This window comes from Nicotiana tomentosiformis, chromosome 1 (assembly GCF_000390325.3).
Source record: "Nicotiana tomentosiformis chromosome 1, ASM39032v3, whole genome shotgun sequence".
NCBI lineage: Eukaryota > Viridiplantae > Streptophyta > Magnoliopsida > Solanales > Solanaceae > Nicotiana > Nicotiana tomentosiformis.
Genome location: NC_090812.1, coordinates 123630020 through 123702108, shown reverse-complemented (window position 1 = coordinate 123702108; position 72089 = coordinate 123630020). Strand labels below are relative to the sequence as shown.

Sequence of the window (72089 nt, the reverse complement as noted above, 5' to 3'; positions counted from 1 at the left end):
TCTATTTTGTTTTAAAATTATTGAACTTTTGGTGTGTATCCAAATTTTTTAGTACTGCGTATATTCTGTATGTTAAATTTGGGAACTTTGGTAGCGGAGGTGGTGAATGAATTTGAGGGAGGGCAGGAATTATCTACTTTGGTTGGTGTTCGGAGTTCAACTCTCCGCTTACCCTTTAATTAACCTTATTCCTTTTAGTAGTCTTATTGTTCTGGTAAGTTGCGCGAGTACTGTGATGGCTATTGGTCAAAACTTAAATTGCTTGATCCTGTAATATTTGTGAAGTAATAGTCTGTAAATGTTGACTTAGGCTGATAATCTGCTATTTCTTGGGAGACATCTCTGATGCACAATGAATTTCTACAAATATAGCAATGAGGTTTTAGCTAATTGAAGTTTGTAAGTATGAGATTTTGCTGAATGAGGAATGTGACAATTGCTGTTAGCTGTTGAAAAGGAATACGGAATGAAGAGAGAATGATTGAAAAATCAATTTCTTTGAGTGATGTTCACCAAGAGTTTGCACATCTGCTTTTTGTTAGTGAGATATTTGCAGTGCAGAAAATCTCTATCAGGAGTTGTTTAGTGGGGTATCAGTTTTTGCATGTTTTGATGACAGGCATATTTCAAGCTTAGAATAAAATGTTGTATCATGTACTTCCACTGCTTAGATGATGTGGTATTTAATTATTAAAAGGAAAAGAAATTATCAATCTTTTGCAATTGGGAACTATGTCATTGTTAATTTTGTATAAAATTTTGATGTCTTGATCGTTTGCAATTCCTGTCCTTGTGATTGTCTCCAAAAAACAAGTAGCTTTCTCTCTTATTCCTCTCTCTCTTTTATGGGGGGAACTTTTCCTGGTTTCCCCATTAACAATCTGATTGGACATCCAGTACCACTTCCTTTTTTCATCTTTCTCTTCTGCCTTACCATTGTAGATGTGGACATCATTGCTTAGGTACAACGTGCCTCCTTACTTATCTAAAAAAGAAAGAACCTGCTACATCTTGTGAAAAGCATAGTGCCGAATATTGATTATTTTTTGCCTACTTCATCTCTTAGTAGATTTTGGTTTCTTAGTTTCATTTTATTCCACTTTCTTTTTCGAAGTATCGGTGGATGTCCTCTGTAAGACTTCCCAACCCCCTGGAAGGTGGAGCTTTAGAAACTGAAAGAATGTATCTCTGCGTGAACCCACATTCTGAATTCTCTATTTAGCTTCACCAAAGAAGGTTGTAATTTTGTTCTGGATTTAGCTTTGTTTTGTCGCATTCTTTTTCCCCACACTTCATATTTTGGTTATGTTAGACCAGTAGAGCTTATGCAAAATGAGAGCATCGGGTTGCTTTTCTTTGGACAAGATACCAAAAAGGTTGATGAACCCTTTTAATACCTCCTTGTTCTGTATGGTGGTCCCAACATTACTGTTATATCTTTTAATTTCTGCTTTTTCAATCCATTTTGTTTTAATTCCAGTGCTGTACTCTTGATGTTCCCAGAAAAGATAGTTTTGAACTTTTACTAACCTATCAACACTTTTCAGGAGATAATGCTGTACCCACGTACTTGTTGCTAATTGATGGATCCTGATAGCAAGAGTTTTGGAAGAGGTAAGACTGCAGATATTTGATATTGTGAGGGTCTTTATTTGCATAGCTAGGTTCTGATTTACAGTAAAATGCTTCATTTGGTCAGTATCTTGCTCAAATCTGCAGCTGGCTGATTTATCTGCTTTTGCAATCCTCGTTGTGTGGGCCAGTTATCTCTTTCCGGATGTAGAAATGATCTTTTACTGCTTTCTCATTTTTGTGTGGTTCTTCTGCAGCACAAGGACACATCTGTCTTTGTTCATTTGGGAGAAAGATAAAGGACTAGTAATGCTAATGTTATCCTTGGGGCTTTACATGTGGCGTAATTGTTTATCATAGAATAAGATTTTGTAGAAGTTTATATCACAGAGCAATGTATTCTCAAGCATTTTCCTTCATCATCTGGATGGTGTTAGCTGTCAGATTAAAATTCTTTAAGTTCGGGATCATTGTGACTATTATAAGCCAAAGTTGATTAAATTTTAGCAAAGGTAGTTGATATTTTAGTCACATGTGAGGTGCTGGAAAGATACTGGACTGCTAAAGAGTATCGGGTTTCTCAAAGGGCTTAGATTTATCTATTAATATTCTGATGATGAATTAAAATTCAGGTTCTAATGTGGTTCTCTTTAAAATGCCTATTGTTTTTAATCAAGAATTAGTTTATAACTGTTTTTGATTTGGTCAAAATGCACCACCAGGGCCCAGAGAACTTGCAGGTGCTGTGGATCTTATCAGTCACTTCAAATTGTTGCCTCATCACGAGTTCTTCTGCAAGAGGTCACTTCCGTTGTCTATTTCAGATACTCACTATCTTCACAATGTGGTGGGAGACACAGAAATTAGGAAAGGGGAAGGGATGCAGTTGGATCAGCTTATACAGGAAACTTCCTTGTCAAGAGAGACGAGTTCCCGCATCCAGCCATTTGACCTAGATGTTCTTGGAGAAGCTTTTCAACTACGTGAAGCGGCTCCAGTTGTTCTGCCTCCTGTAAGAAATTTACTGAGTGAAGCTTGAGCGACAATATTTCGTTTGTGTCAGCATCTTTTAAGTAATGTTTTAACTTTTTTTTTCATAGTCTGAGAAAGGCGTCCCAACTGTAGCTGGAAAATCTAAAAGTGAGTCGAAAGACAAGGATAAGAAGCATAAAAAGCACAAAGATAAGGACAAGGAGAAGGACAAAGAGCATAAGAAACACAAACATCGGCATAAAGATCGAAGCAAAGACAAGGATAAAGAGAAAAAGAGAGATAAAAGTGGTCATCATGATTCTGGTGCTGATCATTCGAAGAAACATCATGAGAAGGTCTGCTACTAGCAAAACCTTGCGATATTTTTTTCCCTCCCCTTTGATTCCCCTTTGGCCCCCCTTTGTTGGAGCTATTTCTCCTTTGGTGACTCGAAACCCACGACCCTGGGGTTGTAGGTGGTGGGTGCTGACCATCTGAGCAACCCCCTCTAGTCAACCTTGAGATATTTGGTGCAATGTGTTGATTCTTACTATACACGTCATATGCTTTTTTAATATGAAATAGTTTAGATGAATGGTTCAAAGAACAGCTCTTTCAAATTAATTTGCTAAATATTTGTCTTTTCTTAATAGCATTGTCTAAAGATGATAAAATTTTACTTTGTCGTTTGTGACATTTGAACTTTGCTGAAAGTTACTCTTGCTTGAATTTCACTGGATCATATGATGCTATTGAGTTCGTTATCCTTTTGTGTTGTCAGTTGCCTTTATAGGATCGCAGGGAGAAAGTCAAGGACATAAAGGTTTATCTTTCTTGAAAAATGAGACCAGGACCCTGTGAAATGAACTGTTGCCCGGCTTTTTGGTTAATGAGGCAAAAAGTTGTGTTTGATGTATGGTTTAGACTGTTTAGTTTATTAAGACACTTTCACATCAGCATAAAACTCTTTCTTGCTGCTGCAGCTTTGATATGACTCAAGCTATCCTCTCTCTCCTAACCTATCGCGGTAACCTGAACTTTGAATCTGTTAACCTCATCGTTTTGTCAACGTACTGAATTAGATGAGAGGTTGACTTTGTAAACTTTTATTTGCGAAACTTGTTTTTTTTCCCTTGCCATTTTATGTTCTTGTTCGGTGATGCTTATCTACCTTCTTCTTGAGCTGCTTGTTGAAAATCACCAATATTTGCACGAGTTTAGAACTTTAGCAAGAAGCAACAGTGGTACTTCACAGAATTGAAAGCTGTTGTATTTATAGCGGTGACTGATTATGATATTTTAATTGATCCCAGAAAAGGAAGCATGATGGAGAGGATCTTAATGACGTTCACAAACACAAGAGAAGCAAGGTAGAACTGAATGATTTTTGCATTCATATGATTTTTGAACAACTTTATTGAAGTGTTTTCCTTGGAGCTCTATTTTTGAGGAAATATTTGTGCGAGAAAAGTGTCTGGGCAGTGATTTGTTTTGGTTGTAATTGTGTGAGTGTAAGCTAGTGTACTCCCTCCGTTTCAATTTATATGAGGTAGTTTCACTCGGTACGGAGTTAATGAAAAAAAAGGACTTTTGAAACCTGTGGTGTTAAAAGCGTAAGGGGTACAAAACTTTGTGGGGCAATGACGTGTGTGTGGGGCTAAAAAGCTTCTCATTAAGGGTAAAATGGGAAAAATGATAAGTTTAAAGTTGATTTGTTTCCAAATATAGAAATGTGTCATTCTTTTTGGAATTGACTAATAAGGAGAGTGTGTCATATAAACTGAAATGGAGGGAGTATTATTTTATTCAAAATTTTTAAAATTTTCAAAAATTAACCACACTTTTTTGTCGGATTTCTTTCTTTCTTTCTTTTTTTTTTTTTTTGAAAAACTTGCAAATGATCTTAACCAAACAAGTATCCAGAAAGTCTCAAGTGTTTTGTTCTGATCAAGTTGCATTGGTGGTCTTATACTAGCACCTATAACTAATTCTGCTGTTATCACATGCTGAAATATTGCAGCACAAGAGCTCAAAGATTGATGAGATTGGTGCAATAAAGGTAGCCGGCTGAAATATGGCGTGTGGTTCTATCATTTGTTTAATCCTCCGACTTTGCAGTTGAGAATTTCGAGGGATCCTTTACTTAGTATTGTGAAAAATCTGAGGTACAGAAGTTAGTTTCCTGCTATATCCCATTAATTGAAGAACTTCATTGGCATGCCCTTTTGTTTCAATCTATTTTCTTCACATTAACTGAAGAACTTCATTGGCATGCCCTTTTGTTTCAATCTATTTTCTTCACATGGGCAAGATTGTTCCGTAGAGTTCACAGCTGATCAGATGCCACCACAATTGTTGTGCATATGTGACTTTGCTTTATATAATTAAACTTTGTTTTCCTTTTCCAAAATTACCAACTTAAAAAACAGACGCATTCAACTATCTTTTCAATGTTAAAGAAGCTGCATATGCATCTGAAACAGGTATACTTTGTGTGCTTTAATTAGGTATCTAATTAGTATTTCTCTTCCTTAAAAGCCATAAAAACTATTCCTTGTCTTTTTAACTGGATACATATTTTTTTTAAGTGCCAAGGAGTAGATCGTCTCAACAGATTAAAACGTCAAGAGGTAAAATATGGAAGTGGAAAGAGAAATATCAGGCTAGTTATGGCGCAAACTCAACATGCATATTATCCCAATGTCTGATTCTATACTAAGATGAGTATAGAGTATACAAATTTGACTACCTTGCCCTACATGTACGCTGGAGAATAAAAGGTGAAAGTTGCTGCCAAAGGATAGTTGGAAAAGGACTGAAGTTTCTTATCCATATTGGAGCGCAGTTGAGATCATTTAAACAAGAAAAGCAACACAAGCAATCAATGATGTGCGATCCCTTAGCTTTTGGTTTTCATTATTGTAGAATAATCTCTCATATGTGGATTAAATATATTTAAGATTCTTAGTTATGTCACTGAACTTTGATCCACAGAAGATGTCTTTGACCGTTTAAAATGGAGTATACCACTGACCAAGTATCTCATGGAATAAGGATTTTATCCAACTTAGATTATGAAAGCTTAGGCAGAATGGCTCTGAGAATTGGCAATATGATACTTGTTCCTTTTGGACATATTCGTAGGTGAGAGGGTAAACTGGAGTTTAAAGCCTTAAAACGGAAGCAAAACTCCGTGAAGGAATTGCATGAGCAAATTGTCTAACTTTTTGCTCAAGCATCTTAGGGTGCATGACAACATCATCTTGAACAACAGGCTTGGTAAATCTGTTCACTAATTGGTTGGTAGAGTTATCATTAAAAGAAACCTGATGTAAACCTTGATTTAAAGAAACCTGATGTAAACTGATTCAGCTTTATAACGTAGCTTCTAGTGCCGCACTTGATTGAAGTCCTCTCTGATATGTGCGTTAATCTTCCCTTCTTTTGTTCTCTAGACAATAAAATAGACAAGAACAATATCAGAAGGAAAAGGAGAAGAAGGAAAATAAGGATATCAGGAAATCCATGTTACCTCATTGAATATTGGAAGTAGGAACTTCACTCCACATTAAACTTGCATTGAATCTCTCAATGTTAAGACCCTGAATATAATTTACCAACAGTTAAGACTGGTGCTGTGTAACCAGTCTGGCAAGTATTTTGCTCCTTTTCAGGATGGTTAATAGTTGGATGGACCATTTCTTAAATAGATGGTTAATGCACTTGTCTATGTTACAATATTCACTTTTTTGGGATAGAAGGAAGAAGGAGTTTGTTAAGATTGCAACAAAAGTGATTGTGGCAGCCTAAAGTGTGAATTGAGTATTCCCAGCTACTACTAACAGGCGTAACCCCCCCCCCCCAAAAATTATTCTGTATTTATCTTTAGAGGTGTGATAGGGGAAACAAAGATGGAATCGGATGGTAATGTAGTTAGTTTGTTTTCAGTTATTGTAGAAAGGCTAAACAAGAGACAATTAGCTGAATACTTTAGCATGTGATATTGAACTGTAGGATGCACTTAGTTTATTGGATGTCCCTGAAGGGACTCCAACAAAATGCACATATCGGATTAAGAAAAGCAGCTTCCTGTCCAGTTTCTGGAATTTTGTATTTAAGGCACTCTAGGAAGTTTAAACAAGACAATGTTTGGAAATTACTTTGGCATGTGAATATTGAATGGTTGGATTTGATAAAGCAGCTTCATTTTCAGTTTCTGTACCATGCTGAACTTTCACCTTTGAACAGGTATCCGTAGTGAATATCTGTATATCTGATCTTAGTGATGTTAAAGCTTGTTTCTATATGTATGCAACATATACCATTTGATGGTTAATGCATGTTTCACTTCTGAAGTTCAGTCTCTGCACCATTCTTCACCTTTGAACTGGTATCCAAAATGAACATCTGTATATGCGAGCTTACTGGTATTATAGCTTATTACTATTTACAACATATATATACCATTTGATGCTAAATGCGTGTTTCTCTTCCTTTGTAAGCACCCCAGGTATAGAGAAATTATCTTTTTGCGTGCAATCGAAATTACTTTGCAGTTGTTATAAGGCTCTAATTTTGTAACCAAGTCTTTTGAACTTTTTTATGCCTGGGGTGTGCATGTGTAATATTTGAATGGTAAGTTTTAGTTTCTCTTTTTGGACAATCTTTTTTGGATGGGTTTATGAGTCTCTAGTTTATTCAGCAAATGTTTGTTGAGTAATTGAAGGGTTTATGTGGGCGCTTCTGTTTGTGAAATCCCAAGAGTTATTCTGCGTGGGACATTAGCACTGTGTGGAAATGTTAGTTCAATGTGTAATGAAATGGGGCATTGGTACTGTGTGGAAATGTGGTATTCATTACAAGCAAGGCAATTGAAGTATTAATAAAAAGTGCCTGTATCCTTTTCAGTGGCGTATTCTGTTAGTCTGCCCCCCTTTTGATCGGTGAGCAACACCTTACAAAGGTTTATTTGACATGGTATTTATCCTTTTCGTATCCTTCTTGTTCTTAACCAAGAGCAGAGCAGTGTGGTACCTGTTACGTCACATATTGCATAATACGCCTGTTTATTTTTCCATGCAGAATTGCCTTTGGACTAACTAAAGATTGCCAAGAAGGTGAATTCACCTGTTGAAGTAGATTTTAGTGCATGGTACAACTGTTGAAAATCACCAGAATATGTAATATAAAAAACGGACTTCCTTATAGTTGGTAATGACACTGATAACGTTGATCCCTTCATTCAGCTTTAGTGACTTACTGCATGGTGTGTTGTGGTCATTTGTGTGCTCCCCCTCTTTCAAAGGCTCTAATCTCCAGGCTTAGTGTTTAACCAGCAGCTTTGGGTAATAAGAAGAGAAGGTTTGATGAGTGTTGGTGTGGTCTTTTCTGATTTGTCCTTCCCATTGAGCTTGAAGGTGATCCTTCATCAGCAGTCAAAGGATGTCTATATGTACAATGCTAGGAATTCTGCTCATCATGGCTAGATATTCTTGAATATACTAGGCTAGAAATGAGATCAAATAGTTGTTTGACATGAAATCCTGGTAATATATGTATTCATATTTTGCTAAACTGGCGCTCCTTATGCTAATAGATCCTTTCATTCTTGGACGTAACGAGCCCTGTATTGAAAAACCTGCCATTACCTTCCTTATTGGATGAAAAGGAGCTTTGAATTGTTAGCTTATGTGAGAACCTCCTTATCATCTCACCCACTTTGTCCATGAAAGACGTCTGATCTTCTAACCCTTCCAGTGTGCTGAACTATACTTCAAAAGATTATGACATTTCACATAATCTACTTTGTCTTCCAATTTGCTTTTTTGGGTGGAGAAGAGGGAATGTGCGTCACATTAGTATGCTCTGCGATTATGCGAATCTGTGTCATTGAGTTACCTGATGAGTGATAGTATGGTGTAGTTCCTTTTGATAATGTAAGATGAAGTCAAGATGCTAAGAATGATAACGTTTTTGGTTTGGCATGTGCACCTTATTTAGGAAGCAGTAAGCATCTGATGTTGACGGGAAGTGATTTATGCGATCCATAAAAAATATTTATGGATGACACGTCCAACAGTACCATTCTAAGTGGTGGCAATTTATCAGCTTTTGTAAATGCATTTACCTTTTAGCCAAGATCCATTATTACCAAAAATACATGAAAGAGGTGTATCTGCAATATCAAATTAAAAAATGTTTCGTTGAGAGTTTATCTCCCAAAAGGATGATATGGTTTAGAGTACAAGAGTCTAAGTATTTATTTTTTCTAGTGAAGTCAGGCATCGATATTTTGCAATACGTTACACTTGATCCATTTTTATTCTTGTTGTTAGCTAACTATCTCTCTTCTTTAGCCAATCTCTGCCCTCCTAGGGTAGGGGTAAGGCTGCCAGACCTCACTTGTAAGTTTTTCATTGGGATATTGTTATTGTTGTTGGAGCTAATTGTCTCGTATTTGATGGAGTTCCAGTGTAAAATGAGTTTGATTCTACATGTCCAAGTTTACTTCTGTAACTTTTGATTATGGTTATGATTACCCTTCTTGAACTTCGCGAGGAGTCAATAGCTTGGCAACAGAAGACTTTTGCCTAAGGGTGGGGATAGTATTAGCCTAGGGTTGTTTGGTACGCGGGATAAGGTGGGCAAAGGTCCAAATATGCCCTTGTACTATATGAAATTGAGCACAATTGTCCTTCGTTAATACTTTAGCTCAAATATGCCCTTACCGTCACATAGTTGGTCCATATATGCCCTTAGAGTTACACAATTGGCCCATATATGCCTTTTTCGAAACGGAATTCACCCAAACTAATTAGCTCTTTCTTTAATTATATTAAAGTGTATTACAAACACTATTTTCTTTTTATTAGTACTTTTTTTTCTTTACCTTTCTCTTTTCTTCTCTTTTTTTCCCTTTTTCTTTCTCCCTTATTCGTTTCCTCCATTACTCATGTCTTCTCCATTTTCATCACCAATTTCACTTGACAAAACTCATGAATTCCAATTACTAAGAAAATTCTCCCATAAGGTAATCAAGTTCCAATTTTACTGGCCCTCTAAATAAACGAAATTAAATTATTCCAAAAATTATGGTTTAAACTTTAAAATAATAAAAATATCTCAACCTTTAACAATACTCAAAAGATCAAAATATTTAAATTGTTTTCAGAAAGATAATTTAATGATTAAAAATCTAGAGTTCAAGTTGTAGTGTTATAAATTTGAGTTGTTAGTCTTTTATCAGCTGGACATTTTCTATATTTTTTATTAACTATGTAGATTAGGGGTGTACATGGAACGGGTTGGTTCGATTTTTATCAAAATCAAACCAAACCAATTATATCGGTTTGGATTGTTCGGTTTTGTTGGATTTTCATATTTTTTGTTACATAAATATTATTTCAATCTTACTTTGTTAAATTTTTTAGAACTAAATATATGTTCAGTAAAAATTAAAAAATTAACAAACATATGATCTATAAAAATATTCTTATGGGAGAATTTTCTTAGTAATTGGAATTCATGAGTTTTGTCAAGTGAAATTGGTGATGAAAATGGAGAAGACATCATTAATGGAGGAAATCAGATAAGGGAGAAAGAAAAAGGAAAAAAAAAGAAAGAAAAGAGAAAGGTAAAGAAAAAAAGTACTAATAAAAAGGAAATAGTGTTTGTAATACACTTTAATACAATTAACGAAAGAACTAATTAGTTTGAGTAAATTCCGTTTCGAAAAGGGCATATATGAGCCAACTGTGTAACTCTAAGGGCATATATGGACCAACTATATGACGCTAAGGGCATATTTGAGCTAAAGTATTAACGAAGGGCAAATGTGCTCAATTTCATATAGTACAAGGGCATATTTGGACCTTTTCCGTATAAATTATATCCCACCTACCTTATCCCATCAAACTTGAGATTATTTTATCTCACTTCTTAGGTGGAATAAATTAGTTCAGGGATTATAATTTCAGGACTATAATTCGAAAATAATTTAGTCCGCGTATCAAATGATCCCTAAAAGTTTAACGAATGTCAATATTGTTGAAAGATAGTATAAGGATAGTTTTGATCTTTATCCCTAAAACGTATAAAACTGAGAGGTGTTTTTTTTATAAAATATTTAAAAATTCATGGGAAAATGAAAATCAAAGGAAAAGTAGTTCATTCTCTAAATAGTAAGAATACCATGTTGCCGACTTCGGATCCATTTCCACTATCGTGTTCTTGCTAAAGAATCTTTCTTTTCAGTGAGCAAAGGGACACTGATATCTCGGATCCTTTTCGCTTTGTCTTTTATTGTCTCTTTCCCATTCTATTATGTTTCTGCTAACGATATATGATAACTCTACTCATCGAGTGTCAAAAGACAATATTAATAAGCATGATCATACACTATTCATTAATTGGAAACAGAAAACCCATATTACACCAATATTTTCACGTCAACTTCATCGTATATTTTCTCTCATTCGTGACTCTTCGCTAAAATATCAATTTGCATTACATATTCGAAAGAGCTTTTAATAGACAAATGTAGAAGTTGAATGATCAATGAATATTCTAGAATGTCATGGTTTTACCTGTCTTCTGCTAGTGGCAGAATCCAATAAATTGGGCATTGTTTTTGCTTGTAAAAGTTGTATCATTGACTCTCCTATTCCAAATTTAGGTCTTTTTAGAAAAATGAGGTCAAGGATAAAAGGGGAGAGACAAATCTCCACTAAATCTTTTAAGCCTAATTTGCGCAAATTTTTTTTTTATTTTTTATGGATCGCTTTTTAGCTTTGGGGCAGCCACACTTTAGAATTTCAAAAGACCATAAAAAAAAGGTCCAGTGATAAGAAAAGAGCTTATGAAAAGCAAAAGTCTCATTCATCATATGATCAAAAGACTCAAAAGTTAGGTTAGTCTACATATATGACGGGCAGAACCAACCACAGCTTGTATCGTAAGTGAAGGTTCTCTTAAATACTTTTTTTTTGGGTATGAAAGAAAGTAACATTAATCATAATTTTGTTTGCTAAAGATAGAGATGTTGAAAGAATATAACTGTGGGGAACTCGTCCAATTTCAAAACAGCTTAATCCATTAGTTGCAGATCTATAATTCAAATAAAAATACCCACACCCTCAAGTAGGCGAAGTTTTAAAACGGAGCTAATTTACATCATACAAGATGTTATCGCAATAGACAGAGGTTTTCGTTTCAACTTTCATTATCATTCAGTAGGAAAATATTTTAACATACTCAAGTTAGAAATGAATATGATTCACCTGAGAATATGTGTGCATATCTAGAATGAACAGGTAAAAGAGTTCTTATTTAATTTTTAGTTTTGTGATAATGCGTTTTAAACTATTTTATTTATTAATAAATACCAAACAAATAAATGTATGACAATATTTTAAAATAATTTTTATTACTTAAATATAGTTCATTATATTAGGCGGCGTATTCTGCAAACTGCAACAGTTATCTGCGAGCAGCAAAAGGGGAGCAGTCAACCGCAATGTTATCCATAAATCTGCCAGTTTTCTGAAGCAATGATATTTGAGTCATAAAACCGAAGGCAATGTAAATATATGGTAGGATACTAGGAAACTAGGATCTCTAGTAATCTTTTTGCACATTTGTTAGGGATTTCTTAGGGTTAGATAACTTGTATGTATAGGGTGTGTTTGGTACGAACGAAAGCTTTTTCATGTTTGGTTGAATTAAATGTTCTGTAAAATATATTCCTCATGATTAACTCATTTTCCTTCAGAAAATAACTTCCTTAACTAAAAAGAGGAAAAATATTTTTCAAAATTCTTTTTTAACCTTTCCCACGCTATTCCTCACCCATTCTCCAGCCCTTATCCCTATCCCCACCCAACCCCAACCCCTACTCTACCCCTCACACAGACCCCCACGCCCAAACCCCTACGTACCCTCGCCTCTTTCCCCCACTCCCCCCGTACTCTCTCCACCGCCACGCCGATTCCTAGACCCCGACCTACCACCCTCCCATACTCTTACCCATTTCGTCTCCCGTAGTGTTTGTCTCAATTATATATTTTCTAAATAATATTTTCTACTACCTAAATAAACATAAGAAAAATAAGTAAGAAAATCACTTATTTTTAGGGTTGTTTAAAATCGAACCGTAACCGTTAACCGAACTGAAAAAATAGCTTATTGGCTTATTGGTATCGGGTTATCGGGGTAACGGTTGGTGAACGGATTAAAATTTTATAATTTATAGCTTAACGATTTGGTGACGGATTACTCAATTTCCTAATCGGATAAACCGTTAACCCGTTAAGAATTTTTATATTTATACTTTTACCCCTATTAATCAAGAAGGCAGGAAGATAATTCCAGATGAGGGCCATGAGCTTCCCAAATCAATTAAGTAAGAATCATGTTAACAAGTTGATTACATGAGTTTGGCTTTGCAAGCTAAATATGATATTCCCTCGGAGTTGGTTTAAGTGGAAAGAGAGAGAGCAGAAACACACTTACTCCTCTATTTGTTTTTTGATAGCTGGACTTAATAGCTAAAAGGGAGAAGATAAACAATGATAGATGATATCTGTAGACAACTTGAGTTCAAATGTTGGTACTGATTCAAACCAGTTTTCTGACATATTAGACTTCAGTTACCAGCACTTACCAGATTGGTTGAAATAATGCTTAGTTTCTTATGGTTGAGCTAGTTGTAATTGCCAAAAAGAAATCAAGCGTGGGATAAAAAGAAGCCGTCTTTTATAATCTAGCACATGATTTCCGTGAGAAAATGATAAATTTTCTAGTTCTCTACTTCTCTTTTAATGTCTATTTGGTTTAGCCGATAAACCGTCCGATAACCGCCCGCTAATCGTTAATTCGATACCAATCCGCCAGATGTCTTATTGGATGGCTAACAGATTACTACATTTATAAATCGATAACCGATAAGTCGAACCGTTAAGCATAAATAACCACCCGATAAGCATCCCTACTTATTTTCCAAGAAAATATTTTTCATGAACCAAACGCACCCATAGTCTTGATTAATGTTTTAATTTGTATTCATAAGTCAATCATTATACTCGCCATGAGGGTATAAAGTATAATTATGGGTATAATGTTATACATGAACTCGAGTTCACCTCTTCCTAGGATGAGGGAGATTGGATAACTAACTACTGGAATAACAAATAATGCCAGAGGTATTGCGAGTAATAAGATCTTCAAGTTAGTAACGAATCCTTTTCGTATGTGATTGGTTTTTTATATGGAACTTTTGTACAATATTAATGGGTTTGGAATATTATAGCTCTTGATACTCCCACACACGAAAATAAAATAATATGCATATCTCCTCTTCGAGATATATAAAAGTTTTCAATTTATTTTTGAATACCTCCCTTGATAGACAATCAATCCCCCTCTTCCCCCCTACTTTTCAACGTCATGCGTCTCTTGACCTTTTCGAGTTATATTTTAAAGGAGCTTTATTGGTGAAAAAGAAAACAGTGCCAATTATTAGATTTCCTTTCCCGCTTTCTATTTGCTTTAGTAGCCAGAAGGGCTTTCAGAAGTCGAGTCGGAAATCAAAATATTGCTTTTTTTTTTTTTTTTAATCAAAAGCACAAAAATAGGTGAAAAAAAATTAATGACCAATTTATATATAACTTATTTCTTCAATGCGCTATGCCTTAATGACACATTTATCTGTTAAGGTATAACATGAGTTAAATGCGCTATATTTGAATTTTAAATTGGCGGGCAAAATATATATATATAGCGCAAAGACAGGTAGGTATAGCATATCCAATATATACGCTATACTTATATAAAATATCTGGCCCGTCTCCTTCCCCGACCAGACAGAAGCAGAAACACCAAAAATGGCCCCCCCCCCCCCCATTTTTTAACCAAAAAACTCCATTGGAGCCCACCCGTCCCCAAAAAATTGTATCTTCTCCGTATTTTAGCAAGCTAACATCGGATCCAAGGCGTTGTCATGTAGTGGATCTCGTCTATTGCTCGTTTCGGCTCCCAAATCATCAATTTTTCACATTTCAAAAAATTATAAATCGAGGTATTCCGACTTACTTTTTGATAAAACTCATGTATATAAAATGTTTATTAGTTGTTATTTACTGTGTTGTATATTTATTTTGTGATCGTTTTATGATTTAATTAATTTTTTATTTTTTATCCGGATTAGTTTATTTATGTGCTAAAAAATTAGTAAAAATATATATTGTTATTTTATGAATAATTATTATTATATATGATTTTATTGTTGTACGTATATTAATATGTGATTTTGTTGTTGTTTAGTACCCTTTAGTGTTATGTTGTACCCTTAATTGTTATGTAGTGCCCTTTAGCGTAGTAAAACTGATAATAAATTTTAGCTTATGGTAGTTGAATTTGTTTATGGCCATTTAGAGTAGTGTTACTTTAGTGCTCTTTAAGATTCCGTTGTGTAGAATAAAAACTACGTGCTATATATGTAGCGCATATTATGCATGCGCTATACCCTCAATTATTGGTGGGTCAGTAAAGTTCAGATGAATTATTGGTGGGTCAATAAAGTTTACATATAGCGCATGTGTTACAAGCGCTATACCTTAACGGGCAAACGTGCCGTTAAGGTATAGCGCATTGAAGAAATGCGTTATATATAAATTGGTCCTCAGTTATTTTTTTCACCTATTTTTGTGCTTTGAGTCCAAAAAAGCAGGGCTTAGTTGAAATATAGATCGACAACTCCAACTTATATATATATCCTTTAGAAGCCCTCTTGAATCTCACGATGATTTTCAAATATTTGGATGAGTCATGACTTGTCTATTTGTCTTGTTCTTTCATTCATTTACTATACCTCTTCAGCACGTGAACATCCAAAACCCAACTTTCTTTTGCCAAAACCCACGTCTACATTTGGTTTTAACTATACGAGAAATTCTGCTTCTCAATTCATGTCGCATACGCTAGGTTAACTGGGTGAGATCAGATTGTTTGACGTGAGATCAGGATAAATATCAATGTATGTCTCTGGTGAACTTGGACACTATAACCTAATAATTTGATGTTAAACTATTGGCATTTTATCAGCATGTGCTGAAACATAATGATCCGTTTAAGTTATATTAACAGGCAACGTTAGTGAATTTGTGCGCGGTATTTCGTCGTTCTTTTAATATATTAGTGTCTTGTCTTCGATTAGCAGCAGATGCCGGTTGAACCACATTATTACAAACGGCTAGTCTTCGGTTAACAACAATGTTTCTGTTGAACCATATTACAAAAGCATTTTAATTCTATACATTAATAGTGCAAAGAATGTTTTTACACTATTAGGTCATAAAAAAGATAATTACAAGTAACTATTCATAAAATTGAGATTAGTAATTCGAAAAATAAGACAGCTTACCTACTGTAATAGGTTAAAACATATTGATCTATCAGTGTGTATAAGTTCAATTCTATTTCAAAAGATTATGACATTTCATATATATGATTTTGGAGTAATCTGATAGCCAAAAGTGGGTGTTGTTTCTTCTGAATAAAAGATGATAACGTATCTGGTTTTGCATGTGCACCTTAATTATATATTTTGGCACATTGCACCTGTACCATGTGTTGGTGAATTATTATATAGTTCTCTTGAAAATTATACTACATTTTCCCAACCTTTCTGCCAAGATCGATCCAACTATACCAGAATAGAAAGAGATCTGCCTATAATATCAAATTTCAGAAATGTTAGGTCCGAAGTTACTAAGTACTTTCTTCATTTGAAATAAACCCTAAAGAGTCGTCCAGTCACTTGGGTCAATTTCCAATGTCTTGATAAAGAATCTCACACTTTCTATTGAGCCAAGGGACATTGGAATCTCGGACACTTTTTGGTTTGTTTGTTGTTGTTACTTTTCCATTTGTAGACATTAAGAGATCTCTCTGGGTGTCGCTGAACATTACTAAGCATAAATATAGGATAATAGAAACCCTTTGTTGCAGTACCCTAATTTGTGTCATTTTGTTTGATTAAATACCAAATCTACAATTACATTACATGTTAGAAAAAAAAGGTTCTGTTTTGATAGTAACGTGAATCTCCTTGGAATGACCCACATTGATTGAGGAAATAAACTTTATATAATTTTGAATAATTCTTACCTCATGATCTAATTTTTATGATTGAGTTAGATAAAGAGCTTTATTTTAATTATGGTATCAAAGCTAGACTTATTCCTATTCTTGGTCTACTCATTACTCAATGTTGGCTCTCATGCTACGACATTTACGCTCCACGTAACCAATTCTGAGCATGCGAGAGGTTGTTAGAATATCACACATTATGGTTAAGATTATATTTTTGTCCTTATATGATTTTGGGCATCGAGGCTGCTTTTTTTGCTATCCATTCTTTATTAAACGGTTGATCGTTTTGAATTTAAAAATGTAAATAATTTCATAGATGGGTTACTGGAGATCATTAGGAGTAGGAAGATAACATTAAGGAAGAAAAAAGATTTTACTAAAGAAGACTGTCTTTGTAAACAAATTAAAGGCCTATATGTAGGCAATTATCACTTTGGACCAATTCCAACAGCATTGAAATTAAACCTCCACTATCAATCATTAGTTATATGAAAATTGATCCTGTCCTTTTTCTAGTGGCATGATAAGATATTCAATAGAATTCATATAAATTATGCTTCGCTTTTTGCATATAAAGGTTGAATCAGTGATATTTTCCCCCTATTCCTGATATATTTGTGGCACTAATAGAATCCTTTTTTGAAAAGTATCCTTATTTCATATTCATGATGATGGAAATTTGCTTTTGTAAAAGCGAGTACAGACAAATATAGGTCATTTAAAGAGGAATGTTGAAGAAAAAAGTTGAAGTAGAAAAAGGAAAAAGATCACTATCTCCACCAAATCTAATTTTAAGCCAATATCATGTAACTCCTCTTTTCTTTCCTCCTTTTCGATTGCTCTTTCCGTTGGGGCAGCAATTTGCTCTAGAATTTCAAAAGCTCAAAGAAAATTAAAAAGGTCTGGTGATAAGAAACTAAAAAAGCAGTATGAAAAGCAAAGCCTCATTCATCATTAAATTAAAAGAGAGGTTGGACTACATATATATATCTTATATTCACTCAATAACATTTTGCAACGGCTAGTTAATGTGTAAAATTTGTCTTTTTCACCAGAAAAAAGACATTCTAAAATAAGGTAAAGGTATATTCATTATTGGCGCATCGTTTAATACTCTAACTGGTGCAAACCCATCGCACGTTACACAATTCTACCCAATAACGTGAAATAATATTATTATAAAGTGCAGAAATTTCAAATTTATTATACTTACGCAAAACCGATCAAGCTTATTTGCATCAAGTAGTTCACATTAACGCTACCGATCTAATATCACAATTTGTTGTTTTGAATTTCATATATTGCTTAAAAATGCACAATAGAAACACAGAATTATGAATTATGCATTCTACACCATAACGTCAAATAATTATATCTCAAAGCGCGACATATATTTTCGCATCAACCATTCAAATATATAAAATCAATAACGCATCCCTTGGTGGAGTTCATGGGGTGTTCATCGATACATCTTCATTTGTGCGTGCAGGAGGATACAATGCAAATCCATTTCGCGTTGCACGATTGAACAGTCATCATTAACGCTACCGGTCCAATAAAACTTTTACTCTCTCTGTCTCAATTTATGAGTCATACTTTTTTTTTTAGTCTGTTCTAAAAAAATGTGTATCTCCTCATTTGAAAATAATTTAACTTTACTCTTAATGAAATAATTTATAGCCATATAAATATTTATATTTTGTTTTAGATCACAAGTGTTAAAAGTCTTTATTTATTTCTTAAATTCTGTACCAATCAAATACAACCAAATAAATTGAGATGGATGGAATATATTATTTGTATTTACTTTAACGATTGCATAAATAGTCATTGCAGAAACCTTTAATTTGGCCGAAAGTACATAAAAGATATATATATGATCTTTTATTTTTTTATCCAACATGAATATTTTGGTTATTGAACTACAATATCTATTTTTGTGAATTGGATAACTAAATATTAAAAATCTCATATATTATGTCGAAAATACAAAACATATGATCCGATCTACGTGCAACGTCAATATCATATGACAATAATTAAATAATATTCAAATACATAAATATCAATTATGCATCCTTTGGTGTAGTTTGTGGAAGTTCATCAGATGCATCTTCATTTGTTAGTTGCAAGAGGATACAACGTAAATCTCGCAGAACATTTTCATGCCAACATTACAATAGTGTACGCAGCGCATTGCGACCATTTTGTTGGCTTGAGTAAGTTTGTTTTGATGATTGATAAAGGAACATATGCAATGAACCAAATCCATACACAGTGTACACATGGCACAGGCAGATTCAAGCACAAGGCATGCACGTGGATAAACACAAGTGGTTATATCTTATATCTTATGAACGAAAATGTTGCATAATTGATAAAGAACATGACTCTTTACTTGAAGAGAACTCTATCCTAGATAAGGGAGGAGTTAGAAGTTGAAGATAACAAGAACTCTTCTACCATGGAAGAGTATAGCATTAGAACTCTAGTTATTTCTTATTCTACTAACTCTATAAATATCAGTGGTATTCTCTTCTACAGGTGACGCACAAACGCTGAAGTTAAGCAAGAATTGAGAGCAAAATAGCAAGGCATTTTGCAAGCAATTCCTATGTTTTAAGTGTGCGAACCTGAAGCTACATGAACCAGATAGAAGAACCAGTTTCAAGTGTCTGTCTTTTATTCTAGTTCAATGTAGCAGGGCTTTTGAGTTGTACTTTTCAACTTTCTCTAGAAGCATTCGTACTAGGTACTTTGAGTTGTATTGTTCAAATTAGAGTTAACTTGAAGTTGTCGCAACAGCCTGAGGCTGGTTGCCACAAAGGGTTAGATGTAATCCTTAGGTTTACAAGAGTTTTGTAAACGCTCTTGTTTGGCTCAGTGATTTAGTGAAGTATTGAGAAAAATCCTACTGGAAAGTAGGTCGTAGATTTTTTTACCTTTTGAGCCGTGTGTTTTTCACGTAAAAATACTTGTGTTCTTTACTTTTTGCATTTATTATTTCGCAACTGTAGTATAAGAAACTCGTAGAAGAACAAGGTCCTTCTATAATATGTGCACGCGAAAAATTAGACATCACACAAATCATCCCCTCTTGTGTAGTATTGAAGTATAAAATATCAATTGGTATCCGAGCGGGTTATTCTTGAAGAGGCTAACACCTTAGGAGAAGATCAAGATGAGTGCACCACATGAAAATTGGGAAGGACAATCCATTGCTAGGCCACCACTTTTTAATGGCCAATACTACTCTTGGTGGAAGTCAAGAATGAGAGATCACAAATAGGGAGATGACTATGAGTTATGGAATATTGTCACTGATGGTCCACTGGCTACTTTGAAGAAGAATGCTGAAGGAGTAGATGTGCCAAAGACAAGAGTTGATGGCAATGCTGAGGATTTTAAGAAGTGGGAAAAGAATGCCAAAGCCAATAAATGGCTTGTTTGTGGACTTAGTCCAGACGAGTACATTAGAATCTAAGGATGTTTCGCTGCCAAGCAAATTTGGGACACACTGCAAGTGGCCCATGATGGAATAACTCAGGTGAAGAGATCAAGAGGAACTCTACTGTACTCTCAGTATGAAAACTTTGCTATGAAGAAAACTACAGCAAAGCAAGAGCTACAGAGAAGCAAACCAATGATGGCTGCTACAAGTGTGGAAAGACTGATTACATGATCAAGAACTTTCTTTTGTGGGAGATTGAGTGGAAGAAGGAAAGAGCTGAATGAAGGAACATGAAGAAGGAACATGTTCATCCCAAGAAAGGCAACAACAAAGGAACAACCAAGGCTATGGTTGCTACTTGGGGAGAATGCTCAGATGAAAGCTCAAATGGTGATGATGATGAACGAGCACTAATGGCTATCGGAGAATCTAATGAAGAAGCTGAGGTAAGTGTCTTTCATCTCAAAGACAAGATTAAATTTTTGTCTAAAGAAAGATTATCTGAATTACTACTAGAGCTGATTGATGAATCTGAGGATGTGAATAATGAAAAAGAACAATTGTCAAAAGAATGTGTCATTTTGAAGGCTAAGTACAAAAACCTTGAATTTAGGTCTTGTGAAACTGAAAGTGAAAAAATACTGTGTTGAAGAACCAGGTTCATGCACTTGATACAACTATCCTAGAACTTAGATCTTAAAATCTAAAATTGAAATTAGGAACAGTTAAAAAGACAGTTGGTGACACACAACTCACTTTAGAAGCGAATGTAGGTAAAATGAAAGATGAATTGTATAAAAGGGATAAACATGTAACAGTCTTAAAGGAGGACTTGAACAAGGTTAAGCATGAACTAGACAGAACTTGTAAATGGAACAGGTCCTCTGATGCAGTTTCATGGCTACAAGAATATCATAGTAGAAACAGAAAGGGACTTGGCTTCAGGAACTCTACACCTAAGTGGGATACCAAAAGCAAGTTCCTCACACTCCCTGAGAATAAAATTTGTACACATTGTGGTAACACTGATCACTATAAAAGTTATTGCACTGCAAAAGAAAAGGCAGATCAAAAGAACGAAAATTTTGTTCTAGGGAAAATAGGCTGCCAAATTGGGCTAAAAAGAATTTGATTTATCCTTTTGCCTATAGAAAGGGACCCAATCTAGTTTGGGTTCCTAAGACTATCCCCTGATTTCTTTTTGCAGGTCCAAGTGAAGGGCAACAGCCAAATATGGTATATGGATAGTGGCTGCTCAAAGCACATGACAGGAAGCAAGAACCAGTTCCTTTCACTTGAAAACCTTAAAGGAGGCAATGTCTCCTTTGGAAATGAAAAGAAAGGTAAGATCGTCGGTATTGGAAAGGTAGATAAGTCTGACTCTCACTCTATTGAGAATGTCTACTTGATAGATGGACTGAAATACAGTTTAATAAGTGTATCATAATTGTGTGATATAGGTAACATGGTAACTTTTACCTCTACAAAATGCTCTGTGTGAATCTTACCACTGACAAGATAGTTTTGCAGAAAAAAAAGTGAATAACATATATGTGGTGGATCTGTCCACACTTACAAATAATGAACTCACTTTCTTAAGTGTGTTGGACAACGATCCCCTCATTTGGCACAAGAAACTTGGACATGCCAGTCTAAGCCAACTAAATAAACTAAGTCTCCAAGGACTTGGTGATAGGGCTGCCTAACATTATGTTCAAGGAAAATAAATTTTGTGAGGCTTGTGCAAGGGGGAAGCAGGTAAGATCCTCTTTTAAAAGCAAGAAAATGGTAAAGTATTACCAGGAAGATGGAACTGGTCCATATGGATATGTGTGGACCAATGAGAACAATGAGCAGAGGTGGTACGAGATATGTTATAGTGCTTTTTGATGATTACTCTAGTTTTACTTGGACACTATTTTTAATATCTAAAGATGAAGCATTTGACATGTTCACTTCATTTGTTAGAAAAACTAATAACTAGGTAATCAACTTGCATCGATTAGGTCTGATCATGGTACTAAATTTGAGAATGCTAAATTTTCTGAATTTTGTGATGAGCATGGCATATACCATAATTTTTCTACTCCTAGAACTCCACAATAAAATGGAGTTGTTGAAAGAAAGAATAGGAAATTGGAGGAAATGGATATGACAATGCTACTTGCTTGTAAATTGCCTCATAGCTTTTGGGCAGAAGCTGTGAATATTGCATGCTACATCATAAATAGGTGCATGACTAGACCTCTTGTTGAGAAGACTCCCTATGAGTTACTTAAAGGGAGAAAGCCAAATATATCCCACCTTAGGGCATTTGGATGCAAGTGCATTGTGAACAATAATGAAAAAGACTCCCTAGGTAAGTTTGATCCCAGAAGTGATGAGGGAGTATTCTTGGGATATTATTCACATAGTAAAGCTTATAAGATTTACAACAAAAGAACTATGTCTGTAGAAGAAAGTGTATATGTTTTTGATGAAACTAACATTCTTTCTGAGAGGTAGGAATCAGATGATGAAGAAATTGGGATGGTAAGAAACTTAACTAATGCAACATTCCAGCCTGAAGCTGAACCAGAGGAAGGAACAAGTCCTTCTACCCAGGGCAACCTGACAGGGGAACTGAACAGAGAGGAACTGATCCTCAAATCTCGAGGGAACCTGTCCATGAACCTGTTCCATAGCCACAAAATATTGAAGGAATATCTAGAAAAAACCAACTGGTTGTGAAGCCTTACAAGTATCAAAGTTCTCATCCCATTGGGAACATAATTACTGATCCAACCTCTGAAATCAAAACCAGATCTTCTTTGAAGAACCTCTGTGCTTTTGATATATTTTTTTTTATCTCTTCTTGAACTTAAAAATATTTCTGAAGCGTTGCAAGTTGCATGCTGGGTGAATGCAATGCGAGATGAACTCAATCAATTTGAGAGAAGTCAAGTTTGGAATCTGGTACCAAGACCCAAGGACAGATCAGTGATTGGCACTAAATGGGTCTTCAGAAACAAACTTGATAAAGATGGAACAGTAACAAGGAATAAGGCAAGATTGGTGGTTCAAGGATATAGTCAAGAGGAGGGCATAGACTATGATGAGACTTTTTCTCCACTTGCAAGATTGGAAGAAATTAAACGCCTTATAGCATTTGCTGCTTACATGGAATTCACTCTTCATCAGATGGATGTCAAGAGTGCTTTCCTCAATGGGTATCTAAAAGAAGAAGTGTTTGTCAAGCAACCTCCTGACTTTGAGAGCAAGGAATGTCCTGATCATGTGTACAAGCTTGACAAGGCATGTTATGGGCTCAAACAGGCTCCAAGAGCATGGTATGAAAGATTGTCTAAATTCTTGCTTGAGCATGGCTACAAGAAAGGTAAAATTGACAATACTTTGTTCTTGAAAGAAAAAGGTAAAGATATCTTGGTAGTTCAGATATATGTTGATGATATAATCTTTGGAGCAATTACATACAGGTTAAATAAAGAATTTTCTAAGCTAACGGGGAGTGAATTTGAAATAAGTATGATGGGTGAGCTTAATTTCTTTTTAGGCTTACAAATTAAACAAAATTCAAATGGAATAATGATCCATCAGCAGAAGTATATGAAAGAGTTGCATAAAAGGTTTAAAATAGAAGATTCCAAAGAAATTGATACCCCTATAGCAACAACCAAAAAATTGGATTTGGATGAACCTGGTTCATTTGTTGATCAGAAGATGTATAGGGGAATGATTGACTCTTTGTTATATATCTCACTACTAGTAGACCTGACATTGTTTTCAATCTAGACCTTTATGCTAGATTCGAGGCAAATCAAAAAGAGTCACACTTGGCAGATGTGAAGAGGATTTTGAGATACCTAAAAGGCGCCACTGATCTCTGCCTACGGTATCCAAAAGGTAGTAATTTCAACTTAGTGAGATATACTGATGCTGATTATGCAGGTTTTCTTGTGGATAGAAAGAGTACTTCAGGTATGGCACACTTTCTTGGCTCATGTATTGTGTCTTGGGCCACCAAAAAGCAAAATTCTGTGGCCTTATCTATTGCTGAAGCTGAGTATGTGGTTGCTGCCTCATGTTGTGCTCAATTGTTGTAGATCAAACATCAATTGATGGGCTTTGGAATCGATGTAAGTTGTATCCCCATTTTTTGTTACAACACTAGTGCAATTAGTATGACCAAAAACCCGATTCATCACAAAAGAACTAAGCACATAGATGTTAAGCATCACTTTTTGAGGGACAACTATGAGAAATGGTTGATCACTGTGGAATTTTACGCTACTGACAAGCAAATAACTGACATCTTCACAAAAGCTCTATTGAGAGATCACTTGTAAATGAATAAGTTAGAATTAGAAATGATTAAGATCACCTAAAAGGAATCAGTTCTAACTAAATAATTGGTTAGATAATTTGTGAATTTTTAAAATAATTATATTAGATATTACTCCGTCTCATACTTTCATTAAGTATACTCTTGTGCCATGTGCTAAAATGTCTCACTGATCTCTAATGATATTACCCTTATTTTCTTGGAAAATTCAGCCGTACACAAGAAAACTTTCAGTGAAGAACCTGGTTCATCAAGATTAAAAGGTATGTATTCTCCATTCCGCATATTTTGAAATAACTCTAATTAGATCATGATAAAAAAGGGAGTCCCATTTAATCCCAACCTCCTTTAAGCCTATCCATTATAAACGAACCAGTTTTACCAAAGATTCCCACATGCCATAATTATCCAAAATCTAAGGAAGAGCCCAACGTCTATTCAAACTGACATTCCCAGGTTGATTAGACTTCTAAACCCTAAAAAGCAGCTGTTACCCACTTCAACTCTTCATCTTTAAATTGGTAGAACTTTAACCATTTCTTCACTTCTAATCTTTAAAGAAAATTCAAGACGCCAAAATTCTCTCAACCTTCTCTCATCTCTTCTACACTCATCTAATGGCAAACCCTTCTGAAAACCCCAAAGTGACTGAGAAACCTTCTTCACCACCCAAAGAACCATCACCCACACCTTCAACCACCCCTATCCCCAAGAAAGGACGTGTTAAGATGATTGCTCGTAAAGTAGTCACTAGCAGTGAACAAATCAAGAAAATAAATGAGAAATTGAAAGCAAGCCAGGCAGAGGAACCCTAAAATTCAGATGAATTTTCAAGTCTGCAACTGAGGGGGAAGAACTTATTTTATCTGAAATAGAACATGTAACTTCTGGGCTAAAAATCTCATCTGATTTTATTTCTGATGTGGCTGAAAATCTGGAGAAGTGGTTTGTTCTTGTTGGTACTATAGCTGGTGTAGAGTCTGAATCTACTAAAATTGGTGGTAAAAATAAAAAGGGAAAAGAAAAAGAGAGTGAGGGTGAAACATGAGATGTGAGGGGAAAGGGAGAAGACGGAGTGGCTGAATCTTCACCCACTCCTGTTGGTTTGACTGAAGAAACAGGAGAAATGATGATATGGAGCGAGGAGGCTGTTAAGGAAGAAGGAAGTTTGAGAGAAGAAGGAGACAGTAGGTCTGGAGATGCGAGTGCAGCGGAGGAGCTGGTTAGGCTAAGGAAAAGGTTCCAAGAACTTGTTCCATCTGAGAAGGAACCCCTACATGAACTCTTGAAAAGGGTGTCTGATAGCTATAATCTAAAGAAGAAGAAGAGTCCAGGAGTTGAAATCCCTGGTACTGCTATGGGAGGCAAGACGAGAAAGGTTGTCTCTTCTATCCCTGTAGAAACTCCTCCCACAAGAGGAAGAGCTACAAGGAGTTAGAGGAAGCAGAGTGAGGCTGACCTAGAAATAGACCTAGTTGAGAGTAAAAAGAAAGCTGCTGCAAAAGGGAAAAAAAAAGGTGGGTGAACCAAATGAGACAATTGAAATCGAGAAGATGGACCTGGTTCTTCATGATGAGGATGAGGCAGAAGAAGTGGAGGCTGTGATTCCAAATGTTCAGAAAAGAAAGACTTCCAAAAAGAAGTCCCATGCAAAGACTGTTGATACAGAAACCTCTACCTTGGCAAAAAGAACTAGGCCTGCTAGGAAATCAAGAAAAGTGCAAGTAGTGGAAGAAGAAAGTGAGGAGGAATAGGAGACTGATGAAGAACAGGACAAGATGATGAAGTTTGTCAAAGAATAATCTTGAAGGGTAGACTCCTTAGAGATTTGAAAGAGGAATGAATGGTGTTGATGTTGGAGAAATTAGAATTTCAGGGCTGGAAGGACATGGTCCTTCAGTTGGAAGGGAAACTAGCCCGAGCAGAAATTGTGGAGTTCTTGGCAAACTGTAAAATCAAGAATGGAAGAGTAACCAGTGTGGTGAAAGGGGTGCAAGTGAGTTTAGATGACAAGGAACTAGGAGAGATTCTAGGGGTACCAGCTGAAGGGTATAATGATTACAAAAAGTTGAAGTGGCCCAGCCTAGAAAACCTACGTACCTCACTTGCCATCACCAAGAAATTTGCTGACAGAGACTTAGAGCTACCAGGCCTGGTATTAAGAGTGAAATGAAACATGCCCACAAAGTGCTTTTTGAATTTGTCAACAAAGTTGTTCTGCCAAGACAGGAGAAAAGGCATATGGCTACTTTCATGGACCTGATCCTTATAGAATGCCTGGATAGTGGAAGGTAGATCAACTGGTCAGGGTTTATAATCCAGCTCCTTGATAGGGTGGTTTCTGGCACTAAAACTCATGCCATACCCTATTGGTTCATACTCACTGTTGTGCTTGCTCACTTCAAGGTTCTCCTCAAGAAATGGGATGTTAGTACAAGTAAAGATCACTTTGGGGCCAACACCTTGATTGTCGGTGACTATGAAGTCCTTGCTGCTTCCAAAGAACCTGGTTCATCCAAGAGGGTGCCTGTGAATAGCAAAGTGAGAGCTTTGGAGTAGGAGAGTGGGGCTATGGATGCTGAAATTGAGAGGCTGAAGAAGAGGCTGGCTGAAGTAGAAACTGAGAGAGATGCTCTCAGGTTTGAGCTTGCAAAGGAGAAAGAGAAGAATGAAGGCATTCTTCATGACATGTTAAAGCTGCTTCAGGCCAGAAACCAAGAACCTAGTCCTTCCAAGCCTTAAACCCTTCCTAGCCTAGTTTGTAACTAGTGATTCGAATGGGATATTTCTTTTTGCCTTTCTTGCTCATGGTTCCGTACCTTTATTACTTGTTATGTTTTGTGGATGAATCTTATCAATGATAATCACTGCTTTTGCTCTAATTGTTTGTTGATATTTCTTAGATGGCTAATTTTCTTAGATTGATAAGAGAAACTTGAATCCATGATTGCATTTGAAGTAGCTTAGTGGCCATGAATAAGATCTGCTAAAATCTTGTTATATAACTTAATTATGAAACTTTTCGATAATGCCAAAAGGGGGAAGATATGTCGTGCTTTTGCTTAGGACTATGATGTTTAAAACCTAATGAACCTGGCCCTTGATGATTTGTGACTTTAGAATGGAAAGTGTTCTAACATTGTGTTGATGTTGAGCTGAGTTGAAAAAGGTTTCATGCTTATGAAAAGCACATAGTTTGTCATCATTAAAAAGGGAGAATTTGTTGGCTTGAGTAAGTTTATTTTGATGATTGATAAAGGAACATATGCAATGAACCAGGTCCATACACAATGTACACATGACACGGGCAGATTCAAGCACAAAGTATGCACGTGAAGGGAATAAACACAAGTGGTTATATTTTATATCTTATGAACGAAAAGGTTGCATAATTGATAAGGAGCATGACTCTTTACTTGAAGAGAACTCTATCCTAGATAAGGGAGGAGTTAGAAGTTGAAGATAAGAAGAACTCTTCTACCATGGAAGAGTATAGCATTAGAACTCTAGTTAATTCTTATTCTACTAACTCTATAAATATCAGTGGTATTCTCTTCTACAGATGACGCACAAACGCTGAAGTTAAGCAAGAATTGAGACCAAAATAGCAAGGCATTTTGCAAGCAATTCCTGTGTGTTTCAAGTGTGCGAACCTGAAGCTACATGAACCCAATAGAAGAACCAGTTCCAAGTGTCGGTTTTTTATTCTAGTTCAATTGTATCAGGGCTTTTTAGTTGTACCTTTGAGCTTTCTCTAGAAGCATTTGTACTAGGTACTTTGAATTGTATTGTTCAAATTAGAGTTAACTTGAAGTTGTCGCAACAGCCTAAAGCTGGTTGCCACAAAGGGTTAGAGGTAATCCTTAGGTTTACAAGAGTTTTGTCAACGCTGTTGTTTGGCTCAGTGATTTAGTGAAGTGTTGAGAAAAATCCTTCTGGGAAGTAGGTCATGGTTTTTTTTTTAATCTTTTGAGCCGGGTATTTTTCACGTAAAATTACTTGTATTCTTTACTTTCTGCATTTATTATTCAGCAACTGTAGTGTAAGGAACTCGTAGAAGAACCAGGTCCTTCTATAATCTGTGCACGTGAAAAATTTGATACCATACAAATCATCCCTCTTGTGTGGTATTAAAGTATAAAATATCATATTTGAGCGTCAAGAAAGGCTCTCAATGCTGCTAATAAACAGCATTGAGATATATTTATTGTTCGAGTGGTGCAAACACATGCCGTGGATGTGTGTTTTTATAGGAGGAGGGAACGTCTACTCATTTCGCCTATATAAATTGGTTAAACATGTTCATGAATGTTACGTAGAATCATCATCATCAGCATTTAAACACCCTAATGAATATCGTGTAATATGAATCCTCACATATATAGACCATTTCAAATATAATTCATGACACGCTTTAATAATAATTATCTTCCCTAATGGGGTATATATCGTGTATATGTTTATTAATTACATAAAATATTCTTACACAGTTTATATTATTGCTGCGGAAATCACACTTCTACGCAGGAAACTAAGTAAGGTGTTTTTTAATGAGAAAAGATATAAATAGTACTTATGATGTAGCCTCTCAAACTTTAAATATGCATAGCAATCATATATGTTAAACCATTAGATAAATCATTAAATGTGACATTAAGCCAACTTCCGAACTAATAAATATGTTTCCTAATGTATGCCACTCTTAAGTTTGCACATGTTAATATCGATCATACAAAAAATGCACAATTTATTTTGTTGTTGTGGAAGTCACATTTCTACGCAGGAAACTAATTGTAAAATGGTATTTTCTAAATCAAATTATTTATTCCAAGCTGATGATCTTTTGCAAATACATTCAATTTAGTTATATGTCTTGCTTATTTAATATTTTCATCTCGCATTCAATTATAACGTTATGTTTTGTTATTCTCAATCCTGTGATTAGTTAATGCAATTTATTATAATTACAATTTATGTCTTCATTAATTATCTTTCAAATCTTCCTAATTCAGAAACAAATAGAGAGGGAGAGTGGACAAAAAAAAATACAAATAGTATTTATGATGTAAATTCTCATACTTTAAATGCATAATAATCATAGACGTTCGTAAATTAAATAAATCATTAAATGTGACATTTCATAAATTTCACTATCGTAGCTCCAACTTTCGATCAAAATAAATATATTTTCTTATATATGTCATACTTAAGTTTGAACATGTGAATATGGATCATACAAAACGAACACTGGATGACATCTTCACCATCGTATGCAATCATGCACGGTAATTTTGGATACCAATGATTATTTCCTCTCAACCGACATATTGTGGTGATTTTGATATTACCCCTACTTAGGGCCTGACTCTTTGACATCGGACGTAGCGCGACTGTGGCAAGGATGGGGCGTGATGGCCTTGCCATTGGCGTAAGTGCGAGCAAAACGATCATGCGAACAATGGACAAGACATTGTCATGAGGACTGTTGTGGGCAAGTATTGGCAGGGGTCTTAGGGCAGGCAAGACATACTTGGCAAAGGCTTGACAAGGCAGTGTGGGCAAGCTGGAGCGGCATGGCATGGCATGCGCGCCAAAGTCAGTGGTGGCGCATGCACTTTGGGTTGTGGCAATGCCAATTGCGGGATAAGCTAAGGCAAAACAGTGCGGGATAATGGCAAAGGCTTTAGGTAGCTAAGGCAAGGCTATGTGAAGCAAAATACAAGCAATGGAACGGGTAAAACAAGGGTTGACATAGACAAGGTAGAAACTCGGCCAAGACATGTGCGGGCGGCAATGGCGTCGAGCGTGTGCAGCAAAGTCATAGGCGGAAGGTTGCGGGTAAGGCATTGGTATGGAACAATGTCAAAGGACCAAGGCTAGGTGCAATGCCAGCATTGGGCGTGCAACAACTGGCCAACAAAAGCGCACATACAATGCATAGGCCAAAGTAGTTGGCGATTACCTTTTTGTAACTACTTGTACCCATGTCTGCTTTATGCTTGTATCCAATATCATTTCATGTAGATCATGGCCTATGTAGTTGGGGATGTCAACTATATATTAGGAACAGATTTAGCATTAGCCTCCAAGTAAAAAAAGCTATAGACAACAAGTGTCAATATGTTGTCAAGTGCCAAAGGCTACCTATGTGCTATAAATAAGTGCCTTTGGAGTTAGTCAGATTGATGTGGGGGAATTTCTTGTGAAATTCAGTAAGGGAAATAAGAGTGAAACATGAGGGTTTCTAATGTTTCAAAAGGGACTAAGGCTAGGCATTGTGCAGGTCTTAGTGTGCAAGATCGACTTGTGATCTTGACTAGATGAGATGGGCTGTGAACGACTTGTGTTCATAGAAAAGTGAGTATTTTTCGAATTAATACAAAGGTTAGGATTTTTCCGTATTTGATTGTGTTCTCTTTACGTTTGCTGCCTAAAATTATCTAAGTACAAACTTGCTGAAAATTTGACTAAGTGTTGGGAAGGCTGAGTCAAGTGCGCAACTTGACTGCCGCGTGGGTATGACTTTGGGCTGACAAAAATTGCCCTGTGATAGGTGTTATCAGAGTGGAGTAGGTTCGTGGCGGTGGCAAGATAGCCAGTAGCAGATTTCGTGGTACTGTTTGAGAACATGGCTGGTGGCACAAATGCTGAACTTCGCCAATGGGTGGAACAGTTGGAAGCATTTGTTGGGCAGACCCTTGAAATAGGCGCTGATCCTTCTGTTCTTGCGAGAATGGCACGTTTGGAGGCAGATTATGCGGCAATGCATGAGACTACTCTAGCATAAATGGCCTTGGTACGTAAGGAAAAGGAAGAACTGCGTGAGGAAGTGCTTCTACTCGAAGGGCAATACAAAGCACTGTCCCTAGAAGTGATGATTACACAAAGGTGAGGATTCCGGAGCCAAAGGCTTATAGTGGTACAAGAAGGGCCAAAGAACTAAAAAATTTCTTGTGGGATATGGAGCAGTATTTCCAGGCTGCTCGTGTGCCAGATGAGGAAAAGGTGATAATCATACCTATGTATTTGACTAATGATGCAAAGGTGTGGTGGTGTACACGAGTTATGGAAGTGGAAAGTTCTGGACTGCCCAAGATTGAAACTTGGGAGATGATGAAGAAAGAATTAAAATCTCAATTCCTTCCAAGCAACTCGTTATGGGTTGCAGGAGATGGACTGCGTCGCTTGAAACAAAGTAGCACGGTGAGGGAGTATGTCAAGGAGTTCTCATCCTTGATGCTGAATGTGAGTAATATGGCAGAGGAAGACAAGCTGCATTACTTCATGAGCTGATTGAAGGGCTGGGTGCAATTAGAGTTAAGAAAGCAGAATGTTCAAAGCCTCTCTACTACTATTGCAATGGCATATGCGTTGGCTGACTTCAATTTAGGTGATGACCCGGCTGAATCTTCTAATCCAAAGTCCGATGCAAGGAAGGACAAGGCAAGTGAATGGAAGAAAAGTGGGAAGGGCCAAGTTACTGAAGATGAAGGCCTTGGCAAAAATGAAAGTAAGGCGGAGACTTCCAATGGAAATGAAAGGAGCGGCAAATTCAAAGGCTGCTTTACTTGTGGTGGACTTCACTTGAAGAAAGACCGTCTGGTGCAGGCTAGGATAAATGTTGTGTTGGATGCAGAAAAGCGAGATTAAGTGGCGGAGGCAAATGACATTGTAGCAGATGTGAATGGAGCAACAAGGGCATTGTATGTCAACAACCCCTTGAGGATCATAAATTGAGTTGGCTCGATGAGGATGTCGATTTCAAAGGGTGCAGGTGGTTTGTTAGGGGACTGAATCTTTGACATCAGACGTGGCGCGACTGTGGCAAAGATTGGGCGTGATGGCCTTGCCATTGGCCTATGTGCGGGCAAAACAATCATACGGACAATGGACAAGACATTGTCATGAGGACTGTTATGGGCAATTATTGGCCAAGGTCTTGGGGCAGGCAAGACATGCTTGGCAAAGGCTTGACAAGGTAGTGTGGGCAAGTTAGGGTGGCATGGCATGACATGCGCGTCAAAGTCAGTGGCACAGGCACTTTGGGTTATGGCAATGCCAAGTGCATGCTAAGTTAAGGCAAAAAAGTGCGGGATGATGTCAAAGGCTTTAGATAGCTAATGCAAGGCTATGTGAAGCAAAATACAAGCAAAGGAAAAGGTGAAACAAGGGTTGACATAGAAAAGGCAGAAACTCAGCCAAGACATGTGCGGGCAGTAGTGGCATCAGGCGTGTGTAGAAAAGTCATAGGCGAAGGTTGTGGTCAAGGCATTGGTGTGGAGCAATGTCAAAGGGCCAAGGCTTGGCACAATGCCAGCCTTGGGCATGCAGCAGCTGGCCAGCAAAAGCACACATGCAGTGCATATGCCAAAGTAGTTGGCGGTTACCTGTTTGTAACTACTTGTACCCATGTCTGCTTTATGCTTGTATCCACTATCATTTCGTGTAGATCATGGCCTATGTAGTTGTGGATGTCAACTACAAGTTAGGAACATATTTAGCATTAGCCCGCCAAGTGGCAAAAGCTGCAGACAACAAGTGTTAATGTGCTGTCAAGTGCAAAAGGCTGCCTATGTGCTATAAATAGGCGCCTTTGGACTTAGTCAGATTGGAATGGGGAATTTCGTGTGAAATTCAGTAAGGGAAACAAGAGTGAAACGTGAGGGTTTCTAAGTATTTCAAAAGGGACTAAGGCTAGGCATTGGGCAGGTCTTAGTGTGCAAGATCGACTTGTGATCTTGGTTAGACGAAGTGGGTTGTGAACGACTTGTGTTCATAGCAAAGTGAGGGTTTCCTTTGTAAGTTTTCGAATTAACACAAAGGTTGGGATTTTTCCGTATTTGATTGTGTTCTCTTTAAGTTTGCTGCCTAAAATTATCTAAGTACAAACTTGATGAAAATTTGGCTAAGTTGTCACGACCCAAACCGATGGGCTATGATGAGTGCCCGAGCCTACCTATCGAACACCCCTAAGCATACGTCTAAGATAAAACGTGAAATAAGTGTAGGACATGCATAACATCTGGAGGTAAACTACTGAATTATGTGAATAACATACGCGAGAAAACGTGCCCAAAAAGACATGTACATATATATACGGAATACGGTAGGGCGTGCCGACAAGGCCACATACTATCCGATTATACATGATTGTCTACAGACCTCTAATAGAGTGTACAACTATATAAAGGATGAGACTGGGCCCCGTCATACCCATATATGTATACAAACATATTGTACCAAAAACCCAAAAGCATCTCCAGATCAAATGGAGCACACCAACTCTCGCTGAACAAGGATCCTAAGAAGGGGGACCGTCAGCCTGTCTACCTGCACCTGCGGGTATGAAACGCAGGCTCCAGAAAATAGGGGCATCAGTACGAATAATGTACCGAGTATGTAAGGCATGAAAATCAGTACATAGAAGACATAAAAGAAGTATGGAGTAAAGGAATCCGCCTGTAAGCCTAAATAACTTTGTGAATCCTGAAATATTTATAATATCATGCATGTGCGTATAAATTTCATATCATGCATAGGTATATGCGTACATAACGTTATCAAGCCTCTGAGGGCATCCCATCATATCATCTCGGCCTCGGTGGGCGAAATCATCAAAGTATACCAACTGATCAGGTGGTGCTTCGTATATAACGCCATAACTTTTCCTCATACCCATATATATATACTAACTGATCAGGTGGTGCTTCGTGTGTGTGTGTGTGTGTGTGTGTATATATATATATATATATATATATATATATATATATATATATATTGTCATGACCCAAACCGATGGGCCGCGACGGGCGCCCGGTACCTTACTCAACCGAGTACCGACGTAACGTATCTTTCTTATTACATTATCATATACACGTGACATACGGGCCTAATAGGCCAACATAATCATTTATAAACTAAAAATATAGGCCGACAAGGCCGTACAATCTTTCACGTACACGACATATGTCTACAAGCCTCTAAGAGTACATAATTGTCATAAAGGTCGGGACAGAGCCCCGCCATACCAAACCATACATATCTAAATCATACTGACCAAACAAGCAACTCCGGAGCAAATGGAGTGCACTAATATATTCTGCTGAGATGATCGCCTATTTGGAGGACTCTCGACCTGCGGGCATGAAACACAGCGTCCCCAGGCAAAAGGGACGTCAGTACAAATAATGTACCGAGTACGTAAGGAATGAAAATCAGTAAATAATAGACATGAGAGAAACATGGAGTAAAAGACTCGATATGTACGTTTGCATAGCTCTATGAATCATTTCATTTTTATAATGTTATGCATATGTGTATAAATGTCATACCACGCATAGGTATATGCGTTCATAACATCACCAAGCCACTGAGGGCATTCCATCATATCATTTCGGCCACCGTGAGAAAATCATCAACGTATACCAGCTGATCAGGTGGTGGTGCATATATAACTCCATAACCTTTTTCCATATCCCATATACATATAATATACCTATATACGCGTATATAATACCATCTGATCATGGGTCAATGTATATGTATAAATGCATGAAATGCATAAGAAATACATTAATAATATTTTTTCGGAATGTCATAAAAATAATATGCTTGTCGGATAAATTTTATCAAATACGTATTTTTCTGAGACCCATGAACAGAAGATATATAATAATTTACATGGGGAATCAAGAATATAGACACCCCTAATATTTCTATGAATAGAGTTATTTATGAAAATTGTGCATTTGCTTGTTTCGTTCGTGTCGTATAGATAATGCCAAAAGAAAGGAGGGATAGCCTTAATATACCTGTAAAATCAAGCACAGAATATATCCTGAAATCAATATTTTGCAACCAACTAAAACTTCCCACCAAAAACCCATATAGATTGTCACTGAAGCAATCTCCATCAGAAAAATAACTCCAGCACAACATTTTTTTAATAACTGTTACCCAAAAGAAAGTAAAAAGCTACGAAGGAATTCCAACCTAAGCTCTTAACATACAACATCTACAGAAAGCAAAGCATATTGGATAGTGAAGTAAAGAGATTGTTAGAATTGAGAGCTTCCTCCGTAAGCTTAAACAACTATAATATTTTGAAGAACGTTAGACTTTAGCCACCCAAAATCATGTGACTAGGTGGTGCAGTATTGTTACTTGCATAGCCTTATTGGGAAGATACGCATATCATTTAAGGAACTACCTGGAAAAGTTTTTTTGAATACAAATGACTAATGACTTGATGTGTTTAATCTAAAAATGCCACCTTACCAAAGTGATTCAATAGTCACTTGATATATTTTCCATGTGGCTGCCACGTTGCCTTAGTCTTTATCCAAATTTTTGCCATTCAAGAGTCTTGATATATTTCCTTAGCCATTCAAGAATCTCGATATATTTCTATCCCATTATCCAATAATTCACATAATTAAGGATTATCTCTAATTACTTAAAATACTACCTACTTTAACACATTTTGTACACTTTACTATCATGGTCATGTGGTACCTTGTATGGTATTAGTCCATAAATACCGGATATTTTAGCTCGGGCCGTATATTATCCCAAAATGTCAAACTTCGACGAAAATTATTTTCTTTGATTTGCTTACCCTCTCACCTTCACGAATTTACTCATTACTTATTTCAAATAGCATAATGCTTATAATCTTAAAATAATCTCATTCCCGAACTTACGTCGATTATCTTACGATAAATTCAATGTACAATACTATAGCGTGTTACATCGTCGTAATAAATTACTGCGGAGCGTAACATCATCGTAATAAATTACTGCGGAGCGTAACATCATTCCCCCCTTTGAAACATTTTTCCTCGAATGTTGACTGATGCACTTATCATTTTCATAACCTATGTCTTCCAAATACTTTAGTATTCTCTCCTTGCCATCTAGGCAATTTTTCAGTGAATAAATCCAAAGGCCAAGGCATTCCCCCTCTAGGCCTCTTTCTCATACCACGACTTGTGGTCGGAATCCTTCCAATCTCGTAACTTTGCTACCTTCTATCATGCAGCCTGTATGACTTTGTCCTTGTATGTGCGCTTATGCGACTCTTCTCTCCTTTTTCCTCCAGCTTTTAGCTAATCTCTAGGCCTCATTTTGTGAACATATATAAAATTATGACAAGTTGTCCTTCTGGGCGTCTATGGTTTTACTACATCTAAGTAAGTTCCCCATTGTTACTGAGGTCTGCTACCAAACTCCAGGTTACTCTCGTTGCTTATCCTATATATATAAATCTAAGTCCTTTAATGCTTTCTCATTACTATTCATCTTAAGTATGATGGCTTGATCTCATCTCATACTGTTGAACTTTTATCCATCTATTGTTGATTCACCTTAATGTTGATCCATCATCTACCACTGATAAATTGATCTCTTATGTAACACTGCCGCTAGGGCTCACGTCTCATCGGGGACATCTGGAGTAATTATATTGATCCACCTAGGGGCGATAATATACTTCTATAACCGTATTTTGTAGCATCCTAGTATGACTCACCTTACATGGGTATTTTAATCCCGTACAATTCATGAAATCCTCTTCAAGTCATTACTCAATCGAAAGACCAAACGTCATCCTTTATCTATCACAATCACATCCTCATTCTACTAGCGGGGCAGCATTCCATTTCTTCTAGATGCTATTAGTCTTAGATCCCCTTGAGTTCATTTAGGTTATACTGAACTCTTTACAACTTAGAGAAACTATTAGCTCTCTTGTGGGCTTAATCCCGAGGACTTATCCATTCTCATCACCTTCTCACTTGCCCTTTCTCATCCTTACTCCTGTCATAAAACTTTGTCGCTTTACTATACTTTAGCTTGCGACCTATACGTATCTATTTATACTACTCGCAACCTTCCTTCAACTTGCATGCACCGCAGATTTCCTTGTGTTATTTTAGAACATCAAGCGAGACATCACATCGTCTCTAACTCTTATTTACTCTCTTAACTAGATCTCTCGGTACCTAGAAACCATAGGCTATAATACATGCCATTGGCGATGCCACTATCATTCCTGGATACTGAATCCCAGCGTTTTTAGCCTTCTATCTGAAGTATGGACTATCCACAACCTTCTGCATTTGAGTATCTCGTACGTTGTTTACCTTTACCTTACTTACTGTAAAAGCTCGCATCACATTTTCTATCTATTTCATGACCTCCCTTCTACATAGGTATAATTCACGTCCGCAGCTTGAAACTTTATTATAAAACTTGCTCACTTGATATATTTTCCATGTGGCTGCCATGTTGCTTTAGTCTTTATCCAAGGTTTTGCCAATCAAGAGTCTTGATATATTTCCTTGGCCATTCAAGAGTCTCGATATATTTCTATCCCATTATCCAATAATTCACATAATTAAGGATTATCTCTAATTACTTAAAATACTACCTACTTTTAACACACTTTGTACACCTTACTATCATGGTCATATGGTACCTTGTATGGTATTAGTCCATAAATACCGGGTATTTTAGCTCCGGCCATATTTTATCCCAAAATATCAAACTTCGACCAAAATTATTTTCTTCGATTTGCTTACCCTCTCATCTTCACGAATTTACTCATTACTTCTTTCAAATAGCATAATGTTTATAATCTTAAAATAATCTTATTCCCGAACTTACGTCGATTATCTTACGATAAATTCAATGTACAATACTATAGCGTGTTACATCGTCGTAATAAATTACTGCGGAGCGTAACATCATCGTAATAAATTACTGCGGAGCGTAACATCATTCCCCCCTTTGGAACATTTTTCCTCGAATGTTGACTGATGCACTTATCATTTTCATAACCTATGTCTTCCAAATACTTTAGTATTCTCTCCTTGCCATCTAGGCAATTTTTCAGTGAATAAATCCAAAGGCCAAGGCATTCCCCCTCTAGGCCTCTTTTTCATACCACGACTTGTGGTCGGAATCCTTCCAATCTCGTAACTTTGCTACCTTCTATCATGCAGCCTGTATGACTTTGTCCTTGTACGTGCGCCTATGCGACTCTTCTCTCCTTTTTCCTCCAGCTTTTAGCTAATCTCTAGGCCTCATTTTGTACACATATATAAAATTATGACAAGTTGTCCTTCTGGGCGTCTATGGTTTTACTACATCTAAGTAAGTCCCCCATTATTACTGAGGTCTGCTACCAAACTCCAGGTTACTCTCGTTGCTTATCCCATATATATAAATCTAAGTCCTTTAATGCTTCCTCATTACTATTCATCTTAAGTATGACGGCTTGATCTCATCTCATACTGTTGAACTTTTATCCATCTATTGTTGATTCGCCTTAATGTTGATCCATCATCTACCACTGATAACTTGATCTCTTATGTAACACTGCCGCTAGGGCTCACGTCTCATAGGGGACATCTGGAGTAATTATATTGATCCACCTAGGGGCGATAATATACTTCCATAACCGTATTTTGTAGCATCCCAGTATGACTCACCTTACATGGGTATTTTAATCCCGTACAATTCATGAAATCCTCTTCAAGTCATTACTCAATCGAAAGACCAAACGTCATCCTTTATCTATCACAATCACATCCTCATTCCACTACCGGGGCAGCATTCCATTTCTTCTAGATGCTATTAGTCTTAGATCCCCTTGAGTTCATTTAGGCTATACTGAACTCTTTACAACTTAGAGAAACCATTAGCTCTATTGTGGGCTTAATCCCGAGGACTTATCCATTCTCATCACCTTCTCACTTGCCCTTTCTCATCCTTACTCCTGTCATAAAACTTTGTCGCTTTACTATACTTTAGCTTGCGACCTATACGTATCTATTTATACTACTCGCAACCTTCCTTCAACTTGCTTGCACCGCAGATTTCCTTGTTTTATTTTAGAACATCAAGCGAGACATCACATCATCTCTAACTCTTATTTACTCTCTTAACTAGATCTCTCGATACCTAGAAACCATAGGCTGGAAGACATGCCGTTGGCGATGCCGTTATCATTCCTGGATACTGAATCCCAGCGCTTTTAGCCTTCTATCTAAAGTATGGACTATCCACAACCTTCTGCATTTGAGTATCTCGTACCTTCTTTACCTTTACCTTACTTACTTTATAATCTCGCATCACATTTTCTATCTCTTTCATGACATCCCTTCTACATAGGTATAATTCACGTCCGCAACTTGAAACTTTATTATAATACTTGCTCTCTTGATAAATTTTCCATGTGGCTGCCACGTTTCCTTAGTCTTTATCTAAAGTTTTGCCATTCAAAAGTCTTGATATATTTCCTTAGCCATTCAAGAGTCTCGATATATTTCTATCCCATTATCCAATAATTCACATAATTAAGGATTATCTCTAATTACTTAAAATACTACCAACTTTTAACACACTTTGTACACCTTACTATCATGGTCATGTGGTACCTTATATGGTATTAGTCCATAAATACTGGATATTTTAGCTCGGGCCATATTTTATCCCAAAATGTCAAACTTCGACCAAAATTATTTTCTTCGATTTGCTTACCCTCTCACCTTCACGAATCTACTCATTTCTTGTTTCAAATAGCATAATGCTTATAATCTTAAAATAATCTCATTTCCGAACTTACGTCGATTATCTTACGACAAATTCAATGTACAATACTATAGGGTGTAACATCGTCGTAATAAATTACTGCAGAGCGTAACATCGTCGTAATAAATTACTGTGGAGCGTAACATCATTCCCCCCTTCGGAACATTCGTCATCGAATATTGACTGATGCACTTATCATTTTCATAACCTATGTCTTCTGAATACTTTAGTATTCTCTCCTTGCCATCTAGGCAATTGTTCTGTGAATAAATCCAAAGGCCAAGGCATTCCCCCTCTAGGCCTCTTTCTCATACCACGACTTATGTTCGGAATCCTTCCAATGTCGTAACTTTGCTACCTTCTATCATGCAGCCTGTATGACTTTGTCCTTGTACGCGCGCCTATGCGACTCTTCTCTCCTTTTTCTTCCAGCTTTTAGCCAATCTCTAGGCCTCATTTTGTGAACATATATAAAATTATGACAAGTTGTACTTCTGGGCATCTATGGCTTTACGACATCTAAGTAAGTGCCCCATTGTTACTGAGGTCTGCTACCAAACTCTAGGTTACTCTCGTTGCTTATCCCATATATATAAATCTAAGTCCTTTAATGCTTCCTCATTACTATTCATCTTAAGTATGACGACTTGATCTCATCTCATACTATTGAACTTTTATCCATCTATTGTTGATTCACCTTAATATTGATCCATCATCTACCACTGATAACTTGATCTCTTATGTAACACTGCCGCTAGGGCTCACGTCTCGTCGGGGACATCTGGAGTAATTAGATTGATCCACCTAGGGGCGATAATATACTTCCATAACTGTATTTTGTAGAATCCCAGTATGACTCACCTTACATGGGTATTTTAATCCCGTACAATTCATGAAATCCTCTTCAAGTCATACTCAATCGAAGGACCAAACGTCATTCTTTATCTATCACAATCACATCCTCATTCCACTACCGGGGCAGCATTCCTCTTAGATCCCCTTGAGTTCATTCAGGCTATACTGAATTCTTTATAACTTAGAGAAACCATTAGCTCTCTTGTGGGCTTAATCCCGAGGACTTATCCATTCTCATCACCTTCTCACTTGCCCTTTCTCATCCTTGCTCCTGTCATAAAACTTTGTCGCTTTACTATACTTTAGCTTGCGACCTATACGTATCTATTTATACTACTCGCAACCTTCCTTCAACTTGCTTGTACCACAGATTTCCTTGTGTTATTTTAGAACATCAAGCGATACATCACATCGTCTTTAACTCTTATTTATTCTCTTAACTAGATCTCTCGGTACCTAGAAACCATAGGTTGGAAGACATGCCGTTGGCGATGCCGCTATCATTCCTGGATACTGAATCCCAGCGCTTTTAGCCTTCTATCCGAAGTATGGACTATCCACAACCTTCTGCATTTGAGTATATCGTACGTTGTTTACCTTTACCTTACTTACCTTAAAATCTCGCATCACATTTTCTATCTCTTTCATGACCTCCCTTCTACATAGGTATAATTCACGTCCGCAGCTTGAAACTTTATTATAATACTTGCACCTCTGGTGCATACACAATCCAGTGGGAGCTTCATACTTCTTATGAGGCTGGTACTTCTTCTAACTAGCTTTATCGTACAACCATTATAGAATATGGCTACTGTACTATCTCTCTTATACCTCTAATATCTAAGAGTAATCCTGCAATGTTCTCAATCACAAGGTATATGATTTTCTGGGTCCAATAATCAGATTCCTGATTTACTTCGTTGATGTAACTCTTTAGTTTTCTTCTCCTTCTGATCAACCTTTATGTAGGCTTAAGCTATCTCTTGATCTACGGCTCATGAAATTAGTTATTACTTTAGCCTTTCATGGGTGCTATGGAATATCCTTGATTCAATCTTGTGATAACTCAATCCTTTATCTATGCTCTAGGCTCAATTCTTTCTTTTAACTTATACCGGAGTCTTCAACGGCTGTATGATTGTCAACATACATGCTGCATGTATAAAAACTCTGAACTCTTAAGTGCGTTCATAACGTAACTAACTCTGGATTATCAATCGAATGATTCTCTCCGTTCCTTCTCGGCTTTCTTTAAATGTAAGCAATTACTTTTCCTGGTCTTCCTGCCCCCTTGCTGCGTGCATACTTAGCTTACCTTAGTGCCAACACATATTGAATTCCATACAACTCATGTGATCCTGAATATCACTTCTGATTTTTACTTCCCATTCATTAACCAAAGTAGGTGCCACTTTCTTATGGAGTGCATACAATGTTGTAGTGAGACTGTTGTTACACGGCCATTTCCTCTTTAGGTCACTGTGCTTAGGTTGAAGCCTTCTTTCTTATTTACTCAGCTAGTCTTTCATTGAAGTACTTAGGGAGGACTCTCTGACTCTTGTAAAGCTACGAGCTTATTACATCGTATACTCGACGGACCTTTTGATTTCCTTCCTTGCCTATAATTATCCGTAGTTATTTACCTCCACGCCCTTATGCTTGTATGGCTGCTTCTGAACTGAAGTTTTGTCTGTCTTCCCAGTAAGACTATCTTTTATTTCCATAACATTCATACGGTACCTTTAACTACCCCGACTCCTATTTGAATATTTCTCAAGTATTACAATGTCATATCTGCGAGACTGAATTCCCCATGTTGGGGTTCACTATGTTTATCTTGCACGATCTGTTGATTTGTCTGCATCCTCTTGTCTAGCAATAACTAGGCTCTTCCTGAATCAACTACTAACTACTCAATGGCTCATTCTCATATCAATATTTTGCGTAATCTTTCGTGGGTCACTTCCTTTATCTTAACTTACGTCCCGCACTGGCTCCTTATATATCAATAACATCTCAGGCAGGAACCCTTACCTCCTCTCCTTGATGTCGTGTTAGCATAATGTTCAGGAATCATAGTATATTTGTAGGATTTGAATGAGTGCAATCTCATCCCCTTCTCATTTTTATCGCATTCTTTCTTTACCATTCCATAGTTACTAGGACCACTTAATTCTGACTTAATGCCACATCATACCATATTCCCCCCTTTAGGGGAGCACTAAGATTTAGTGCTACGATGATCTACGTATAGATGTTTTACCTTTTCATCTTTGGCATCTTTTCACATCATCGAAGATCATTACTCGCCTCACAGTAATCCTTCTGTACCAAGGATAACAAAATTCCTCACTCGCGAGGGTGACACTTAGTGTAACCGGCACATACAGTCCCTGAAGCTTAACTTTACTCACCTTGCTTGCTTTAGGGAAGCGTCTTCCTGAATGACCTTTAAAGGGTATTCTTCTGTCGTCCATTCTATAATCTCCGGGACGCAATCTGTGAAATTCTTATGATGCCGACTATTACTCAGTCCCTAGTTCATGTTTAGTTTATATTGTTCATCAGTCCATGCTGATTTTTTATTACTCTGGGGTCTAATTTTTCCTTTTGGTAATCACGTTGGAGTCACGAACTTATTTCTCAAAATGAGGATATGACTTTATGGCCTATACTCTTTTGTTTTCTCGAGGCCTGTCACCTGCCGTCCTTTCCTTCACTTGACTATAGACCCTGTAATATTGTCATCTTTTTGATCTACCGTTGTCATCCTTGTATAAGATCTTACTCATAATGCTTCATTAACTCTCTTCTTATTTCCGCTAACATTTATGTCTATCACTTTATTCTGAAAACTCGAACAAGACATTCTTTTGCTTTTAGCTCCCCTTTACTCCATCCAGTGGCTCTTCGGGTTGTTTAACGTTTTCGCTCTACTAGGGACGGGAGTCACACTAAGATAATATTTATCCCTTCCAGGCTTCCAGTGCCTATCTTTGTAGTACTCATATCTAGTTGTACTATTTTAGAGTGCAACATCTGGGCGTCTCACAAGGAGATCTATTAGCACATTTGCAATATCTTTTGGAAATGTCAGCTAACGCTAATAATACATCCACCATTTGGGTTACCCTAACCCCAGCTAGATCCTGATATCCTGCCTTCTCTTATACTACTCAAAAGGCTTATATTCCTCTGCGATAATCTTCATTAGCTGGGTAGCTCGTACCCTTTTTCATCTTGCTTCTTTTACTTGCTGAAACTTGTATCTACCTTCCGATTCTCTTATTCCTTTTCACTATGTGGGTAGATATTCTTACCTTAAGGCTCCTTATCAATAAGCTTACACACATGTTTTTCTGAAAACTTCACATTTACTCATCATAAGCATCATGAAAAATCGAGTTCCTCTGACTCAACTCTTCCACAGCTATATCTCTTACCAACCGTCTTTCCGTAAGTAAGTAGGCATTGCCGTATTATGAATAAGATAGAGTTTAGGAAATTGAGTTCTTACAACTGAGATCTACCACACGATCTAGAGTAAGAAGTAAGAGTGAAAATCCTAAATGCCTTGTAGCCTCGTGCTTATAAGTGCGGTGCACAACACACCCAAAAATAAGACTCTACTAGACACGGCTTGTAGACTCCCTAGGACAGAACTTCTCTGATACTACTTTTATCACGACCCAAATCAATGAGCCGCGATGGGCACCCAGTACCTTACTCAACCGAGTACCTACGTAACGTATCTTTCTTATTACATCATCATATACACGTGACATACGGGCCTAATAGGCCAACATAATCATTTATAAACTCAAAACATAGGCCGACAAGGTCGTACAATCTTTCACGTACACGATATATGTCTACAAGCCTCTTGGAGTACATAATTGTCATAAAGGTCGGGACAGAGCCCCGCCATACCAAACCATACACATCTAAATCATACTGACCAAACAAGCAACTCCGGAGCAAATGGAGTGCACCAATATATTCTGCTGAGATGATCGCCTACTTGGAGGACTCTCGACCTGCGGGCATGAAACGCAGCGTCCCCAGGCAAAAAGGACGTCAGTACAAATATTGTACCGAGTACGTAAGGAACGAAAATCAGTAAATAATAGACATGCGAGAAACATGGAGTAAAAGACTCGACATGTACGTCTGCATAGCTCTGTGAATCATTTTATTTTTATAATGTCATGCATATGCGTTTAAATGTCATACCATGCATAGGTATATGTGTTCATAATATCATCAAGCCACTGAGGGCATCCCATCATATCATTTCGGCCACTGTGGGCAAATCATCAACGTATACTAGCTGATCAGGTGGTGGTGCGTATATAATGCCATAATCTTTTTTCATATCCCATATACATATAATATACCTATATACGCGTATATAACACCATCTGGTCATGGGTAAATGTATATGTATAAATGCATGAAATGCATAAGAAATACGTTAATAATATTTTCTCGGAATATCATAAAAATAATATGCCTGTCGGATAAATTTTATCAAATACGTATTTTTCTGAAACCCATGAACAGAAGATATAATAATAATTCACATGGAGAATCAAGAATATAGACACCCTTAATATTTCTATAAATAGAGTCATTTATAGAAATTGTGCATTTGCTCGTTTCGTTCGTGTCGTATAGATAATGCCAAAAGAAAGAAGGGATAGCCTTAACATACATGTAAAAGCAAGCACAAAATATATCCTGAAATCAATGTTTTGCAACCAGCTAAAACTTTCCACCAGAAACCCATATAGATCGTCACTGAAGCAATCTCCACCAGAAAAATAACTCCAGCACAACATTTTTTTAAAAACTATTACCCAAAAGAAAGTAAAAAGCTACGAAGGAATTCCCACCTAAGCTCTTAACATACATCATCTACAGAAAGCAAAGCATATTGGATAGTGATGTAAAGAGATTGTTGGAATTGAGAGCTTCCTCCGTAAGCTTAAGCAACTATAATATTTTGAAGAACGTTAGACTTTAGCCACCCAAAATCATGCGACTAGGTGGTGCAATATTGTTACTTGCATAGCCTTATTTGGAAGATACGTATGTAATTTAAGGAACTACCTGGAAAAGTTTTTTTGAATACAAATGACTAATGACTTAATGCTTTTAATCTAAAAATGCCACCTTACCAAAGTGATTCAATAGTCACTTGATATATTTCCATGTGGCTGCCACGTTGCCTTAGTCTTTATCCAAAGTTTTGCCATTCAAGAGTCTTGATATATTTTCTTAGCCATTCAAGAGTCTCGATATATTTCTATCCCATTATCCAATAATTTACATAATTAAGGATTATCTCTAATTACTTAAAATACTACTTACTTTTAACATACTTTGTACACCTTACTATTATGGTCATGTGGTACCTTGTATGGTATTAGTCCATAAATACCGAGTATTTTAGCTCGGACCGTATTTTATTCCAAAATATCAAACTTCAACGAAAATCATTTTCTTCGATTTGCTTACCCTCTCACCTTCACGAATTTACTCATTACTTGTTTCAAATAGCATAATGCTTATAATCTTAAAATAATCTTATTCCCGAACTTACGTTGATTATCTTATGACAAATTCAATGTACAATACTACAGGGTGTAACATCGTCGTAATAAATTACTGCGGAGCATAACATATATATATATTCAATGAAAAGTAAGTCAATTCCAAAATGTCAAACTTCGACGAAATTCATTTTCTTCGATTTGCTTACCCTCTCACTTTCACGAATTTACTCATTACTTGTTTCAAATAGTATAATGCTTATAATCTTAAAATAATCTCATTCCCGAACTTACGTCGATTATCTTACGGCAAATTCAATGTATAATGCTATAGGGTGTAACATCGTCGTAATAAATTACTGCGGAGCGTAATATATATATATATATATATATATATATATATATATATATATATATATATATATATAATGCTATTTGGTCATGGGTCAATGTACATGTATAAATGAATGCAATGAAAAGTAAGTCAATAAGATCTATATATATGCGTATATAATGCCATTTGGTCATGGGTCAATGTACATGTATAAATGAATGCAATGAAAAGTAAGTCAATTCCAAAATGTCAAACTTCGATGAAAATCATTTTCTTCGATTTTCTTACCCTCTCACCTTCACGAATTTACTCATTACTTGTTTCAAATAGCATAATGCTTGTAATCTTAAAATAATCTCATTCCCAAACTTACGTCGATTATCTTATGACAAATTCAATGTACAATATTACAGGGTATAACATCGTCGTAATAAATTACTGCGGAATATATATATATATATATATATATATATATATATATATATATATATATATATATATATATATATATATATATATATATAATGCCATTTGGTCATGGGTCAATGCACATGTATAAATGAATGCAATGAAAAGTAAGTCAATAAGATCTCTCGAAATGTCACAAAATCAATATGCCTTCGGATAAATTTTATCAATTACATATTTTTCTGAGATCCATGAACAGGAGATATAATAATAAGACACATGGGGAATCAAGAACATAGGCACCCCTAGTGCTTCTATGAATAAAGGCATTTATGAAAGTTGTGCGTTTGCTCGTTTCATTTGTATCATATGGATCATGCCAAAAGGAAAGAAGGGATAGCCTTAACATACCTGGGCCGATTCTCTAAACAATCCCTCTAACCCACGTCTTTTGCGATAAAACACGTAACGGCGGATCGAAGTTAGGAAAAATTCGTATGATATTCTTGAAAAAATTTGTACCGTACTCCCTTAGAATTTGCAATTCACACTGCTATAGCATTATGTAGTTTCGTATGAATTCTTTTGTGGCTCCATCCATTACTTAGCAAAACATAAACATCACACTTTAATGATGTAGGAAGATTTCTTATCATTGTGGTATATGCGTACATAATGTCATCAAGCCTCTGAGGGCATCCCATTATATCATCTCGACCTCAGTGGGCGAAATCATCAACGTATACCGACTGATCAGGTGGTGCTTCGTATATAACGCCGTAACTTTTCCTCATATATATATATATATATATATATATATATATATATATATATATATATATATATATATATATATATATATATATATGTGTGTGTGTGTGTGTGTGTGTGTGTGCGCGTATGTGTGTGTGTGTGTGTGTGTGTGTGTGTGCGTATATGTGTGTGTGTATGTATGTGTATGTGTATAATGCCATCTGGTCATGGGTTAATGTACATGTATAAATGAATGCAATGAAAAGTAAGTCAATAAAATCTCTCGAAATGTCACAAACTCAATATGCCTTCGGATAAATTTTATCAATTACATATTTTTCTGAGACCCATGAACAAGAGATATAATAATAAGACACATGGGGAATCAAGAATATAGGCAACCCTAGTGCTTCTATAAATAGAGACATTTATAAAAGTTGTGCGTTTGCTCGTTTCATTTGTATCATAGGGATCATGCCAAAAGGAAAGAAGGGATAGACTTAACATACCTGAGCTGATTCTCTTAACAATCCCTCTAACCCACGTCTTTTGTGATAAAACACGTAGCGACGAATCGAAATAGGGAAAAATCCGTATGATATTCTTGGAAAAGATTGTACCGTACTCCCTTAAAATTTGTAACTCACGCTGCTATAGCATTATGTAGTTTCGTATGAATTCTTTTTTGGCTCCATCCGTTACTTAGCAAAACATAAACATCACACTTTAATGATGTAGGAAGATTTTTTATCATTGTGGTTTGTGGCCCCATATTTGTGGATTACTTTGCCAAAAATCCCCTAAATATGCCACTTAGCCACATAAGCCAAAAGAGTCACTATTTGGTGTTAGCAAATATAATCCCTTGCTGCCACGTGGGGGTGATGTTTTCACCAAACACTTATCCATCGATTTTTATTTAATATGTTAACTTCTCATTAAAATCTATAATTAACCCATTACTAACATAATTAGGTACTATCCTAATTTACTTAAAATACTAATCACTTTTAACATACTTTATACACCTTACTATCATGGTCATGTGGTACATTGTATGGCACTAGTCCATAAATACGGGGTATTATAGCTTGGACCGTATTTTATCCCAAATTGTCAAACTTCAACGAAACTCATTTTCTTCGATTTGTTTTCCCTCTAACCTTCACGACACTTACTTATCACCTGTTATAAATAACATAATTACCTATATCCTCAAAATTATTCTCATTCCCGATCTTATGTTGATCAACTTACTACGAAACTTTAACGTACGAAAATGCAAAATGTAACATCCTTCCCCCTCTAGAAACATTCGTCCTCGAATGTTAACTCTTAGAGACTTGCGAAAATTTTGCCAGAGTCTCTTCTATAAACTAAACTACTTACTACCAACCTACCACGCAACAAACCAACTAATACAAGGCCATATTCATCAATAGCAATAATGGCCTCACACGACCAATGCCAATAACTAACATGAGAATCCATACACGCATCTTAAGGCTGTGATGTCTCAGTGTGATCCTCCTCTGGAAGAGGAAACAAGTGAGGATACATAGACTTCTTGTCTTCTTTAGCTTCCCAAGTCATTTCTTTCACATTTTTGTTTCTTCAAAGTACTTTAACCGAAGCTACGTCCTTAGTTCTCAATCTCCGAACCTTTCTATCTAGTATAGCAATGGGAGCTTTCTCATATGATAACTGCTATTCTAGAAGGATCTCTGCTACACTTACGGAGCATAGACACATGAAAGACTGGATGTACAGACTCCAAGTCAGAAGGCAAGTCTAACTCATATGCTACCTGGCCTACCTTGTGTATGATCTTATATGGTCCAATGTACCGAGGGCTAAGTTTTTCTTTGTTACCTAACCTCATAACACCTTTTATCGATGATACCTTTAGGAATACCCAGTCGTCAACCTGAAACTCCATGTCTCGTCGTTGATTATCCGCATAAGACTTCTAATGGATTTAAGCTGCTAATAGCCTTTCCTGTATAAGCTTAATCTTCTCGATTGTGTGTTGTACCAATTCTGGTCCTACTAACTTAGTTTCCCCAATATTGAACCATCCGATAGGTGACCTACACTTCTGTCCATAAAGAGCTTTATATGGAGCCATCTGAATACTGGAATGATACCTATTATTATACGCGATCTCAACAAGTGAAGATGATCATCCCAGTTACCCTTGAAGTCTATCACACAAGCCCGTAACATATCCTCAAGTATCTGAATAGTACGCTCAGCCTGTCCGTCTGCATGGGGATGAAATGTTGTACTAAGATTTACCTGAGTCCCCAATACTCTTTGGAAGGATCTCCAGAAATTAGCTATAAACTGAGCACCTCTATCCGAGATAATAGATATAGGGATACCATGAAGTCGTACTATCTCCTTAATGTAAAGCCTTGCATAATCCTTTGGTGAATACGTAGTCCTAACAGGCAGAAAATGGGCTGATCTTGCAAGTCTATCAACAATCACCTATATAGAATCGAACTTACGCTGGGTACGAGGTAAGACTATGATAAAATCCATATTAATTACTTCCCACTTCCAAGTCAGAATCTCTATAGCCTGCAATAATCCACCGGGTTTTTGATGCTCAATCTTAACTTGCTGGCTGTTAGGGCACTGGGAAACAAACTCCGCTATATCCTTTTTCATTCCGTCCCACCAATATATTTCCCTGATATCATGATACATCTTTGTTGCTCCTGGATGGATAGAATAACGAGAATAGTAAGTCTCTCCCATAACCTGTCGGTGCAACCCTACAACATTAGGGACACATAATCGTCCTCGATATCTGTGGACCCCATCTCCTATAATCTCAAATGGTGCCTTTTCCTTCTGAGGGGTTGTATCCCTATAATGAGATAACACAGGATCCTCGTATTGGCGTTCCTTCACTTAAGTTACTAAAGAGGATGTTGCCGTGTCCTGAATAGTAACTCCGGTATCACCTGAGTCTAGTAATAGAACTCCAAGACTAGCTAGCTGATGAATCTCATAGGCTATCCCACTCTTCTCTGGCTGTAAATATGACAGGCTACCCATAGATCTATGGCTGGGGATGTCGGCTACTACATTCGCCTTCCCCGGATGGTATAAAATATCAACGTCATAGTCTTTCAGTAGCTCCAACCATCTCCTTTGGCATAAATTCAATTTCTTTTGCTTGAAGATATACTGACGGCTCTTATGATCCGTATATATATCAACATGAATTCCATACAAGTAGTGGCTCCACATCTTTAGTGCATGAATCACCGCGGCTAACTCTAAATTGTGGGTCGGGTAATTCTTCTCGTGCTTTCTTAGTTTTCTAGAATCATAAGCTACAACCTTACCATGTTGCATAAGTACACAACCCAATCCAACGCCTGAAGCATCACAATAGATAGAATAACCATCGGTTCCCTCTAGGAGTGTTAGAACCGGTGCTGAAGTTAATTTGTCCTTCAATGCCTGGAAACTCCACTCGCAAGCATCAGTCCATTGAAACTTAGCTCCCTTCTGAGTCAACTTTGTCAATGGTGCTGAAAGAGAAGAAAATCCCTCTACGAATCTCCTGTAATAACCTGCCAAATCGAGGAAGCTACGAACCTCCGTTGGTGTCGTGGGTCTAGGCCAAGTCTTCACTGCCTTAATCATTTGGGTATCAACCCGGATACCCTCACCTGAAATAATATGCACAAGGAAAGCAACATAATTCAACCAGAATTCACATTTAGAGAGTTTTGCGTACAACTTCTCTTTTTGTAGAATGTTGAGCACCGTACGCAAATGATCTTCATGCTCAGCCTCTGAATGGGAATAAACCAATATATCATCGATAAATACAATCACGAACATATTTAGAAAGGGTCTGAACACACGATTCATCAAGTTTATGAATACTACTGGGGTATTGGTCAAACCGAATGACATAACACGAAACTCAAAGTGCCTGTATCTGGTTCAGAATGCTGTCTTCGGAATATCTTTCTCCTTAACCCTTACCTGATGGTACGTGAACCTCAAGTCTATCTTCGAGAAACACTTGGCACCTTGCAACTGATCAAATAGATCATCAATTCTCGGGAGTGGATACTTATTCTTGATCGTCACCTTATTCAACTGTCTATAATTAATACATATCCACAAGGAACCATCTTTGTTACTCACAAATAACACAGGTGCTCCCATGGTGATGTACTAGGTCTGATAAAGCCTTTTTCAAGTAAGTCCCTTAGTTGTTCCTTCAACTCTCTCAGCTCTACAGGTGCCATTCTATAGGGAGGAATAGATATTGGTTGAGTATCTGGTAATATGTCAATAGCAAACTCAATTTCTCGCTCTGGCGGAAGACCCAGAAGCTCATCGGGAAATTCATTAACCATAGGAATAAATTGAACGGTTGGTGACTCTACTTTCACATCCTGTAGCCGAACTAAGTGATAAATATAGCCCTTTCTGATCATCTTCATTTCCTTGAGATAAGAAATAAACCTACCTCTCGGCGATGCCGTATTACCTTTCCACTCCAAAACAGGATCCGTGGAAACTAGAACTGAACTATCTTTTATCTATAATCAACGTTAGCATAATAAGAAGCCAACCAATCCACCATTATAACATCAAATTCTACCATATCTAACTCAATCAGGTCTGCTACTGTAGAACGACTATGAACTACTACTATACAGTCTCTATATACTCGTCTAGCTATCACTGGATCCCCAACAGGTGTGGATAGCTCAAAAGGTTTAATTAACTCAGGTTCTATCCCAAACTTACTAGCAACCAACGGAGTGACATACGATAAGGTGGAGCCTGGATCAATCAATGCATATACATCATATGAGGAGACTGATAATATACCTGTAACAACATCAGGTGACGACTCCTGATCCTGTTGACCTGCTAATGCATAAATGCGGTTCTGAGGACTGCTCGAGCTAGATGATCTACCTCTGCCTCTACCACGACCTATTGGTGCTTGTGAACCTTGCCGAGGGGGCGTACTGATGATGACGAACCAGCTATAGATCCCGTTGGCTGAACTATGCTTGCACCACCTCTCATAGGACAATCTCTCATAACGTGGCCTGGATAACCACAAGTATAACAAACACCCAACCCCATAAGGCACTGCCCGACATGCTGCTTACCACACTGAGCACATCCACCCCTATACTGAGAACTAGAGACCCTGGAATTCTGACTAGGCCCTAAATATGTGGAACGATCAAATCTCCTATCGACAAACTGATGGGATGCGCTAGCCGATGGCTGGGCTGGATACCTCGGGTATTGTTTTCTCTGACCACCTCGAAACTCACCAGAAGGACCCAAAGATCTCGCTCTCTTACTCTGGCCCCTATCATGCTCACGATCGGCCCTCTGCCTTTGCTTACGCTCCTCTACACCCTGAGCGTATACCTGAATATGATAAATATCCATGCCTGGCTGAAGTGAAACCGACATACATTTGTTAAGCAGGCGCGACTCCAACCCCATCACGAACCGGGGAACCCGATCCTCCACCCTATCTACAATAGTGGGAGCATACCTAGCCAAAGAATCAAACTGAATGCTGTACTTCCGAACACTCATATTACCCTGCCGAAGGGTCAAGAACCTATCAACTCTGGCCCGTCTAAGTTCTGGTGGCAGATAATAACGAAGAAAAGCCTCTGTAAACTTCTGCCATAATGCTGGAGGGGCATCCTCACATATGGACAACTCCCAAGACTCGTACCAATTAATTGCGACATCCTGAAGTTTATAGGAAGCTAGCTCAACTGACTCAGTCGCAGTGGCCTTCATTACCCTCAAAGTCTTCTACATCATATCGATAAATACCTGAGGGTCCTCATTTGGATATGCTCCAGTGAATACCAGAGGGTCCAAATTAATGAAATCACGAACCCTCGTATTGATGGCCCTATCTGCATGACCAATACCTACCTCCTGACGCCGAGATTGTGCGACTACTAATCGAGTCAATAGCTGAATAACATCTCTCATCTCCTGACCTGGTGCATCTAGCTGAGGAGCTGGGTGTAGAGGGGCATGCACTAGAGTTGGTTCCCCTCGGAGCTCCTCTGGAGAGGCCGGGGTATGTGAAGCCTGAGATAAAATCTCACTACGAGACTCTCCCCGAGCCCTAGTAACTCGTGGCGCTCGACTGGTAGTCTCATCAGCCACGGACTTGCCCTTCTGGGCGGTCGTAGCCTTTGGAGGCATTGCTGAAAACATAACATATCGTTAGGAAAATGAATGATTATATCGCACGATCTAAGATAAGAAGGAAAGATAACATCCTATATTTCATGTAGCCTCTTGTTTATAAATGTGGTGCACAACACACTCATAAACAAGACTCTACTAGACACGGTCTATAGATAAACCTAGGACAGAACTCCTCTGATACAACTTTTGTCACGACCCAAATCGATAGGCCATGACGAGTGCCCGAGCCTACCTGTCTAACACCCCTAAGCATGCGTCTAAGATAAAACATGAAATAAGTATAGGATATGTATAATGTCTAGCAGTAAACTACTGAATTATGTGAATAACATACGCGAGCAAACGTGCCCAAAATTCATATATACATATACATACGGAATATTGTAAGGCGATCCGACAAGGACACATACTATCCGACTATACATGACTATCTACAAACCTCTAATATAGTGTACAACTATATAAAGGATGAGACTGGGCCCCGTCATACCCATATATGTATACAAATGTATCGTACCAAAACCCAAAAGCAGCTCTAGATCAAATGGAGCACACCAACTCTCGCTGAACAAGGATCCTAAGAAGGGGGACCGTCATCCTGTCTACCTGCACCTGCGGGCATGAAATGCAGGCCCCAGGAAATATGGGTATCAGTACGAATAATATACCGAGTATGTAAGGCATAAAAATCAGTACATAGAAGACATAAAAGAAGTGTGGAGTAAAGGAACCTGTAAGCCTAAATAACATTGTGAATCCTGAAATATTTATAATATCATGCATGTGCGTATAAATATCATATCATGCATAGGTGATAGGTTATAAACACCTTTGTTTTAAGTTTTGATGATCTAACAAACTTAATGTCAAGAACCAGATGAGGAACCTGATCCACATTGGTCCACATTCCCAAGCGCATGAAAACAACCAGACTTAAGCTGGAGATGTTCGTCAGTACCTCAGAAGTTAAAGAATCAGCAAGGGGAACATATGGTCTTCAGTTCCCCTGGTGATTGTACCAAGTCAACTCTCCACAGCTGAAAAGTGACTGACTGCACACGCAACAGTACAACACAGTGCAGCAGTCACCTCTATTGGGAAGGACCTTGTACCAAAGTTGCTTACATCATTCAAGTGATGTCATCAATGTTATATTAACATTAAACCAAAGACAAAACATCACTTGAACACTTAGAGAATTTTACTCAAGCACTCCAACAGTGATTAAGCCTCCAGTCAACAATTCTCAAGTGCATCAAGAACAAAGAACAATACGGCTACGGATCAGTTCCTATATCAAGTGATTGTATGTCCTTAGTTGAGTTGTAACTTTGTTAAAGTTCTCAATTGTAATTCCTACTTAGCTTGTTTAGAAGCATTGTATAGGAAACCCTTTGTAAATCATAAACCCTTGTGTTTGTGTCTTGGCTAGAGTTAGTCGAGTTGTAAAATCTTTCTAATAGAGTTATTACAAAGTGGTTTGTAATAGAGGGTTACAAGTTAGTGAGAGATTAAGAGATTAATTCCTAGGTTACATAGGTTGTAATCTGAAAGTTGCTCAGTAGTGAAGTTGAAATCCTATAAGGGTAGGTCGTGGTCTTTAATCCCGTTGAGCCGGAAATTTTCCACGTAAAATTCCTTTTGTCATTTACTTACTTCAGTGTGCGTGATTTTCGTGGGAACTTATAAAGAACCCGATTCTCTATATAGTTTGGTGGTCCCTTAAATTCTATCAATTGGTATCAGAGCAGGTTCTTTCTATCAGGTTAATACCTAGAAAGGATCCTCATGGCTGCTCCGCGAAACTTCAAAGAAGGCTAGTCTACTTACAGACCACCAAGGTTCAATGGCCAATATTATGGATGGTGGAAGACTAGGATACATGACTTGATCATGGCTGAAGATTCAAAGCTATGGGATATTATCTGCGATGGACCCTTCGTTCCTACCAAGAATCTTGGCGACCCAGCTGTAGCCATTCCCAAGACGAGGAAGGAATTCAATGATGCTGATCGAAAGGCCATAGAAAAGAATTTTCGTGAAAAGAAAATTTTTATTTGTGGCATTGGTCCTGATGAATATAACAGGATATCGGCATGCCAATCAGCAAAAGAAATCTGGGAGGCTCTTTAGACAGCTCATGAAGGAACAACACAGGTGAAGCAATCAAGGATTAATATGCTTACAACTGAATACGAGCTTTTCAGGATGAAAGATGATGAATCCATCCAAGACATGCACACTCGTGTCACCTCTATCATCAATGAGCTTCACTCTCTTGGAGAAATAATTCCAAGAAACAAATTTGTCAGGAAAATACTTAGTGTCCTGCCCAACTCCTAGGAAACCAAAGTGAACGCTATTACAGAGGCAAAAGACTTGCAAGAGCTAACCATTGATGAGCTTGTCGGTAATATGAAAACATATGAAATGAAGAACAAGAATGACAATGAAAGAAGTGAGCCCAAAAGGTAAAATAACCTGGTCCTCAAGACATACAACAATGATTCAAGTGGTGAGGATAGTGACATGGCTTACTTGACAAGAAGATTCCAAAAAATGGTTCGCAGGAATAGAGGCATTCCAAAAAGGGGCAGTTCTAGCAAACCAAAAAATTATGACCCCTGTCATAAATGTGGCAAGCCAGGACACTTCATCAAGGATTACCCTCTCCTAAAGCAAGATCAGTACAAAAACAACTTTAACAAAGCATCCAAAAGGAATCTGGTTATGGATAAATGCTTCAAGAGAAAGAATGCCGCTGACAACGTTATAAAGCAAGATCTTACTGTATGGGGAGACTCCTCCAGTGAATCTGAAGAAGAAAATGATCATGGTGATAGTTCAATGATGGCAGTAGAAAGTGAAGCAAATGAGTATGACTCAATCTTTGCCTTGATGGCTCAGTCTGATGATGATGAAGATGACGACGATGATGAGGTAAATTTTCTAGATGTTCAGAGAAATCTGAAATCTTTTTCTCCTAAAAAACTAGTGTCTTTAGCAAATGTGTTAATTGATGCTTATCATAGTCTTATAAATGATAAATATGCATTAACTGTGGAATTAGGAGAAGCAGAACAAACCAGAGATGACCTAGTAGTCGTTGTAGTCGATTTAAAAGAAATAATTGAGAACTTGAAGAAAGAGAAAGATGCCTTAGATGAAAAAATTGCAAATATAGAATATGAAAGGGATAATCTAATGGTCGTTGTGGTAGACCTAAAAGATACCATTGAGTGTGTGAGAAAAGAAAAAGAAGTCTTAACTGAGAGGGTTGCTAACATTGAGCATGAGAGAGATGACCTATTAATGGTGGTAGTGGACTTGAAGGAAACAATTGAGGAACTTAAAATAGAGAGTAGGCCTGAAAATTCTAAAAAGGGAAAGGAAGTTGCAAGTGAGGCACACATTAAGCTTGAAAGTGAGTTAAATTCAGTGAAGTCTAGACAAAACAACTTCATGAAGAACTAGGAAGAGTGAAGAGTGACCTTGAAAAATCACTCAAATGGACCTGGTACTCTGATACTATCACTGCCATGTACACCCACAATGGGGGAAACAGGCAGGGGATTGGGTTCCAAAGGGAAAAGATTCACTACAACCCTCATAGCAAGTACATTACTGTACCTGATAATTGGCTTTGCACTAACTGTGGCAACACTGGGCACTTCAAAGAAAACTGTAAGGCCAGATTTTAGTCACAACAGAAAAATAAAGTTTTCACTGAAAAAGTAACTACTGGTAGAGAACTTGATCCCTCATATAAAAAACGCATGATGCCTGCTTGGACCAGAAGATCCCTCATTCACCCCTTTCCTCATTACAAGGGACCCAAACTCATTTGGGTTCCTAAGTCTAACTCCTGATTTTATTGTGCAGGGACCAGTGAAAAGGAGCAACCTACAATGGTACATAGATAACGGCTTCTCAAAGCATATGACTGGAAGTAAAAATGATTTCCTTTCACTTAAAGCCCTGCAAGGAGGGAGTGTATTCCTTTAGAAATGGCAAGAAAGGATACATTCTGGGAGTTAGAAGGATTGGAAAGTCTCTCTCACACTCAATCGAAAATGTGTACTACGTGAACGGGTTGAAGTACAACTTGCTAAATGTTTCCCAGATCTGTGACAAGGGAAACAAGGTGGAATTTGTGTAAAAAATGTGTACAGTCACAAACCTAGTGACTGGTGAGGTAGTGTTAGTAGCAAAAAGATACAAAAATATCTATGTTGCTGATTTTGAGTCTCTGCAGAATGGTGATCTCAGCTGTCTAAGTATTGTTGATAATGATGTTGAATTATGGCATAGGAGGCTGGGTCATGCAAGCTTCACGTTGCTGAACAAACTGGTCAGGAAAGACCTGGTTCGTGGTCTGCCCAAGTCAAGTTTCAAGGATCACTAAGTGTGTGATGCATGTGTAAAAGGCAAGTAAGTCAGATCCTTATTCAAGCCCAAAAAGGAAGTCAGTACCTCAAGGCCACTTGATCTTCTTCACATGGATCTATGTGGACCCATGAGGGTGGAAAGCAGGGGAGGAAAGAAATATATCTTCGTTATAGTTGACGATTACTCCAGATTCACCTGGACTCTATTTCTCAGAACCAAGGATGAAACCTTTGAAGTGTTTGTTGCCTTCATCAAAAGGATTCAAGTGAAGATGGGTAATAATGTAGCTTGCATCAGGTCTGATCATGGGACAGAGTTCGACAATGCCAAATTTGATAAGTTATGTACTGAAAATGGTGTCACTCACAATTTTTCAGCTCCAAGAACACCTCAACAAAATGGTGTTGTGGAGAGGAAGAATAGAACTCTTGAAGACATGGAAAGGACAATGTTGATTAACAATGGGATCGCAAAGAATTTGTGGGCAGAAGCTGTCAATACTGCTTGCTACTTGGTGAACATGTGCATGATCAGGTCTCTTCTAAACAAGATTCCATATGAACTGCTGAATGGAAGGAAGCCCAAGCTGACACATCTAAGGACTTTTTGGGTGTAAATATTTTGTCCTCAACAATGGAAAGGAAGCTCTTGGAAAATTCGATGCCAAAAGTGATGAAGGAATCTTTCTGGGATACTCATCCCAAAGCAAAGCTTATAAAGTATACAACAAAAGGACTCAATGTGTTGAAGAGAGTATACATGTGATCTTTGATAACTCTCAGCTCTCTTGTGAGAAGGACAGGCGTGTTGACCAAGATGGAGAACCTTTATCTGTTCCAGGTGAAGTTATTGACATGGCAAATGGAAAGAAAGACATGATGAGTCATGTCAAGGAATCCAGTGAAGATGATGCAAATACATCTCCATCCATTGGAGAGGAACCTGGTCCCACGATCACAACAACTGAAGCTGAAAATAGAGTTGTTGATGCAGTCTAAGGTACTCCACTTGCTGAAGTAAGAAGCGGCCAAGAACCTCAGTTAGATATACCTGGGTCTTCTACAAATGAGATTCAGGTACCAAATTGGAAGCAAAAAAGCTCACATCCTCTTGACAACATAATCACCCCTCTTGACTTAGGTGTTCAAATCAGATCAAAAGCCAGAAATTCACTTTCCTTTTCAGCCTTTCTTTCCCAAATAGAGCCCAAAAACATCATGGAAGCATTGAAGGATGCAGACTGGATCATAGCCATGCAAGAGGAGCTTCATCAATTTGAAAGAAACAAGGTATGACACCTGGTTCCTTGACCCGCAGATTGAACTATCATAGGGACCAGGTGGGTATTCAGGAACAAACTTGATGAGTTTGGAAATACAACAAGAAACAAGGCAAGGCTTGTAGTTCAAGGCTACAATTAGGAAGAAGGTATTGATTATGATGAAACATTTGCTCCAGTTGCTCGAATATAAGAATTCTTATTGCCTTTGCATCTCATATGGAATTCACATTGTTCCAAATGGATGTCAAAAGTGCATTTTTGAATGGTTTTCTAAAAGAAGAAGTTTATGTCAAGTAGCCTCCTGGATTTGAGCGTCATGAGCATCTTGAGCATGTGTTCAAGCAGGACAAGGAATTGTATGGACTAAAGCAGGCTCCCCAGACTTGGTATGAAAGGTTATCAAAGTTCCTTCTAGAAAATGGCTTCACCAGAGGAAAAATTGACAACACTCTTTTTCTGAAGAAACGAGGGAGGAACCTGCTCATTGTTCAAGTATATGTTAATGATATCATTTTTGGAGCCACAACTGACTCTCTTTGTGAAGAGTTTGCAAAACTCATGGGGAGCGAGTTCGAGATGAGTATGATGGGAGAATTAAATTTCTTCCTGGGACTTCAAGTGAAGCAATCTAAAAGGGGAACATTAATAAGTCAGCAGAAGTACATCAAGGAGCTACTGAAAAGGTTTGACATGGAAGCATCTAAAGTTATTGACACTCCCATTGCCACAGCTACGCATCTAGACATGGATGAACCTGGTTTCCCTGTAAATCATACCATGCATAGAGGCATCATAGGATCACTCCTGTATCTCACTACAAGCAGACCAGACATTGTGTTCAGCGTGGGTCTCTGTGCAAGGCTCCAATCAAATCCAAAGGAGTCTCACCTGAAGGCTGCTAAAAGAATATTGAGATATCTTAAAGGAACACATGACATGGTTCTCTACTATTCCTCAGGTGACAACTTTGATCTCATTGGGTATGCTGATGATGATTATGCAGGATATCTAGTGGACAGGAAAAACACGTCTGGAATGGCACATTTTCTGGGTTCTTGTCTCATCTCATGGGGGTACAAGGAAGCAAAACTCAATGGCACTCCCAACCGCTGACGCAAAATATGTAGCAACTGCTTCTTGTTGTGCTCAATTGCTGTGGATCAAGCAGCAGTTGGAGGACTTTGGAGTGTACTCAGATTGTGTACCTCTCTTGTGTGACAATACAAGTGCACTCAACATGGCCAAAAATCCAGTCCAACACAAGAGGACCAAGCACATTGATGTACGTCATCACTTCCTCAACGACAATGTTGAAAAAAGGGCTCATCTGTATGAAGTTTTGCAACACTGAGGATCAGATTGAAGACATCTTCACCAAAGCCCTAAGTAGAGAATATTTTGAAAGAAATCGCCTGGCACTGGGGTTGATAAAATCCAACTAATGAACCTGGTTCCCCAATGACTGGTTATGAAAGAAATGTACAGGTAAAATTAGCTAAAAGTGTTTTCTGGCAAAGTCTAACTCATTTCTATACCGTTACAGGTAGAAACGCATGATGATTACAGAGTAGCTGATGCAGTGCATGCTCGTAAAAGGGGTTAAGCTTCCATTTGCAAGACCTGTCAGGGAACCTGGTTCTCCTGACACAGGTTAGTAGCTTCTTTGTCTTCTCATACACAATTTAGAATGGATAAAAATAATGCCACATCATCAGTGTGTCAGTCTCTTTGCTTTGCGTCTTTTGAACCAAAACGTCTCACCTGTTACTGAATGACCCGACTCCTAAAATAAAACTGCCGCCTTTTCTTAAACGGTCCCTCATCTCTCATAAATGCATCTATCAAGGTCACAACTCCTCACATCAAACTTCAAAATCTTCACTTCCCCTATCTCTTCTTAAACCACTAATCTCTCCAGTAATCTCCATCATGACTGAGAATCAAGAAAACTTCGATACTCTCAACAATCCCCCCATCGAGTCCATACCAGTCGAAACTCCAATAGTAGACTCCTCAAAAAATACCACCACCAGTCCAAACCTTAGAGTGGAGTGTCCCCACACTTAGTCTCCTCACCTACCCACTCAGGTTCTGGTTCTCATCGGAGTCGCAAAATCTCAACTCCAAAAAAGTTTGTGGCTAATAGCTCTCCTCCAGTCTTGCCGGTAAAACATAGTGAACAGGGTAACCTGGTCCAAGTGGGAAATCAGGAAACATCGAATCTCGCTATGGAAGAGAACTCAAGTGCAAACCAAGAGGCTAGTCCTGACAATACTGACTCAACCATGACAGGTCATGAGTCTACAGGTAACACTTCTCCTTCTATTGAGATTTCCATGGAACCACAAGAAAAGGAGGCAATAAAAAATATGCTCTCTATAGCTGGTGAAGGGGTTTTTGTTGAGGAAGGTGTAGAGGGGTCTGAGCCTCAGAGGGAAGAGCCTCAGGCCATAAAAGATGGGAGAGAGCTTGTGCTGTTTGAAACTTCGACACAGGATGATACTACTGGGGTCCCTAATGATGGACCTGATCCCTCCACGGAGGATCCAGGTCAGGGGTCATCTCCCCAGGTCAGTATTGATCATGCTCCTTCTCCCCATTTCTATGCTGAACCCCTGTCCATGGTGGTGCCTGAGATGCGGTCTGATAGTGAAGAAGATTTGGATGATATGGTGATTGCTAGTTTTTTTCAGGGCTAGGAGTAAGACAGTTGCAACTCCAGAGCCAACACCTAAGCGACCCACTACACGGTTGCAGAAAAGGGAGGCTCTTGAGTCTGCTCTATAGAAAAGTCAAAGGAGTCAAAGAAGGAGAAAGTTGGTAAAGGATGGAAAAGCTGTACATGAAAAGGTCATTCCTGTTGTTAATGTAGATGAGGAAGCAGAAGAGGAACCTAGTTCCTTGAGTCACAAGCCCTCGAGGCAGAAGCACTCTCTCTCTCAATCCAAAAGAAATACTTCTACCAGTGTTGAGAGTCCAACCAAGAGTGCTGATGCTGTTTCTAGTGAGAAGTTTGTGGAGAAATCTGTTGATAAGACAGTGAAAGAGAGTGGTGGAAAGTCTAATGGTGAAGAAGTGGAAAATTCTGGTAAAAATGTGCATGAAAAGTCAGTGGAGAAGGGAAAGTCTATTCGCAAGTCAGTGAAAAGAAAAGTGGATGATGATGAGGAACCCCGGTTCCTCCAACAAACCAAAAGTTGGTAAGTGTCTGAGTTCTAGGAAAGAGAAGTTGAGAAATCAGAAGGTGCTGTGGGGCCGCACATTTGCCCCTGACATTGTGGAGCTTTCTGGGATAAGACAGTTAGTGGAGATTTGTGATTTCCAACAGTGGACTCATTTGTTTACAAATGATGTTTCAAAAGTATATAAGGAGGAGGTGCGGAGTTTTTATGCCGACCTCTTGACAGTTGAAAATGAACACATCTGTGTGTTGGTAAATGGGGTGGACATAGTGATGGACTCTGCAGTGTTAGGGTCAATTCTGGGTGTTCCTTCTGAGGGGTTATCATCTGTTCAGAGTGCCTGCTCGTCCAATTTCAGAAATGCCATTGTCAAGGACAAGGCAATCCAGCAGGGGGAACGGGTGCATAAGAAGGCACTCCTTCTAGTATATCAGTTGCTTTTTGAGATGGTTAACAAAGTGCTGCTTCCCCGCGCTGAGAGGAGATCTATTACGTCCAAAGCTGACCTGGTCCTTATGGAAGCCTTGGATGGTTTTACCACCATCAATCTGCCTGGGATAATGATTGAGCATATACAAAAAGTGGCAGACTTTAAGGATGACAACCATGGGCTACCTTATGAGTTTCTTCTCACAAAGCTCTTTGAGTTCTTCAAAGTGCCTCTGGGACAGGCCAAAGTAGGCACTAAAAAGCAAACCTTCTCCAAGACCACTCTTGAGGAGTGTGAGTGGATTGACAAGGACGGAGGAGTTGGAAGTACCTCTACCATCTCTCAACTGATAAATGCTCAGAATAGTGCCACAAAGGAGATCCGAAAGTTGAAGTCAAGGAATGCGATTCTTGAGAGTCAGCTCAGTCAGCTACAAGAGGTACCAAGTTTCGGTAGTTCTCCCAACTCAGAGGTTGCTCGCCTGACACAGGAGAATGCTGAGCTCAGGAAACAGGTGGAGGACCTGAAAGAAAGATTGCTCAATGAGCAAATGTCCGCGAATGCTCGCATTGATCTTGTCCTCAAAACCCTTGCCCCCTCCTCGAAGCCCTCTTCCTCCAGTGCCCCCTAAGCAGTGTCACCTTCAGTGTCCAGTTTCCAATGTCCGTCTCTTATGAATTTCTCTGATGATGCCTCTTTGTTATTGGTACTTGTTTTTGTCTTTGTTTTGGAACAATGGATGGTAACATTGAATCTGCTCCCGTTTCTAAAATCCAAATTATTTTATGGAAGCTTTTCCCCTTTTGCCGTGCATGATATTATTTCTTTGTCTCTGTTTTCTATCATGTTTGTGTGCACACAAGTGACATGAGTTAACCACGCTAGACTTCTTTTTGCTACTTACTTAGTATTTTTCTTTTTATGATGCCAAAAGGGGGAAGCTTTTGCATAATTGAATAATGATGTGTGCATTGATTAAGGGGGAATATAGATTCAGGGGGAACCAAATGGCCGTCCTATTTCTGGTTTTTGTGGCTCTTCGTAGTTTTTCAATTATAAGTTTGTCATCATCAAAAAAGGGAAAATTGATAGGTTATAAGTACCTTTGTTTTAAGTTTTGATGATCTAACAAACTTAATGTCAAGAACCAGATGAGGAACCTCATCCACATTGGTCCACATTTCCAAGCGCATAAAAACAATCAGACTTAAGCTGGAGATGTTCGTTAATACCTCAGAAGTTAAAGAATCAACAAGGAGAACAGATGGTTTTCAGTTCCCCTGGTGATTGTACCAAGTCAACTCTCCACAGCTGGAAAGTGACTGACTGCACATGCAACAGTACAACATAGTGCAGTAGTTACCTCCATTGGGAAGGACCTTGTATCAAAGTTGCTTACATCATTCAAGTGATGCCATCAATGTTATATTAATATTAAACCAAAGACAAAACATCACTTGAACACTTAGAGAATTTTACTCAAGCACTCCAACAGTGATTAAGCCTCCAGTCAACAATTCTCAAGTGCATCAAGAACAAAGAAAAATACGGCTACAGACCAGTTCCCATATCAAGTGATTGTATGTCCTTAGTTGAGTTGTAACTTTGTTAAAGTTCTCAATTGTTATTCCTGCTTAGCTTGTTTAGAAGCATTGTGTAGGAAACCCTTTGTAAATCATAAACCCTTGTGTTTGTGTCTTAGCTAGAGTTAGTCGAGTTGTAAAATCTTTGTAATAAAGTTATTACACAGTGACTTGTAATAGAGTGTTACAAGTTAGAAAACACGTAACGTCGGATCGAAGTAGAAAAAAATCCGTATGATATTCTTAGGAAAGATTGTACCGTACTCCCTCAGAATTTACAACTCACGCTACTATAGCATTAGGTAGTTTCGTATAAATTCTTTTGTGGCTCCATCCGTTACTTAGCAAAATATAAACATCACACTTTAATGATGAAGGAAGATTTCTTATCATTGTGGTTTGTTGGCCCCACTTTGTGGATTACTTTGCCAAAAATTCCCTAAATATGCCACCTAGCCACGTAAGCCAAAGAGTCACTATTTGGTCTTAGCAAATATAACTCCTTGCTGCCATGTGGGGGGGGGGGGGGTGATATTTTCACCAAACACTTATCCATCAATTTCTAATTAATATGTTAACTTCCCGCTAAAATCAATAATTAATCCCTTACCAACATAATTAGGTACTATCCTAATTTACTTAAAATACTAATCACTTTTAACATACTTTATACATCTTACTATCATGATCATGTGGTACATTGTATGATACTAGTCCATAAATACGAGGTATTATAGCTTGTACCGTATTTTATCCCAAATTGTCAAACTTCAACGAAACTCATTTTCTTCGATTTGTTTATCCTCTAACCTTCACGGCACTTACTTATCACCTGTTATAAATAACATAATTACATATATCCTTAAAATTAATCTCATTCCCGAGCTTACGTTGATCAACTTACGACAAAATTTTAACGTACGAAAATGCAAAATGTAACATGTGTTGGGAAGGCTGAGTCAAGTGCGCAACTTGACAGCCGCATGTGTAACTTTGGGCCGACAAAAATCGCCCCGTGACACCTACCATCACAACTAACGGTTTTTCTTAGTTTGTTCTTGATATTGTTTCAAAACAACAATGTCTCACATGCACAATATTAACATGTTAAATTGTCGGGTTCACATATGTTTTGGATACATATCTAGTCGAAAAGCTTATCTCACCTATTGAACATATATATCATTATTCATGATTTTGATGCACATCAGATAATACGTAATAAATTTGAAAAATATGATGTTTTATAACTCACCTTTGTATCTCTTCACAACCGTTGAATTCACAATAATGATGATTAGACCAGCAACCAATATTTTCAATTTCAACGTAAACTTTGCACCAAGTTTCCACAAAGTGATCAATTTTTTTTATCACTATAAAATAATAACAAAAAATAAAAGGAACAAATGTACATCAGATTCAACAAATAAATTGCTAGAATAATTACATGTGACCTTAACACAATATACTTATCCATCATAATTTTAATATTCTTCTTTATCTTGCCTCTACCTAAATCTTCAATATCACCAATGCCATTCAAACATCCAACAACATCTGCAACATCCAGATAAATAAGATGCATGAAAATAAACTAGGAGAAATATTTTAAAAACAAACTCTAGTTTAAAATAACTTAATTAATACATATCGCTAAGACCCTGTTGTCATTAATTTGAGAATTAACAATAACCCTTATAATAAACTGGAACCTGTTTACTAAAATGAAAAAAGCAAACTTATTAAGCTCATTTAACAACTGTAACATGCAAAAAGATGATTTCATAATCGTTATGTACGGGTTGATAGATCCTTCAACTAATCAATCCTTAAACGGGCGGACCTGTTGCTTTTTAACCAATGTATGGCTCAAACTTTCCTGCATACACAATACAAATAGCAAATGAACAACCTAATATTCAACATAATAACATCGATACGATCACCAACCAAAACTTGCGAACATTTCGAGAATAGATCAAATTCGTTCCTCCTTATCCATTAGAATTTAGAACCATATCATGCCGATGAGTTTATTTTTTTCCTCGAATTCAGCGACCTACACATCCTATAGACCCTAACATAATTGTCACATCCCCACGGAAAGATATTACTGATAAGGCAACACTTCACGATAGAAAATAATATTTTCTCCAGTTTTTTTAGCTTTTTTTTTTTGTTTCATAATATATGATTTTTTCAAATACCAACAAGGAATTAATTTCTTTTTTTTAAAGTTGTCATTGGTGTAAAGAGCCTAGGAATAGTTTGTTATATTTTCAATGAGCAAATTAAGGTTAATATGTCAATTTTATTGTTAATTAACGCTAAAAGTTGAATTTCTTAATGTGTGAAAATAGCCAAAAAAATCACTTAAAGTGGACCGGAGGAAGTATTAATTAGAAAATTAAAGTACGAAGGAAGTACACAATCATGCAACACAAATCCATTCTTTTATATATATAAAAGAAGAAAAACACATTGAAATTAAAGAGACGGTTGAATTAAAAATACAATACTTATATATACAATATCCCACTATCAAAAATATTATTATATATAAAAAAAATTGAATAATCAGTATATCAATGCTACATTAGAGTTAATGTAGCGGATCATAATGACGTATCCTATTTGTCACCACTAGTAATAAGGGAAAAAATGACCACTTCTCCCTTTTAGTATAAGAAACTACATATTTTGAACATTAACTCTACATATGTGTAGAAACTATATATATATATATATATATATATACATTGTCATTGTCAGTGCAACATTTGTTTACCGTATTAACTTCATTTAGTGTAATATTTTATAATTGTTTGCATTATTTTTCAAGTTACCTATTTCTCCATATTCTTTGACCAAAAGACGAAAAGGGAATAAGGTAACACGTAAGAATGTGTATTACAAACTTCAAATATAAATTAATTAAATTATTTCCTTTTAAGTATAATCTTCTAGAATAGCACACTATTCTAAAACTCTTTTTCTCGTGGGGTATTCTATATTCGGCATGAAATGCGTCCTTCATTTCCATATGAACAGCTAATGATTCAGATGACGTAGACTTGTTTGCTGGTTGATTTCGTCTTAAAATATCAAATGGTTCCCAGTACTATATTCTAGAGAGAAAGAAACAAGCACATGACACTGGCCTATTCACCTTCACACACATTAACTTATTTTTGTGTACTTGGTCTTGTCCTTTTCAAGATGGTAGGTAAATTATTGCAGAAAAAACTTACCTTATATGATTTGCAATTAATTTTCAAGATTGTTTTGGCACTATAATGGACTGCTCAATTGTACTTAAACAATGAAGAGGTGGGACTAGGGGTGTTCAAAATCGAATCGAAACCGAAAATCGAACCGAAATCGAAGTTTAATGGCTTATTGGTATCGGGTTAACGGTTTAACGGACGGGGAACAGATTAAATTTTTTTTATTAACGGCTTATCGGTTTGGGGGCGGATTATTCAATTTTCTTAACGGATAATCCGTTAACCCGTTAAGAATATATATATATATATATATATATATATATATATATATATATATATATATATTAAATATCAAAAACCCTTCCACTTCTTCCAGTACTCTATCTCTAAGTTCTAACGCCTAATTCCTAAATAATCAGAATCCTAACGCCTAAACTTCAACCAGCAGCCACCAGCAGAATTATGGTTCTCTTTATTCGACCATAATTCAACCAACTTCAGTAGAAATTCAACCAGCACTCCAGCAGCCACCCGCAGTACTCTATCCCGTCGACGTCCAGGCTTCCAGCACTCCATCTTAGTGCCCTAGTATGAAGAGCAAGCTCATATTTTTGCTTTTTAAAATTGTAAGTATGGCTCCAACACTTGTGTTAATTATTAATATATTGTTACCTTTCTAAGAGAAATGAACAAGAAATAAAGGGAAAGACCGCAAATTTATTGTAATTTTGCTTTGTTTGTGCTATGAATAAATTAATAAAAGCTTAGATACCATTATATTTAATGCGCTAAACTACTAAAATTGTTCCTTTGCATCTAAACCCATGCAATCACATAGTTATTTCAATGAAATTTGATATCCTTGTATGATCCATGTTATAGCTAGTAAGAGTTACAGTGGCATATCCATTAGAACTACTTTTTCCTTAATTACATCATATCATAGTCTGCTTTGGGATGTAATGTAGACAACAATGTGTTCTGCTTTTTTCACTCTACACCACATGACACACTACATCATTCTTATGTAGGCGTTAACAGACATGTATGTCTGGAATCAATGTATAATTTCCTATTCTGAATTTGTATGCTAGGCGGTCAACAAACAATTAATGCACGCAATATAGATTGAATTAGGCCGATAAACCGTCCGATAAGAGTTCAACCGATACCAATCCGCCCGATATCTTATCGGGTGGCTAGCGGATTAATATATTTAAAAGCCGATAACCGTTAAGCCAAACCGTTAAGAGTAATTAACCGCCCAATCCGCCCGATAAGCAGCCCTAGGTGGGACAGGATTATGCAATTATCCTGTACTTGATAAAAAATTTCGAGAGTATTGAGGATGAAGAATATTTTTGTATAAAACGTTATACCTCTTCTAGCAAGTCTATCAAAAATGAATACGGATATTCTTCATAGCTGACCTCGAATATCGAATAATTTAAAAAGTTATACACAATATGAGTTGATTCGCTTAATGGGATTTTACATTATTTTCAGTTATCAGATGATATAGGCATAAATCTCTGAAACAAACTTCTGATCATTGAAGTCATTTAATAATTTGATCATTTTTATTTTTATTTCTCTTATGGAAGAATGTCACGAACGAAACTCCCACCGGAGTCGTGACGGTGCCTAACTCTGCTTGCTAGGCAAGCCAATAATTTGACAATGACAATAAACTCAAACAACAGATTTAATAATCTCAACACTTGTAATATCATAAAAAGCTGAAGATAGCAATAGTAGCACAACTACAACCATCCCAAAGATTTGGTGTCAACGAGTACATGAACATTACAGAATCTCAAAATACAGAGTCAATCCTCAATAGAAAACTATCTGAATGATAGAACAGTAATAACATAGATAAACAAACAGAACTTCAAGGTCTGCGAACGACATAGTAGCTATCTTGTAGTCTCCACAAGCTGGAACCGGTGTGAACTTTAGAAATCACCATGCCCAGAAGTAGGATCTGTACATAAAGTGCAGAGTGTAGTATGAGTACAACCGACCTCATGTAATAAATAAATAACAAACCTAACATCGAGCTGAAAACAATGACGAGTGAGTGTCCAACACCATTAATCAACTACAATACATGAACTAATGATGACAGTAAAAGTAAATAATTTAAAAGATATCATGTTCAGCTCGTTCAAAATTATGAAAAATTAGACATGCTTTCCAAGTGTAACAGTCAAAGCCCAAATATTTCACCGAAGTCACTAAAACATTAGTTTATCAAGAAAACTGTGATTTTTTCAAACTTTCAACAATAGATAAGACGTTTTATATATTTACCATCTAGCATGAGAAAAATACACCTCTAGGCCTATATGTCAAATATATATGTCAAGGCAATAACATCACAGTGAAGTCATCAAGTATGCTGACAATCAGCACAGTCATGGTGCGTGGCACAAGTGCCCTTCACCATCATAATACAGCTCTATGGACCACATCAGTCATCAACCGCTCAAGTCTCAATAGCTCACATCACATAGGGCTTATCCCAACCAACATCACGTATAGAAAGCAATAACATCATGTGATATGATAATGTAAAGAGACTGAGATATAACATGCAGATGAAGAATTATGACTACAATTAAGGCAAACAACTCAAAACAACAAGAATATCCCTATCATGTCTCAAACAAATAAGTACATAGCCTAGACATAATTTATAACACGAATTCTAGCTCAAATAATCATACAAGTAGAGAAAATACGGATATAACGAGGCATGAAAGCAAACAAGTCTTATAGTAGCCTAAAGTCTACCCATATCTTGAATATCCTGGTGTATGCACGCACACCCGTCATCTAGCACGTGCGTCTACCCAGCACATCTCAAGTATCATAGCCCACAAGGATAATTACCCTCAAACCAAGTTTAGATATGTTACTTACCTCAAAGAGCGTGAATCAATACTCTAAAAATCTCTTCCCACACGAATCGACTTCCGTGCGACTCGAATCTAGTCAAAGCAACTCAATATCACCAACAAAAACCATAGGAAACAACCCCAAATAATAAAGCTAAGATCTTGGTTCAAATATGCAAAGTCAACCTAAACAGTTAACTCTGGACCGTACCTCGAAACCCGACAAAACTCACTAATCTCGAATACCCATTCCGATAGAGTCCAAATATGTATGTTTCATCCAAAACTAACCTCAAATCGACCCTCAAATAATCAATTTCACTCTCCAAAACCATAGGCAAAAACCAGTAATTTGCACCTTTAATTAACATAAACTAGGTGTAATAATACATGGATAACCAATCTAATAACAAACAACAACAACAACCCAGTATAATCCCACTAGTGGGGTCTGGGGAGGGTAGTGTGTACGCAGACCTTACCCCTACCCTGGGGTAGAGAGTCTGTTTCCAATAGACCCTCGGCATCCTTCCCTCCAAGAACTCCCCACCTTACTCTTGGGGTGACTCGAACTCACAACCTCTTGGTTGGAAGTGGAGGGTGCTTACATGGATAACCAATCTCTAACACCAAAATCAAGTAAGTATTACTTACTCCTTCAATTATAGTGAAATCCTCTCCGAATATTGCCTCCAACCGAGCTCCAAAACTCTAAATAATGAGAAAATGGCCAAATCCTTAGAACTATTATTCTGTTCAGCATTTTCGCATTTGCTGACAAAACAGCTACATCTGCAGCTCCACTTGTGCGGACACAATCTCGTATCTGTGAGAATCACTTAAACCCCAACCTACTG

General features: G+C 37.4%; 2 protein-coding genes and 2 long non-coding RNA genes across 13 annotated transcripts in view; 2 read left to right on the top strand and 2 right to left on the bottom strand.

Moving 5' to 3' along the window:
- Positions 1 to 8157, top strand: part of LOC104092291 (mediator of RNA polymerase II transcription subunit 19a-like) — an 8993-nt gene extending 836 nt beyond the window's left edge. The window contains exons 2-10 of one of the 10 annotated variants that reach the window (XR_011412524.1): positions 1548 to 1614; positions 2295 to 2584; positions 2673 to 2900; positions 3326 to 3445; positions 3528 to 3571; positions 3858 to 3914; positions 4565 to 4709; positions 7453 to 7521; positions 7627 to 8157. Coding sequence is in view for 1 of the 10 variants with exons in the window: in XM_009597837.4 (XP_009596132.1) it covers positions 1584 to 1614; positions 2295 to 2584; positions 2673 to 2900; positions 3858 to 3914; positions 4565 to 4615 (657 nt within the window). In the remaining 9 variants the exon portion in view is untranslated. Of the gene's footprint in view, positions 1 to 1547; positions 1615 to 2294; positions 2585 to 2672; positions 2901 to 3325; positions 3572 to 3857; positions 3915 to 4564; positions 4955 to 5132 lie in introns of those variants that run through there. The other 9 variants (XR_011412523.1, XR_011412522.1, XR_685419.4 and 6 more) reach the window with 9 other exon arrangements.
- A 25491-nt stretch (positions 8158 to 33648) lies between these two features.
- Positions 33649 to 35681, bottom strand: LOC117275807 (uncharacterized). Its single transcript, XR_011412517.1, has 3 exons — positions 34817 to 35681; positions 34543 to 34620; positions 33649 to 33841 (listed from the first exon to the last, which is right to left on the bottom strand). It is a non-coding gene; the product is annotated as an uncharacterized lncRNA (long non-coding RNA).
- An 8976-nt stretch (positions 35682 to 44657) lies between these two features.
- On the bottom strand, positions 44658 to 46033 carry LOC138903028 (uncharacterized). Its single transcript, XR_011412518.1, has 2 exons — positions 45649 to 46033; positions 44658 to 44971 (listed from the first exon to the last, which is right to left on the bottom strand). It is a non-coding gene; the product is annotated as an uncharacterized lncRNA (long non-coding RNA).
- Positions 46034 to 56126: 10093 nt separating this feature from the next.
- On the top strand, positions 56127 to 57707 carry LOC138909131 (uncharacterized). The gene is made up of 3 exons (XM_070200287.1): positions 56127 to 56327; positions 56577 to 56704; positions 56804 to 57707. Exons 1-3 carry the CDS (start codon positions 56127 to 56129, stop codon positions 57705 to 57707), a joined length of 1233 nt encoding a protein of 410 aa, XP_070056388.1.
- Positions 57708 to 72089: the final 14382 nt, after the last annotated feature.

Excerpts from the sequence above, each read along its gene's own strand:
- LOC138909131 (XM_070200287.1), top strand. The coding sequence starts at position 56,127 with ATGGCTGAAGATTCAAAGCTATGGGATATTATCTGCGATGGACCCTTC. Across the intron at positions 56,328-56,576 it reads ATGAATATAACAGGATATCG|GAAACCAAAGTGAACGCTAT; the intron begins GCATGCCAATCA and ends CCCAACTCCTAG. Across the intron at positions 56,705-56,803 it reads GAAAGAAGTGAGCCCAAAAG|GAATAGAGGCATTCCAAAAA; the intron begins GTAAAATAACCT and ends AATGGTTCGCAG.